This window comes from Enhydra lutris, unplaced genomic scaffold (assembly GCF_002288905.1).
Source record: "Enhydra lutris kenyoni isolate GAN:26980312 unplaced genomic scaffold, ASM228890v2 scaffoldscaffold32, whole genome shotgun sequence".
NCBI classification, from domain to species: domain Eukaryota; kingdom Metazoa; phylum Chordata; class Mammalia; order Carnivora; family Mustelidae; genus Enhydra; species Enhydra lutris.
The window spans coordinates 11,948,642-12,019,994 of NW_019154116.1; the positions used below are offsets into that span (position 1 = coordinate 11,948,642).

The window sequence follows — 71,353 nt, forward strand, 5'->3', positions numbered from 1 at the left end:
ATGGCACAAAGGCTACACTTTGTTTGTTCCTCTTTAACGAACTATAAAAAGTAGGCTTTGTTGGTTATTCAGAGCCGCAAGCCCAGTAAAATAGCCAAAAGTTTTAGAGATTGTGACTCTCCATCTATTTCTACTTAATCTTCAAATTATACAGAGAATTTGTTTTTTCATTTGTGTTTTCATGTGGCAAGGCTCCTGTTTTCCCTGCAATCTTGAAACACTAACAGGCACAAAGAAGGAAGTGTGGTCTCTGGAAGGCACGATCATAGACAAAGACGTCTGAGGGCTCAGAGCCTGTTTGCAGAGGAGGAGAAGGAATCTGTCTGCCGACTCGTCGAGCCTGGTGGTGAAGCAGCAGGTGGCCAGTGAGGCCCTGAAGAAAGGCAGGATTCCCACAGGCTGCGTTCGGCAAGCACTCATTCGGTGTTCACCAGACGTTGAGCAGAACCCAGAGGAGATGGATCTCCATCCTTGGGAGCTCACGGTCAAGTGCACAGAGACATGAGGACCCAGACAGGTAGCTTCCAGCAGCCCAGGTGCTGTGGGAACAGCAGGAATGCACAGGAGGGTGGAGTCAGTTGCTAACTCCTCGTGGGTGGTCTGGAATTGCTTCCCAAAGGACGGCAGGTGGGAGAGGGCTGGGAAAGACCACTCCGGGCAGCCAGGTGAAGGGAGAGGGAAAGCCCACCCAGGTGCAAACACCTGGGTAAAAGGCCAGAGGTGGTAAGCAAGCACAGCTCTAAGCGAACTCCAGCAGGACAGGTGTCAGATATCTGGGGAAGAGGGAAGCCATGGAATTTGCTAAAAATAACAAAATAAGGAAATGCTAAGTTCTGGTCTGGACCTACACGGAATCACGGAATCACGCACACCACCCCCTCCTCTTTCGGTTCCCTTTACAGCCCTCAGCTGACCTCCTTCATCCACGAGCCAGCTCTTAGGCCCTCTGGGCACTGTGCTTCTCAACAGCTGCTCTTAGAAAGATCCACGGTTTATCACTACTAAGGTGTAAATGACGGATAGGATCGTGTTGTAATTGCGTTGATTGATATTATTTTCACAGTGGACAAAAACCCCAGACCAAGCGACACATTTTGAATTGTAGCATTTGTTAGCGGAGGCCATCAAGAGAACGTGGCTGCTGGCTGACCTGGGCAATGGGAGGCTCCCCAGCAGCCCCACACCCAGTCCTTGGAATGCGCGTTCTGCCCACCTGTCCCACAGTGGGAGCTGTTCCAAGGACACAGCCTGGAGAGAGCAAGGTGTTGTTGCTACCGTCTGGATCATATGCGTGACTGAACCCAACTAAGGCCTCTTTACACATTTTGAAGATTTGGCAGGGGGTGGTGGAGATCTAATCGTCCCGCGGCTGCCCAAGACAAGCCTCATAAGTGAGTTCCCTTTGCCGATTAAAAGTGCCACCTACTGGGGCGCCAGGGTGGCTTAGTCGGTTAAGCATCTGCCTTCACAGGGTCCTGGGATCAAGCCCTGCGTCGGGCTCCCTGCTCAGTGGCGAGCCTGCCTCTCTCTCTCCCTCTGCCATTCACTCTGCTTGTGCTCTCTGGCTCTATCTCTCTGTCAGATAAATAAATAAAATCTTAACAAAAAAAAAAAAGTGCCAGGTACCAAACTGGAGTGGCCTCCCTCTACCTTCAGTCTCTCCTTGCCTTCTGTATAGGGGGTCAGTTTGCAAAGTAACAGCAGGAGGCCCAGGCTTGGATAGATTAAAGGCCCCAGTTGGGGGGAGAGTCGCAGGAGAACTGCCAGCGGCCCCTGGCCAGCCTCTGGTCCTTTAGGCCTACTTCTGCTCCTGCCATGTTGGCCCCTCCCTCAAGGACTCTCCCGGCTTCTCTGCCTGGTTAAGCGTCACACCTGGGCTTCCCCTTTCCTGCCCGGACCCCCTGGATTTCTTAGCATGGGTTGTGCAAGGACAGCTTGGGCCTTGGCTCACACGAGTGTCTGTCCTCACATTTACTCCCCCTTGTGCTGTGATGGGGGACGTGGTGCATCTCCCCAGGGCCTGAGGTGGCAAGGTGAAGGATACACCACAGTTCTAGGCTCAGCTCATTCAGAAGAATGAAGAAGATCAGCTATGGTTTTCAGGGACTCACTGACCTCAAGGGAAGGGACTTTTTTTTTTTAGGGGATACTTTCCACATGGCCCTGGAGGCTGGGTTCAAATGCCAGGCTGCCGTTTACTAGCTGAATGACCTCGTGCTACATACTTCAAACCCTCTGTGACTCAGTGCCTTTGTCTACACATTGGGAATAATAATACTATATATCTCAAATGAGAGGTTGAATTAATTAATACATAAAGAGCCCTGAACTCAGTTAAACTCTGTCCTCACCGTCATCGTCGCCGTTACCTGCTAACCTCTTCCCATTTCCTCTGCTGAAAAAACGGACCCTACTTGATTTTGGACTAGAAATTTTTGTAGTAATCCAGGGACTTCATATAAATAAGAAGCAACATATGTTCAGATGAAATGCAAAAGGGAAGTAGAGATAAGGGTTTCTCAGGTTTTAATTTTTATGGATATCAACGACGACGGCGTAATGTTTGCAGTGAGAATGCATAGCCAGAAAACTTAAATGACACTTCCTCCAAGAAGGTATACAAATGCCTAATAAGCACATGAGAGGATACTCAGCCTCCGTAATCACATCACGCCCATTAGGATGGCTATTATTAAGAGAATAGAAAATGATGTATTGGCAAAGATGTGGAGAAACTGGAATCCTACGCACTGTTGGTGGGAGGGTTTTTTGCTGTGGAAAATAGTGTGGCTGTTCTTCAAAAAGTTAAACACATAATCACCATATGATCCAGCCATTCTCCTTCTAGGTTTACAATCAGAAGAACTGAGAGTAGAAAGTCAGAAATAGTTCTTTGTACACCCATGTTCACAACAGCATTATTTATAATAGCCAAAAGTTGGGAGCAATCCAGGTGTCCGTTGATGAATGAATGGAAGAACAAAGTGTGAGGGATACATATATAGCTGTGCAGTGGAATATAATTCAGCCTTGAAAAGAAGGAAATTCGGACACGGGCTACAAGATGGATGGATTGTGAAGACAGGAACAGCTATGTGAAATAAGCCAGTCACAGAAAGGCAAATCCTGTACGATTCCACTTATATGAGGTAGCAAGTGTAGTCGAATTCAGACAGTAGTCGGGAGGTAGAATGATGGTTGTTAGGAGCTGGGGATAAGGGAAGGGGAAAAATGGGGAGTTAGGATTTAATATTTGTTTTGTTAAGACATGCAGTAAATCACACATGGGGAGACTGGAAAGCCTAAATCTCTACATGTAACACATCCTTTATTTGACTAACTATTTATGTAGTGTTTATGATGTGCCAAGCGTTACTCCAAGGGTTTTGGACATATTTAATCAGTTCATCGCCTTAACAACCCTATGGGAAAGCTACTCACAGGAGCTCCATTTTACAGATAAGGAAACAGAGGCACGGAAAGCTTAAATAATTGTACAAGACTGTGTGGCTAATATGCAGGCAGTCTGGCTCCAAGGTCTAGGCCTGCAAGTACAGTACCGTTTTAAGAGACCTCCCACTCAGTTTTTGGAGAAACAATGAACAACATTACAGCAAACCACAAAACTGTGATCATGAATTATTTGAAAGGATTTCAGGCTGAGTCCAAACAGCTGTGTTCATAAATATTATCTTGTCGGAGGGGGGCGAGGCTGCTGGCTAATTTGTTTTGTGGTTAAAGAACTTCGGTACATTTTATCTTATACCACACCACAAGAAATTAGTCCTGGTCCTTTCAGTTTCTAGAATAGACAATTTTACTCAGCACTGCTCATAACCTTGTTTGGTTTAATTAGGCACAGCAATTTTAAGCCATTTACTTTGTATGAGTAATATGACTCCATACACGCCAGTCACGGTTTACGGCGGCAGAAAAGTGCCCCTCTATGTTCCCATTTGATTTGGATAAAAGGGATTTTTTTCCCTAAACATGCAGCAGAGTTAGGGAACATTTTATTATCTTCTGTGAATCATGGGTTGCAGAGTGGCGGGGTGGTGGAGAGATCAGATCTTGTGTCAGCTTCTGCATTAGCATTTACTGAGTCTCAGTTTCCACATCATGGGCAGGTGTGAGGATTAAGTGAAATAATGTGTTAAGTAAAACATAAAAGAATTCTCAGAGAGCGTGGCCTGATGTCAGCAGCCGGTAAATGCCCAGCATTAGATTAACTGCTGTGGCTGTTGGAATTTTACTGGAGTTGCCCAAGACCTATGATCCTTTACTCTGAGATTCAGAAAAACAGAAGTGGATTCCATCCCTTGACATTCTGAACTGTACTGGGGCCACCTAAAATTCCAGTGTTTTCCACACCTTTCTTTAGTTATGGGATTTGTTTCAAAAAGTGTCCAAACTTGCCACACGCAAGTCTGTTTCTTTCTGGAACTGTGTATATTGGAGAAAAAGGAAGTGTTCATCAGACTTTTGTTTTCTTCCTTTTTCTTCTAAGAAAGGGTCCCTCTGAATAGAAAAATCAGGGGCAAAAGAACCTTGTTGTGGGCGCCTTTTTATTGTTGGGCTGTTTATTTTTTTCCTTTTGATAAACAGTTTTATCAGAGGATTAATTTTGGCAATAACGCACAGATTCCGGCTCCCAAAGCAAACTGTGTGTGACTTCTAAGTAAGCATTACCCGGTTCTGCTGACCTAGGGGAAAATAAAGATCAAAAAAATTGCCCAGCCTAGTGGAAGAGGCCCTGGGCCGGGAGTTACATCTGGATCCAGGCTCGCCCTCCCATGGCCGTGACCCACCAGTGGCTTGAAGTCCGGCCAGGGATGGGAATCCTTCCGTACCCTCGCGGGGAGAGGAAAAACACACGGGTCCCTCTCCCTCGTCATCCCACCCACCGAGTTTCTTTGCTTCCCACTCAAGGGACTTTCGATGTCAAGTGCTAGGCAGATCGCGGGATCCGCCCAGGTGGAGCTCGCCAGCGTCCCAGGAGGAGCAGCTTCCCACGCCCCGCACAGCACGCGGAGCCGCTGGGGACCCCGTCGGTGTGCGGAGGCCCCGCCCATCTCTGCCCCCAGGCCCCGCCCACCTCCGCCGCGGCCTCCCATTGGCGGCCCAGCGCGTCAGTCAGCCGCCGGGCTCCCGGGGCGGGAGCGCGGACCGCCGTCCCCACCCCGCACCTAGAGAGCCTGCCAGCCGCGGGGAAGCGATCCCCGGCGCCGGCGGGCGGCCGCGGCGTCCGACTGACCGACGCGGGAGGCTCCGCGCCCGTTCGCAGCGCGCGGCCGGCATGGCGACGCGGAGAAGCGCCCCGGGGGCGCGGGAGCGGGAGGGTCCTTTTGCCCCCGCCGCAGGTGGGCCCGGACCGGGGGACGGCGGGGCGGGGCAGGGTGGGCGGGGGTCGGCGGGCAGCCCGGGGCGCGCTCTCCTCCGCTGGGCTTCGGCGCAGTCCGCGGCTTTGGGGTGCGACGCCCGCGCGCTGAGGGTTGGGAGGTCCGGGGGCGCCCCAGGGCAAGACGGTGGGGAACGGGCTGCACCCCCAAACACCTCCGGCAAGGTTTGGGCTGCAGTCGGGGACGACTGTCGCGTAGCAGCTGCATATATAGGAACTGCCCTCGGGAGGCAGAGCTGTTTGGGTCGTGGCTGGGAGCGACGTGCGGTGGCGGGGAGGGCAGGTTCCTGGGAGGAGGGAGCCCTTCTTGCGGGCTGGAACGGGGTGGCGGTCGCAGGCAGCCGCTGGGGGTCTGGCCTTGCCGCCGGAGCGGCCGTGTCCCTTTCTTGGCGTCCCGTCTGAGAACTTGATTGTTGTCGGGGGAGTCGCAGGGGGGCGGAGGGAGTTGACGGGTTTCGCGCTTTGCTGGTGGAGGATGTGGGCCACACCTTTGCAGCCGTCAAGACTTGCTGAACAACAGAGAAAACTGGCTTTTGAACCACAGTGTCCCCAAACACAGGAGCAGCAATAGCGCAGGTCTCGAGCTCGAGGATGGGCGCTGAGGCGGGGGCACTCCGCCCACCCACCCCGCGTCTGGGCGGCTGGGCTCTCGGCGTCCGCGGCTGGGGTGCAGGGGAGGCTGTTTTCCTTCCCTTCTTCAGCTGGCAGCCCCAGCTCCAAGTGGGGGAAACGGAGCAGATTCTCATTTTGAGCACATTCCCGTTGCTGCTGGTGAATTTGGGGGGCATGCCTGCTCACAAACAGAGCTGGGGCCCGAGGTATTGCAGCGTTTATGGGAAGCTGGCAGGTGCCAGGACTGCTTATTAGTTGGGGTTCTTGGTCTCCGGAGAAATTTTTGATTCACACCTGAGCTGTTGGGTGTGGTGGAAACAATGCCATTCTGGGAGTCAGGACAGGAGTTCTCGACGTGCTAGAAGCCGTACTGGACTTTCATATCCTCATCCTCGTGGATGAAGACATGGGGGTAGCAGATCCGTAAGGCCCTAAGGCCCCTCCCAGTCTAGAGTCCTATGATTGATTTACCTCCTAATCTCAGAAGTTTGGAAAAGGAACTCATTTTTCAACCTTTCTGTACCCTGAATTATTACAGGATTCGCCAAATATTTCCTGAGGGTGTAGTCATTTGAACTTTTTATGATGTGATTCCCCCCACCCCTTGCCTTATTTTGGGAGAGAAAGCTAAAAGCTGGAAATGGAGGTAGGGCTCAGCAGGAGAAAGCTGGTTTGGGAGGCAGAAAGTTGCCTACTCTGGGCTTAACCTAATGGCTAGGAATTTTTCCTTCCAATGCATCGAGTTCAAGGTGTGCCAGCACTGGGAGCCAGAGAATTCTTTCCTCTCCGGCCTGTGGGAACTGCTGTTGGTGTGCAGCAGTGGAAAAATGTGATTCAAGGATCAGGTTATGGAAAACTTTTTTTTTTTTTTTCCCTCCAAAACAGAACCCATAACCTCTGAGGACTTAGGAGCATAGTTTCCCTTCTTCACAGGTGGTGTTTGGGGGTGGGGGGAGTTTTAAGGCCAGTTGCCAAAGGTAGGATGGGAGCAGGTTATTTTTAGCTACTCCTCTTTTGGTAAGAGGAAGACCAAGGTTCACTTCTGAGATAATGGCAACAGCTAACGAGTCACACTTGTCAGTAAAAAACCAAACAACAGCAGCCGGACAGCATCCCTATAGCGCAGGTAGGGATGAAAAGAATTTTCTGGTATCCATTTTTACTCTTTTTAAGTGTTGGGACATTGAGAATCTTGAACTAAGCATCTGTGTATAATATGAGGGGAAAGACACTGTCAGAATTGGAATATTAGGGAAGTGGCACCCTAGATGATTTGGTGCAAAGCCCTGAGGCTCCAAGACCGGGTGGGGGGAAGAGGAAGCAGGGGGAGACCCACCCACTGGAGGAGAAACTCCAAGTCCTCCACATACCTTTGGCCGTAGGGCGCTTGAGGAGGGTATGTGCGTTCCACATTTTTCCTGGCTCATCTTGCCTCTGGTCAGCCTCCGGGTCATTAACTGTTAGGATTCGTTCACACTCTGCCCTGGTTCTTCACCAAAAAGGCCGCAAGTTTGCAGCCATGTCCTCAGGAGCTGCGGGAAAACCCCAGGATAGTCCCTAGGGGCTAGTCTGGGGTGCCAGGAGTGCCCCAGGTGGAACAGGGGACCCAGCAGCCAGGTCCCCTGCCTCCAGCTACACATAGAACAGCTCTGCTTCTGCCTTTTGTCCCCCCAGCACCCTTTCTTGTTTTATATGCTGTTCTGTGTAAAGTTTTGCCTGGGGGAAAGAGTCTAATGCTAAACAGAAAGTTTAAAAATCATGGTCATGGCCAATATTTTTCAGTTCTGTTGTTGTGTTTATTCCGTGTTGTCTTTATTCACAGGGCTTAGAACTGTGACCCGCCCACAGTAAGCACTTGCCACTATCATCATCATCATGTCCTTACACCACGAGGTTACTGTTACTTTTATCCCTATTTTATTGCTACCAAGTCACATACAACTTGTACAAGATTTCCCATGTAAACTTCTCTACTAGTTAAAAGATGTGTTTCTCCATATCATGGAAATCACTATTCCAAAGCCATTCAAGGATGACTTTATGTACAAAGCAGATGATCCACTGAATGCATTCTTTGCCCTGTTCCCTTGGGCAATCCAGGTAGCACACTGGGGAGACAGTTGAGTTTGCCTGGTGAGCACTTCTGTGTTTAAAGGGAGAGTGGGCAAATCCAACAGCTAAGGACCAGGCAGCCAGCTGGTCCATGGCAAGAAGAGTGATGAGGATTGTGGAGCTCATACATTCCCTCCTCAGCATGGACTGCAAAGGGGTGCCACCAATTGTGATCTTATTCTAGAATCAGCACCTTCAAAGACTCTGCTTTCCAGGACCTGAACAGTGGGCGGTGGGCAGCATGATTTGCTGGCAGGGGTCAGTGGGTGTTGAGGAGGAGAGGAGTGAGTAGCTCAGGTTCTTTGTGTGCTATTTGTAACCTTAAAGAGAAATATTTTCCATCTTTAAAAGACAGTTTGAGGCTAATAATACATTACATGTTAATTTTTTTAAAAAAATTAAAGAAAAAGTAATCTATTTGGGGGCACCTGGGTGGCTCAGCTGATAAGCATCTGCTTCGGCTCAGCTCATGATCCCAGTGTCCTGGGACTGAGCCCCATGCCGGGCTCCCTGGTCAGTGGGGAGCCTGATTCACCCTCTCCATCTCCCCCATGCTTGTGTTCCCTCTCTCACTATCTCTGTCATAAATAAAATCTTAAAAAAAAAAAAAAAGTTTGAAGGCTTAGGAACAAAAACAAACAAAACCCCAATGTTGCAATTAAACACACACACAACAGAATGTTTAAAACCAAATGGTCCGTAGTTGGTATTTTTTGCCAGCCTCTTTGCCCCACTTTGAAACTTTTATGTTTCTGTGAGATGGATTCAACGCCAAACACAATGACACGATGTACGTTTAGTAGCAGGTGCTTAGCTAAGTAGAAATCCTTGACTGGCACAGTTACGAACTTGAAAATGACCTTTCACCTGGCTTCCCGGTGCGGGTGGGCGCTGTCTCCTCTGCCTATAGTACCACAGTTGTCCTTGCCACGGAAAACAGTGGGCATTCAACAGAGACACAGCCCGTGGATAGTCTCAGGTACTCTTCACAACCGCCGCTCCGTCGGAATTTGCTCCAAGTTCCCAGCTAGTAAGTAGTGGCCAGAATTCGAACCCAACCCTGGCAGCCTGGCTCCACCTAAAACCGATTCTTCACTGTCCACCTCTTCTGTCTCCTGAAACTTGGATCAGGATTCTACCTGCAAGCACTGTCGTCTCCAGTTCCCTCCCCATATGTCAGCTCTTCCCAATTCAAGTTGGGTTATCACTTTAATACCCTGTTGTTCCGTGTAACTCACAGGTCTGGGGGACAGAAGAAGTGAGATTATGAAAAAGTCTTCATGATCGAGCTAAAACTTCCAGCATTGTGGTTGCTTCTTTGTAGCTATGAAAGCTGCTGCATCATCTTGAGAGGAGTGAGTGAGTTATCAGGCCCCTGGATTTGACCTTTTTCTCCTGTTCGCTTGACATTGCTTGGAAACGAGCAGTAAACGTAAAGCAGTCTGCTCTCAGAATCGAGGTTGCTTACACGTTTATTGACTTGTAGTGAACTTAATGGAAGAACAGATCAATGTTATTTCATAATAAATCAACACAGAAAGGTTTTGTTTATGTGTCCCTTTGGCCAGTCACTTTTTGTTCTGGTCATACCCCATTTTACTACTTTCTTGTTTCACTGGGGACCAGAAGAGACAGATGGCATCGTTTTTAAAATAAGAGGATGATAAAATGCTTACGTTCATTTCTAGGAGTCTAAGGACCGTTGCAATACTATTGCTGGGATTTTCAAGTAATAAACAAAAATCTCAGAAACCGGGGTGCCTGGGTGGCTTGGTTGGCTAAGTGTCTGCCTTCAGCTTAGGTCATGATCCCAAGGTCCTGGGTTCGAGCCCCACGTTGGGCTCTCTGCTCAGTGGAGAGTGGGCTTCTCCCTCTCTGTCTGCTGCTCCCCCTGCTTACGCTCTCTCTCTGTCTCTCTCTTTCTCTATGTCAGATAAATTTTAAAAAATCCTAGAAACCATCGAGTGTAAAATGCCATGCTCCATGAATCTCTGAATTAAGAATTTGATAGTGAGCCTTTTGTTGTTGATTTAACCAGGTATCGATGGCTTGAGTCTATGTGGGATCGTTAGATTGTAGATCTATAGTAATTTAAAATATTATATTAGCACTTTCTCTGCTTGCCCTGTAGTTGGCTTTAATGAATGTTAGGGTTAGTCTTCTAGCAGAGAGAAAAGTACTGTAATTGCAAGTTGGTTCCTCCAGACACACCCTTCCCCACAGTTCAGACAGAAGTGGGATCTGATTCCACATCAAGGACACTGCCCTGTCTTGTTCCTGGTACAGCAGACATGAGCTTTCTGCTCTCTCCATGCTTGGGACAGCCGCAGTGGGTACAAAAGCAATGGGTACAAATGCCGCAGAGGTGGGTGGGGGAACCAGTGGGAAGAGCTCATCAGGCAGAGGTCTTTGAACACCTTGTGTCTCTCCTCTGGGCCAGGGCTGAGAGTTCCCGGAGACTTTTGTCCCCCAAATTTAGGAGAAGTGAACTAAATTCCTTCTTGCCTGGTTAAGAGAGAATCGTTCCCTCGGTCTTAGAGTAATGCCTGGTACGTTGTGGCCGTGTTTGTGGACCCATGCCAGGAGGACCTCACCTTTCCCGTGAGGTCTCTAGAGTGACAGGAAAAGTGAGTGCTCTGTGTCTTCCCAGTCATGTCACTGGGACAGGTCGAAATGCCTGTCCCAGTGACACGGAGGAAGCAGGACAGCTGACAGGAAAGGGAAGTGAAAGAGGTGGTAAGCCTGTGTGGTGTGGGCTGCATGTGATCAGTGACCATCTAGATGTACAGGGCTGGCCGTCCTGATGCCGGCAGACAGATCAGCTCTTCAGCGTTTCACTTGGCATTTTAAAAATGAACTTGGAGTTCAGTTTGTAGCCAAGGATCAGGTCGGCCACTTACCTTGAAAAGCAATCGTAGCCAGTGGCATTATTTTTTTTTAAATGATTTTTAAAAAGACTTTTATTTATTTATTTGACAGAGAGAGAGAGAGATCACAAGTAGGTAGAGAGAGAGGGGAAGCAGGCTCCCCGCCATGCAGAGAGCCTGATGTGGGACTCGATCCCAGGACCTCGAGACCACGACCTGAGTCTAAGGCAGACACTTAACCCACTGAGCCACCCAGGCGCCCGCCACTGGCATTATTAATAAAATACTTCTGGGTCCCTCAGCTCTGCACAGGAATCGGTGTAAGGGCATGTCGATCCTTCCCCTGCAGTCTGAAGTAGAGAGAGAAACTCCTCAAACCAAGAGAGAGTTTATGAGATCTACGTTATCCACCGTGTCTCCCTCTAGTTTGGTTTTTAACTATTTCCTGAACTCCGCGGACGTGTCCAACTCAGCTGACTGTTAGGACTTGTGCAGCCAAGGCTCCTGACCTGTGCCGTCTTGTTCTCCATGCTTTAATATTCCGCTGTACTCTCCCATCTATGCCTCATCGGTTGATTCATTCAAACTGCGGAGCCTGTAACCTCTGCAGGCACAGTTCTCCTCTCCCTCCCTCCCAGGCTCCTCCTCCACTGTCCCTTTAAAAAAAAAAAAATCTTGCTCTTTTGAGAAACTGGTCGCTTCCATGGAGGCTCTGCTGTGGGAGATCTGTAGAACCCTGCGTGGGCTTCTAAGGGTGGGGGTCGCTGCTGGCACTTGTCACGGTCTCACGTAACTGCTGCATGTGTTCAGGGTATCTTTCGGGTAATGTTTTAAGCGTAGTAGAACTTCAGTTGTTTCACTACTGCTGAAACCCCTGGGTCTTGTGCCCCAGTGTGACGACTCCTCCAGGAGAACTCAGAAACCAGTCACCATAAAGAGGCCTTTGGTGGAGGAAGGGAACTGGCAGTGGACGGCCCCTTGTGTCTGTCCACGGGGAAGGAAGCTGAGGTCCAGAGATGCTCAGCTCTCTAGGACCAGACTGTGGGTTCTGGAGCCCCTGAGGCTGGCTCATTCCTCTACCTGGAAGCCCTCCCACTGGGTGACCGCTTCACATTCTCATTTCCTGCTTTGTACGTACATGAGTGTCATGAAGGGAAGAGAAAACGCGGGTGGCTCACTGTTTCTGACGTAGGTGTGGTGTTCCCAATCAGAAGGGACCACCGAGGCAGAGGCTCTTAGTGAGGACTCGGTGTGGCCGAATAACAGAACAATCCCAAATAAGTGAATCAAGTTTATTTCTCTCATGTTCCAGCTGCAGGAGGAGCCTGGGAGGGAGGGAGTGGAGAGCTGTGCCTTCAGAGGTTACAGGCTCTCCAGCGCTGGAGTGGGCCGCACGGTGTGAGGGGCCCAGCTCCTCCCCTTGACGTCCCTGCGTGGCTTCCGTGGCCAGCTGCTTCGTGGCCCAAGATGGCAGCCGCACACCAGTTCCCACACGCACGTTCTGGCTAGGCGGGAGGAGAAAGGAAAGGGACCACATCCCTCTCAACAGAGCCCCCTGCAAAGTGCACTTAATGTTGCCTAGTCAGAATTCTCTCGCGCAGCTCCGCCCGGCACCCGGGGAGGATGAAATGTAGCCTTTTCCAGTAGCCACGCACCCAGCTGGAAGTCAGGACTCTTTCTGTGGAAGGAGAGAGAACAGACCCTGAGGGAAGCTGCCGTGTCTCTCACGGAGATACGCAGCCTGGATCCTGATTGCGTGGATTCATTTTACTGGTTCGACAAATATTTATTAACCGTCTGCCCTGTGCCTAGGCACCAAGAAAGTGGAGCGAAAACAGACAATCCCAGTCCTCAAGACGTTGACCTACGTGGGGACACAGGCCCTGATCAAACACAAACACGGTTGTGTAAACTGTGCTAAGTGCCGCGAAGGGAAGGGACACTGTGTGCCGAGCGAGTAACGGGGACTTGAGCAAGCCTGGGGGGCTGGAGGGGGTGGGAATGGGTCAGAGGCTTTGCCCCAGGAAGCGACAGTGATGCTGACAGCTGGAGGCTGAGGAGATGGAGGGTGTTGCGGGCAGGAGAGGGAGCCCGGGCGAGGGAGGCAGGCGGGAAGGCCGTGTGGGCGCTGAGGGAGCAGCCGACGGCCAGGCCTCTTGAGCGAGAGGCAGCGGGGCCCGAAGAGGGAAGAACTGGGGTCAGGCTGCGTGGGGCTCTGGAGGGAGGGCGACCGCCGTGGGCCTGTCTGTCTGGCACGAGATTGTCCCGGGACGTGGAACTTCTAATGCTGAAACTGGGAGAGTCCCAGGCAGGCCAGGATTTGTGGGTCACCTTTGCTGGAGGCCAGAGGAGCAGTTGGAGGCCTTTAATGACAATCTCAGCCAAGTCCCTCCTCAGGCAGGCAGAGCCCTGCGCTGCAGAAACTCAGTGGCCGGGAATCGCCGCCCTCCAGCTGCCCGAGCGAAGGAGGCACAGAACGCAGGCGGCGCTCCCCGTGGCGGGATCCCACGGCCACTGGGACTTCAGCGGGCCTGCTTCCTCCTGCGAGGAATTTCGGAGATCACTTGGCCTGAGATGATAGGTTATTTGAGATAACGAAACGGTTGAGTACTCACGGTGGCGCGTCTCGGCGTTGGTGGTGCGCTGGCATGCCTTGGGGACCCAAGTAGTCCATCAGGAAACGCAGGCGCTGCGGCAGGGAGATGGGCTGCGTCGCAGTGGCCCCTAGGCGAGGCGTGCGAGCGGGTGGCTGGGCCCGGTGGCTGGGGACCTTGCCCGACACAGACGCGGCTTCTGCGGGGTCTGCGGACCTGTGTTCCCGAGTGCCCGCTGGGTAGTGATGTTGCTGGTCCAGAGACCCTGCGTGCCGTGTCTATAGTGTTGGAAGCCACTGGTTTCTTTTCCCGGAGAGCAGAGCTAAAGGACCACGTAGAGGGGCAGGGGTGGTGAGTGGGGAGGGGAGGAAGACGCCCGGAGCCCAGGGACGCCCCGCTTTGTGCCGCCCTCTCGGGCAGGCCCATCTCCACTTCTCAGTGGGTTCCTAGATGTTGTGGGTTATGGGATGCGGCTGGTTCCTGGTTCCAGAAGAACCGGCTCTCCGTGGCTTCTGGCTAGGATGGGGCTAGGAAGTGAGGCACCATTACCTCTCACACCTTGTTTAGAAGCCTTTCCTGCTCACTTCACCGGCTGCTAGGAGTCCAGTTGTTCCGACAAGTAAGAAAACCAGAAGCGCCTGGATGGCTCAGTTGGTAGGTCATGATCCCAGGGTCCTGGGTTTGAGCCCCACATCGGGCTCCTTACTCAGTAGAGAGCTTGCTGCTCCCTCTCCATATGTCTGCTGCTCCCTCTTCTTGTGCTTCCTCTCTCTATCAAATAAATAAATACAAATCTTAAAAAAAAAGAAAGAAAGAAAAATAAGAAGAAAAAAAGCCAGAAGGATTTTTCAATAGGAGATGGAACATCCATTGAATGTAAAAAAGCCACAAGTCCCAAACAAAGAAAAAGACACTACTGGCTACAGAGTGGGCAATGGTTTGGAGAAGGGAAGCTACTTAGGAGGATGAGTAACCAGTGGCGACAGCCCAAGTGGGTCTGACTGATGGAAAACCATCGCAGGGCAGAAATGAAGAGTGGATCGTCTGAGTGTACCTTTAGTTCTCTCGGTCCCATTTCATAAATGATTTGTACTGGGAGGTGAAAGACAGGCTTAATCTTTAGAGGTCTAAGAGTTGAGAGCGCGTCACCCAAGTCCTGGCGGGCAGCGAACGAGATCCTGGAACGTGACATTTAGCAGGGCTACGTGTCAGCTCCTGGGTCTCAGGCGTGGAGCCGGCATGACGGCCACCTCGCTTCCCTTCCCAGGTTCTGAATGACCTGAAAGGTAGCCACAGGAGTCAAGAGAATTTTATTTCTATTCTTTGAATTTTAAGAAGATCTATTTATTTGCAAGAGAGAGTCCAAGCAGGAGGGGCAGAGGGGCTCCATCTCACAACTCCGAGATCGCCCCCCTGAACTGAAAGTAAGAGTCGAGCGTCCAACTGCAACCCCCAGGTGCCCAGCATCAGAGGGTTTTACATGTCAGCTCAGAGATAAAACCCCCACGTCCTAGCTGTGTGGCCAGATGAGCTTGCTGAGCAATGCCCGAGCTGAGCCCACCCCCAAAAGCTCAGGCCCAAGGGTCCCTCTCTGCTGGCAGGCGAGGGCGGGCCAAGCTGACCAGCTGCTTTCCCTCGGGAAGGAGTCGAGGAGGGCTGGGGCTGAGGCCAGAGCCGGGTGTCCAGGAAAATCCTCCCAGCTGGACGTCTGGGAAGGGTGGAATGAAAGAACTGAGCCCGGTCTCTCCCTTTGGAGGTTGAGGAGGCTTCCTCCAGCAACTGGCCAGAGGGCTTTAAGTCGATGGCAGGCTAATCGCGAGCTGACGGCTTTTTCTCTCACCGCGCTGCAATCCTAACTACCACGGTCTCGGGCTGTATGCGCCCTTTGAGCGAATCATCAGAACAGGGTTTGGCAAAGCACAGTCTATGGCTGAATCTGGCACCACTCGGTTTTTGGATGGCTGGTCATCGAAGAATGCTTTTGACATTTTTTTTAATGGTTGGGAAAAGAAAAAAAATCAAAAGAATACCATTTCCTTACATGGGAAACTTACATGAAATTCAGACATCGGTGTCGTAAATGAGTTTTCTTGGAACACAGCCTGCCTGCATACGGTCTCATGGCTGCTCTTTGTCAGGGACAATTGGAGAACTTGTGACAGAAAGCAGATGGCTGGGAAGCCCAACATACTTACTCTGTGAGCCTCTACAGAAAGCTTGCTGACCCTGACCAGGAATGAAGGAGCGGTCAAGGGTTCGCGTTGTCTCCGGGGTGGGCCACACTCAGGACATTATGTTCTGTCCTGTGGCCTCACTCTAAGCGTGGAGTGGGTTCAGAGGAGAGTGACCTGGATGATGAAGGGGACCCCCTCCCCCGACTGTCATATGAGGACTGGTCGAGGCGATGGGAATGTTTACCGAGAGGAGAAGCGGGCGAGGTGGAGACGATGGCCGCCTTTTACAGTCGTGCTTGCGATTGCTCTGAACTCTTGGAAGAGAATGGCTTCGGGAAGGTGGCTCTGAGGCTAACTCTGAGGGCACTGACCTTGAGTCAGAACGTGTTGGTTCAAGTTCAGACTTCTACTTGCTGTTCTCTGGGCTCCAGGTTCTCCACCCCGGAGGTGAAGGGTGCAAGTGGCGGCCCGTCACATGCCCAGGTCCGCGGTGACTCAAGATTTGCCTTTCCCCTCAGAGGTGTTTTCTGGCCGGCAGGGGACATGGTCACGGAGATGCCTCACCACCTGCAGCTTGGACGGAGCGCAGAGGGAGCGCCAGGGTGGAGGGACCCTCTCAGCTCAGGGGCCGGTGGACATTGGACCTTGGGGAGCAAGTGGAACCCCAGCCCCTTCACCTAGAGCATCCTGTGACTCTGTGAAAGACTTAAAAGGTGTCGTGTCGAAGGGCGATCCCACAGGTTCCTCCAGACTCTAAGCAATACCCTCTCAGGCCGTGCTTACAGATCCCGCCACAGCGGCTTCTTGCTCAGGACCCTCCCCTGATCTTCAGGTAGCGTCAGCATCTCGAACAGGATCCGCAGGCCCCGCCGCTCTGAGCCTGGTCCACTTCCCTTGCTTCCCTTGCCTTGTGGACGCTTGTCCGTCCTGGGTCTCCACTCTGCCTCTTGCTGGCCGAGGTCACATCTGCTGCTGGAGCTCTGTTTCTTTGGAGCATTGCCTCGGTCGTGCCCCAAACACAGGACAAGGGCTCGCAGTGGTGGCTTCAGCCCTTGGCCCACAGCTCAGCCCGCAGGAGGAGGAGCTTACTCTGTATTCATAGACTAATAATAGACTTGGATCAGTAAAGAGAGTAATAGTCCCAGAAAAGAAATGGTCTCCCACACGTGGGAGTGAGTCCCCACCCCCGGAGGTGGAGGGGAGATGGCAGTGGGGACTCAGCTAGGGAGTTTCCATTTGCCCCGGGCCCCGGCCTTGCAAGCACCCATTCGTGGCGTGGGTGTAATTTTGTTCTAACCCTCTGTTATCCACGGGTGGTCTTCTCCTCTGGGGAAACGTTTTGGGATCCCCGAAGCTAAGTGATTTGGCTGAGGTCCTGCAGATAGATTATGGCAAAGTAAAGACAGAGTCCTGGGCTTGTCCCGCCGAGTCACTGGTCCCTCCCGGGCCAGGGAGCCCGCCGGGCTGGCAAGGTGATCCTGGAGTGCTGAGATTGCCCAGAGAAGGCGTTCCAGCTTGCTAGGACCTGGAAGCCTAGCCCACCCACAGCTCTTGTGCTTTTAGAGTTGGGGGTTTTTCAAAATCCCCAACCCATGATTAGAAAATCACACTTATTTTTTAAAGTCATGGGCTATAGTTAACACCCCTAAACTTGTGCCCAGCAAATGAAAAAACTCCGACCTCTGCCATTATTGCCCATGCACACGCATAATCCTGTCAGTGTTTGGCAAGGAGCGGTTTGCTGCCGTCCTTCCTGGCACTAGGTTGAGCAGGAGCCTGTGGTACAGCATGCCCAATCCTGCGCAGATGCTTCTGGAAGCCTGAGCGGCTTGCCTGACAGGATGACTGCTGACTGTCTTACTGGTCATGGTATAAACCTTCCGCTTGGTGGCTCTCTGCCTCAGTGCTACCGGTCTTGCACTCTTTGGTCGTGGTACTTTACGAAGTGGAAGGCTGGCCTTTCTTAATGGAGCAGAATTAATATCTGAGACGCAAAAGCACACAAAGACTTTGGACCCCATATTTCCTAGATTTGCTAAGAGGACTTCATTTCTTTCCTGAATATTTCCTCCATAACTGATATAAAAACAAACAGCTAACCCGTGAATGTTCGAGAACCAAGACCGTTTAAACCCAGGCCTTCACACTGCCGTGCTGACGCTCCTCTCTAGTCTCCCCCACGCGCCACGTCGCTTAGAGCCCCGCCGGCCTCTCAGAGTCACTCTGCACGTTTGTCGCGCTGCTCGCATACTCTTTAGTTCATTTGTTTAGACTAACGTGCGCTAGTTTGCTTGATTCTCGAGCCTCTGAGTTTCTCAGAACTAAGCTCTGAGAGAGGCGACCCCCTGGGGATGGAGATCTGCCTGCCCCACCGTCATCCAGTTCAGAGGGCCTCAGGTTGTTGTTTTTTTTTTTTTCTTTTAAGATTTTATTCATTTATTTGAGAGAGAAAGGATAAAGAAGGGGGGGTAGAGGGAGGGGGAGGGAGAGGGAGAAGCAGACTCCCCACTGAGCAGGGAGCCTGCCATGGGTCTCGATTCCAGGACCCTGGGATCATGACCTGAGCGGAAGGAAGACGCTTCACTAACCGAGCCACCCGGGCGCCCCAGGCTTTGTGTCATTCTGCGTCCCTGCAGAGAGACCCCCTGCCTCACACCAGGGTGTGCTGAGCCTGACGAGGGCCGGCCCGGCCCAGTGGGCCTGGACAAGCCGACCAGTAGGCTTCCCTGCAGGAGAGCATCGCGCTGTCCGTCCACGAGCTCCTTGAGGACAGAGCTGACATCTTTCCACTTCACTTCCTGCCAGCCCAGCGCCCAGCCCGGGGTTGGGGGCGGGAAGTACAGCCGCGGAGGGCGTGGTTGTGGGGGGACAGAAGGCCTTCCCAGACCCTCCTGTGTCTGCTGCACCCTTTGGTTTCTGAAGGCACTTCTCTGCCTCGCTTCCCGCCCTTCCTGAGAACCGAAAGCCGCACCCACTTTATTGGAGGGGGCAGTGTTCCAGGACTCAGCTCAGAAGAGTGTGAGAAGTTTACCAACACCTCTGACCTGTCTGCGTCCCTCGCTTGGTCACAGCCACCCCTAGCCCTTCACCCCTCTGGCCACAGAGAGTGTGTGGCTGTCCCAGGACCTTTCCCACGGGTCCCTCGGCTTCCTGATCCATTAGTCAGTCTCTCTCGGGCACTCTCTCTCTCAGATCCTGCTGATTAACCGCAACCCAGGACGGACCCAGAGGCAAGAGCTGTTGTCGTCATTAAATTCAGTTTGGCATCTTTTACCTTAAGTTTCCTTAACAAGATGATTTTACTGCATATATTTCTTCACCGCCTCTGCTTGGATATCTACGTTAAGTTATCTTTTCCGTCTTTTGGCCCAGGCCTAATGTCCCCCCTCCATGGTCTACAGGGGAGTCCCTGATGTGCTTCAGGAGAAAGTCATCAGCCAAATGCAGCTGGCAGTGTAGACAGACGCGTGTAGGGAGAAGGGGTCATGGGCTGCTGTGCAGTGAGTAAGATTGGGAGAGAAGTAGAAGCCGGAAGGGATGGGCTGTTCCAGCCCAGGGCACCCCTGGAAGTGTTGGCGGCGAAGGAGATACTGAGAAGTTTCCATGAGAAGGAGCCCAGGGCTCCCAGGTGGGACTACCAGCTGCACATTCACTCTGTTTCCGGAGTCACAGTGTCTTTTGGTTTTGTTTTCAGGGTTTTTTTTTTTTTTGTTTTTTTTGTTGTCTTGTTTTTTTGTTTGTTTTATTTTTTTTTTTGTTGTTTTTTGAGAATGGAAAAAACTTTTAATTTACTTTTTCCACAAAAAAAAAAAAAAAAAGCTTTTTTTTTTTCACTTCTAGTCGTGGTGTCGTCGCCATATATAGTTTGAGAGGCGGCAGGTGAGATCTGACTTTCTGATAGCCGCGCTGTTGACTTCGCAAGGCTCCGCTGCCATCATTCCTCCAAGGTCCGACCCACTCTGGAGCGTCCTTTCCCCACTGTGTGGCCTGGGCTCTCTCGCCTCTCTTTGTGCTGTGAGGCCTAGTTAATCCGCTTTCCAACAGGACTACCACCCAGATGGGCCATTCCAAAAGTACTGAAATGAAGTTTCGTTTTTTTCTCTCTTGACAAAGATGGGCGACAACCAGATCCTTAATTCCAGCAGGGCTTCTGTCCCCCCCGCCTCCTTGCAGCCCCCACTTCCTGGAGACACTTCATTGCCAAACCTGCGGCCCCCACACCTCGCCCTCCCACCCCCCCACCCCGTGGTTCTTGTCCTTGTCCCTCTTTGTATTAGGTTGAATGACAGAATCCCTGGCGGTCGGACCAGCTCTCTTTTCCCGGTGCTTGTCGGGGTCAGCATTGCCCCAGCCCTGGTCTTCGTGGACAGGGGAGGGGAGGCCAGGCAGGTCACTGCCGGGCTGGCGGACGGGGTCGGGGGGCAGTGAAGGTCCCGACATGGGAAGTTTTATCCCCTCTGCTGTGTTTGGGGAAATGAGATTTGACCATGAGATCCCCCAAGTCGTGATGATGGTAGCATTCCGCGGGGCCCTCGTGTGCGGTGTCCTCGTCTGTGGCTGCTGCTTTTGAGTTGTAATCCGGTTACTGATACATGCAGGGGCAGGAGATGGATTTTTAAGTCTCTTTTTAAAGAGTCTCAATTCCACTTGCTGTAGCAAAGCTAATTTGAAGACTGACTCAGGGGCATAATGCATGGTCAGGAGAGCCAAGGGCTCAGGTACCGCACTGCTTGGGCTTTGAATCCCAGCCTTACAGCCTTCGTATTCAGTCTTCCTCTCCCACGCGGCTCCCTCATCTGCAGAAGAAGGGTGGTTGGACTGATAGCAAAACAAATGATAAGGGACAGGGACTTGGGGCGTCAGGGTTTGCCAGACGGCATGCTCAGTGCTTCCCTAAACTTTCCACCCCACTCACAACGGCTCCGTTCCCGTGCGGGCCGCACTCCCGCGGTGCCAGGCTCTGTGGCCATCCCCAGGCTGAGATACAGACGCTCAGGGATGTGAAGTCACCAGGGCAGGAGCAGGGCTGGGATGGGTCCGGGGCGGAAGAAGGCCTACAGGAGCGGGACGGAGTGAATCCCTAGCACGGCTCAGGCTTATAGCAAAACTCAGACTGTAGCTATTCTAATGACCAGCGAAGCCATACCTTTTCCCACAGAAACACCGCGCTTCCGGGATGCCCGGGTGGCTCCGTCGTCAAGCGTCTGCCTTCGGCTTCGGTCATGATCTCAGGTCCAGGGATCCAGCCTGCATCAGGCTCCCTGCTCAGCAGGGAGTCTGCTTCTCCCTCTCCCCCTGCTTGTGCTCTCTCTCTCAAATGAATAAATAAAATCTTAAAAAAAAAAACAAAACCCCAACACACTGCACTTCCTCTCCTTAGATAAAGAAGCCTGGCCTTCGTAATGTCATTGTGTCTTGCGTGAACACCTCAGGATTGTCTGAGCTGCATCCACTCCCATGGGGCTTCGGGGTCCCCCCCCAGGCTGCTCCCCGGCGCCCACCCCAGCCCCCATGATGGCACTCCCTGGCCCTTCCTGGGTTAAGCCACTAGACCAAAAACTGCCAGTTACGTAGAGGGAGGCCCAGGAGTGTGAGCTTGCGTGCTAGCTTTGCACGGGAGAGGCGTACGGAGCCCTCACGTGTTTTGTTTTGTGTTTTCCTGATAAGTTGATCCTCTCTGCCTTTTTGGGTTGGAGTGGGGTTTACTTTCCGGATAGTGGCCAGGGAAGTGTGCTGTCCGTGTGCGTGGGGTTCAGGCACGCTGTCATCTGTAGGGGATCCCGTGGAGGCCCCGGGCAGCTGCCAGAGAGGCTCATGCTCAAGAGAGGGCCCTGTTTGGGGGGGTCTCAAGTCTAGAGCCCTAAGGGACCTGGCAGGCCCCAAAGGATGCCAGGGGTTGCTTAGAGTCTGTGACAAATGAGAGCAGTGTGCCCCATGGCGGGGGCAGCAGCCGGACCCCACCTCGGTGACGTCAGGTCCTCCCAGCCCACGCAACAATGAGCACCGGCCGACGGCGAGCGGGCAGATTGTTCCCAGGCTCTTCCCAGAAGAAGAAACGTGCCTGTGTTCCTGCGGGAGTGCAGACTCCAGAGAGAAATCACAACCGGGGCCCAGGACCGGGGTAGAGGGACAGCGCGGGCACTCGGACTGGTGGGGGTGTGGACCGACAGTTTGTTTTGGAAAGCACTTTGGCAATATCTGTCAAAACTAAAAATGTACATTCCCCTTGGTTCAGAGTTTCCTCTTCTTGAAATTATCCTAAAAGCCCCCATGGGCCCACAAGGACCGTTGGAGGAGACTGTCTGTCTCGGCAATGTTTGCAAGAGTGAGAAATGGAAAACAATCCAAATGATTTATCATTAAGGCAGTGACTGTACACATATGATGGTCTGTCTTTACACTGAAATGTTAGGTGTTTTCTAAAAAGAAGAATGTAGACCTCTAAGTAGTGATAAGAAAAGACGTCTACTTTGTATGAAGAGAAAAAACACTGTAAAACCATGTATAATACTCCATTTTCCTAGAAAATGTTTATAAATACATTAAAAGAAATTATGTATCATCTAGACAAAATTCTAGTGTTTGCTGAGTTTAAGGATTTACTAGAACTATTTGCACATGTCAGATTTTTCACAGTTGGGAAATCACTCTGAATTAATGAACATCTAAATTATTGATGTAAAGGTAGTATCGTGTTACATTTTTAAACAACTCCCCAAAAGTTTTACCAAATAGCTAGGCAGGCGTAAATATATAATGAACAGCGAATAAATTGTTCTAAACGGATGAGTACCTGCTTTTGAAAATGCCCTTTTAAGTCATTTGTAAGTGTATCTATTCTTAGTTATTGGTACCTTTAGTTCTTTTTTCTTTTTTGGTAACTTTATTTCTTTATTCACTGGTAAATTCTTTCCTATCAGAGCTTAAATGTATCAAATATTCTTATGATCAAAAATGCTAAAATTGGGGAATGTAGCTGGCTTAGGCTGTGGAGCATGTGATTCTTGATCTCTGGGTAGTGAGTTCAAGTTCCACATTGGGTGTAGAACCGACTTTTTTTTTATTTTATTTTTTTTATTTTTTAATAAACATATAATGTATTTATAGCTCCAGGTGTACAGGTCTGTGAATCACCAGGTTTACACATTTCACAGCACTCACCTTAGCACATACCCTCCCCAGTGTCCCTAACCTCACCCCCCTCTCCCGAACCCCCCAGCAACCCTCAGTTTGTTTTGTGAGATTAAGAGTCTCTGATGGTTTGTATCCCTCCCGATCCCATCTTGTTTCATTTATTCTTTTCCTACCCCCCAAACCCCTGACGTTGCCTCTCCACTTCCTCATATCAGGGAGATCATATGATAGTTGTCTTTCTCCGATTGACTTATTTCGCTAAGCATAATACCCTCTAGTTCCATCCACGTCATCGCAAATGGCAAGATTTCATTTCTTTTGATAGCTGCATAGTATTCCATTGTGTATATATACCACCTCTTTTTTATCCATTCATCTGTTGATGGACATCTCGTAGAACCGACTTTTAAAAAAAATGCTTCAATTATAGATCCTGAATTGCTGAGGCGTTTCCTATTAATCACTGGAATTTTACCAAACCTTGTGCCAGAGAGGGAATGAGTTCACAATGAACGCTGGGAGGCTGGGCCACTCTTCCAAAGTTCTCTTCCTCATCTGTACTTCAGTATTTTAAATGCCCCAGCATAATACAATTGCACATAGTAAAATCCTGTGAGTACACAGCTGGAGCTCTCTGGCCCATTCATTTCCCCTGGTCACGTCAGGAATGGGAGCACATACCATGCACAGCACACCTGTCCCCACCTCACCACTCTTCTAAGGGGTCCACTTCCTGGAAACGATGTCCAGCCTGCTGTTTGGGTCAGTCATTGTGTGTGTGTGTGTGATGGTGACGCCATCTGTAATTGCTCATAATGATTAAAGAATATCCGAGGGGGCAGAAATGCCTGGTGGTGGCATCGCTGGAGGCCCCCGGTATTGAGCAGAATTCCTAGCACCATTCTCGGATTCAACAGATACACAGCGCAGTGCCTGGGCGTACTGTGCTGGTTCTGAAATCATTCATTCCGTCTTGCCCCAGTGAGGTCAGCGTTTTCCCCAATATCACAGTCAAGACAATTCAGAGGAGAGAAGTTAGGTTCCTGTGGTCACACAGCCAGGGTATAGGGGAGGCAGCTTTTGAATGGTCCAAGGGATTCTAAAAGCTATCTTCTTCACGGTTATCCCTTGCAAATTCTGTGGAACAAAGATATTCTTACATACAACATTGATTATTGGAGAACTGGGGTTTCTTTAACTTTCAGATTGAATTTTTTAATATTTCAAAAACTGTTTATGTGATTGGGGGTGCCTGGGTGGCTCAGTCGGTGCAGCATCTGCCTTTGGCTCAGGTCATGATGCCAGGGTCCTGGGATCGAGTCCTGCATCGGGCTCAGTGGGGAGCCTGCTTCTCCTCTGCCTGCTGCTCCCCCTGCTTGTGCTCTCTCTCTGACAAATAAATAAGTAAAATCTTTATAAAATAAATTAAAAAATAAAAACCGTTCATGTCATCAGTGATAGAGACTTTGCGGGTAAGATTAGCCAATACATTTTCCCCCTTAAACAAAGCATACTTGTGTAATTGTGACTTTTTTATTTTTTATTTTTTCTAGGAAGTGACCAGGTTCACTCCTGGATGCTAGCCACCAGCCAGGCTTTGGGTGCCGCGTGGAGGCTAGCGAAGGGGTCAGTGATGTTGGCAGCGGCTTGTCTGGTGGCTGCCCTGTGCTACTGCAGGAGGATGCACTGTGATCTAGGGCACTGGCTGAAATGGTAGGTGGTCGGATCAGCTTCCGGTTTACAAACAGACTGTTGCCCTTCCAAGCAGATATCTGACATTGCCATTCCTTTTTTTATCTTTCAGGTGGATTGGCTATCTGCAGAGAAAATTCAAAAGTAAGTATTTTCAGATGTTTTCTTACCTCTAAGATGCAGAGAGGGTTTGAGAAGGGCGAGGAAAGGGAAACTCAACTCCCTTTTCTGTTTGATTTGTTCCAGGGAACCTCAGCGTCGAGGCTGAGGTTGATCTGCTCAGTTACTGCGCAAGAGAGTGGAAAGGAGAGACGCCACATGCCAAGCTGATGAGGAAGGTGCGTGTGTGACTGCGGGTCCCGGACGAGGCAGAATGCATGTGGAAAACTCGGGAAACATTCCACTCTGCCTTATGAAGCCCAGAGATCAGCTAATGCCAGATGTGCCACAAGGAGCAATTGTGACTCATGGTGGAGTCAAGCAGCGGCCACACAGTGGCTTTGGGTTGTCACCCAGAGCAAGGGCCTCTGAGGACCTGGATAAGGACGTAAATGAGGCTATAATTTCGGGCAGTTTGAGGGTGGCACTCTTTTCAGCCCTGCCTCTCCCCCCATCCCAGGCCTATGGCCCATCTCCACATGCAGGGGAGACTTCCTTACCCGGATGTAAAAGATTTTGAGGATTTTTCGAATTGCCCATTGCACCAGGCCTGGTAGCTCCTCTCAGCGGTGGCGTCCAGCCTTGCTGGCAGCAAGAGAGGTTCGCTTCCAGTACTCTTTAGCGCGGTCTCAAATGTATCCAGTGCTTTTGTTTCACTGTGGCCCAGTTGAAGCCATCATCTCCCCTAAGTGATATTCCCTGGCCCTGGGCTTCCAGGAATTCACCGACTGGAAGAGCAGGACATGGACTCAATACACAGGGAAGTCCCTTTAAAATGACACGCGGTCATATTCATAATTTGAAATTGTTTCATTTCTGTCGTCCACTTCATTGGGGAGGCATTCCCCACTGACGGTACAGTGAATTCATTTTGTTTATTCTCTTATCCAGAGGAGTTGAAAACCAACTTCCTTTTGTGCGAACAGGCTTACGAGGAGCTGTTTTGGCGGCATCACATCAAATGTGTCCGACAAGTGAGGAGAGACAACTATGATGCCTTGAGGTCAGTGCTGTTCCAGGTCTTCAGCCAGGGCCTCTCCTTTCCGTCCTGGATGAAAGAGAAAGACATCGTGAAGGTACATCCACACGCCAGAAACAAGGGGGAACGGTGGGTCGATAAGCATTGCTGTGCAGGTGGCTGGGTCTTCCGTGGGCGGCTCTGTGCGTCCTGAGATTGAAGGAGCCTTCGAAGGCCCAACATACCCCGTCCATCTCAGAGAGGCTGTCCTACTCAGTGTTGTTTCTTTTTAATGTCGCCATCTTTTCTCAAGAAGGACATCTGTCCTTCATAAGCAAGGTGGTCTACTAAAATTCCCTTTTTTACTCTACACGTACTCGAGTTTTGACAAACCCGTAGAGCGCACCAGAGATCCCCCCCACCCCATGCCTTAATAGTCAGCCCTTCTCTCACCTCTAGCTCGGGGGGCACCATTGATAGGTCTTACGTCCCTATCATTTTTGCCTTTTCCAGAATGTCCAGCACATGGAACTATCCACGTGTAGCCTTTTGGCTCTGACTTCTTTCACTTAGCAGAATGCACTGCCGTCCGCCCAGGCCACGTGAACTTGTAGTTCATTCCTCTTTATTGTTGAGTGCTATTCCTTGACATGAGTATGACACCGCTTGTTTGTCCGTTCATCACTTGAAGGACATCCGGATTATTTCCAGTTTTTGACAACTATGACTAAAGCTGTTATAAATATCTCCATACAGGATTTTTTCCTTTTCGGCAAATGCCTGGGAGAGACATTGTTGGGTCATGTGGTAGGTATAGGTCTAAGTTCATAAGAACCTGCCATCTGTTTTCCAGTGTGGCTCTGCCATTTTTGCATTTCCACCAGTAAAGTGTAAGAGTTCCAGTTGTTCCACATTCTAACCAGGATTGATTTGGGGTTATTTTTAGCCATTCCGATAGGCGTTCACTGGTATCACTGCTTTTAGTCGGCATTCCTCTAGGTGGAAGGATGAATGTCTTTCCATGTTATCTTCTTGGAGAAGTGTCTGTTGAAGTCTTTTGCACATTTTTATTAATTTTATTTTTTATTTTTTTTGCTTTATTTTAAAATTTTTACTTTTATTATCGACTGAATTTTGAGAGTTCTTTAAAAAAAAAAAAGATTTTAATTATTTATTTGACAGAGACAGCCAAAGAGGGAACAGAAGCAGGGGGAGTGGGAGAGGGAGAAGCAGGCTTCCTGCCAAGCAGGGAGCCTGACATGGGGCTTGATCCCAGGACCCCTGGGATTATGACCTGAGCTGAAGGCAGATGCTTAATGACTGAGCCACCCAGGTGCCCTGAGAGTTCTGTATATATTCTGAGTATAAGTGCTTTATCAGATATGTGATTTGCAAATATTTTCTCCCAGTTTGTGCCCTGTTTGTTTTTCTTTCATTTTAAGAGTGTAAGGTAGTACATCCATCATTTGTTCATTCGTTCCTTCCTTTTTTCCTTCCTTTCTTTCAAAGGCAGAACACTCTTGATGAACAACCTGAATTTTTATTTTGAATGTAGGGTGTTTAATCTAGGACGTACATTTAAGGACGGAGGAGCACGGAAATATAAAGTATATGAATATATGTAACTATATATGGTCTATTTCCTTGCCATTTAAAAAAATTACACTTGTTTTTATTAGTTTCATTTTTATCTAGCAAGTACTTGTCAAGTGTGCATGGTGGGCTAGGCCTGCTACCTGCTGAAGACAGAGACTATAACCAAGCCACTGGGCTCCCCAGTCTCAGTGGGGTGGGAAAATGGATTAGATCCCTTCACTGATCAGAGTCTTATGTATTCTGTAATCTTATTTAATCCCAACAAGGGCCTGTAAAGTGGGTGGCATTGTCCTTGATTTATGGTAGAGAGTGAGGCCAAGAGAGTAAGTGATCGGGCCCGGTTGAACAGTCTCTGAGCTGGTAAGTGACAGTGCGCAGATCGGACCCCAGCACCTCATTCTAAAGTCCACGTGCCTCCTGACGAACCATGGTGTTCTACCATTGTTTGGGCAAAAATAATATCTAAAGGGATATAACTAGGCAGTTTAGGAAGTGTTTTATGCAGAAAGATTGTTTCCTTAGACACAGTCTTCATGTATGTTTTTATCAGTTGTAAAATTATAAATTAAGAATCTGATCCAAATCCTATAATCCACAAATTGAAAAGAAGGAATGATATGCTTTTATTTAATTGTTGTTGTCGTGTTTTTAAATGGAGATTGCTAAGGGAGGTAAGATCATACACCGTGACGTATTCTGAATTGTGGGCCATAAATGTTGAGGTACTAATCGTGGCTGGCATCTACTTCCTTTTCAAGCTTCCTGAAAAACTGCTCTTTTCACAAGGTTGTAATTGGATCCAGCAATACAGTTTTGGTCCTGAGAAGTATACAGGTTCCAACGTGTTTGGAAAATTACGTAAATGTGTGGAATTATTGAAAACACAGGTGAGTGTTCTGGGGGAGGAAAAGACTAGGAATGAAAGCTCGCCCCCCAGATGTAGTGACCCTTCTCTGTCAGGCATGTCACTCAATTCCACGTAAGGGGAACACGTGGCTAGGAGCATCTCTTCTAGGAAGTAGAGATTGGCTTTCCTGTTCTTTCCCCTTCCAAGTAATGAACAAGCCATGTTGTACGTGACAATGAGGACATTATGGGTTAAGGAGGCCTTTGTGGGCTCTCTGGGAAACCTTAACACTCACGTACCTGTTTCCCCTCGAAAGATGGGGTGCACAGTCCAGGCAGGGCACTCAGAAATGCCCTTCTGGGATGTACCCATTAATAATTTGGGGATAGCACAGATGCTATAATTTGAACTAAGAGTTTTTCCTGCCTTTTAATAGACACAGATTTTGGATTGTTGAAATGAACTCTCCCTGGTAGATAACCATAGCATTTCTGTGCCACAGTTTCCTGGTCTGTAAAACTGATATGTAAATCGTGTTCCCTTTACAGTCATGGTGAGGCTTCAGTGAGTTCATGTCTGTGGAGTGTTTTAATCTGTGCTTGGCAAGTGAGTGGTAAAGAGTACTAGTTAGTACTGTTTATCTCTGGAGTCTCTTCTGTGTGACCCAACTATCTTAAGCTGTCAGGAAACTCACTTGCTTGGCATTTTACGAAGTTGACAGTGCTTTTTTTAAAAAATGTTTCATTTAAACTGGTTTGTGATCGTAAAGGTAACACATATGTGTGGTTAACAAAAAATCAGGGTCAAGAGCTATAAAATGAGAAGTTCAAGCTCCCCTCTATTAATCTTTGGTTTATTTTTATAAGTACTTTAAAAATGATGCCATGGTGTAGGAATTCACTTTTCCCCTATAAATTTCCTTTTTACATCTGTATTTTTAGTGGGCTGAATTTAGTGGAATTAAAGATTACCACAAAAGAGGAAGTATGTGCAACATCCTTTTTTCTGATGTTCTTCTGGAATATAAACTATATGAAGCTTTAAAGTTTATCATGCTCTATCAAGTCACTGAAGTTTATGAACAAATGAAGACTAACAAGGTCATTCCCAGTCTTTTTCAACTCCTGTTTGCCCGGGAAACATCATCTGACCCTTTAAGCTTCATGATGAACCACCTGAATCCTGTGGGCGACACGTGTGGACTGGAGCAGGTAATGGGGGCAGAAGAACCCTGTGTGTTTGATTCAGGACGATACTGGCTGTCCTTGAACGCACAGGTGTCTGGAATTTCCTTTCAGCAGTGAGAAAACCCACTGCAAAGAGGTAATGGGTTGATATCACTGACCCTTAAAAAGAAGGAAAAGAGGGGCGCCTGGGTGGCTCAGTGGGTTAAGCCTCTGCCTTTGACTCAGGTCATGGTCTCAGGGTCCTAGGATCGAGCCCCGACTCAGGCTCTCTGCTCAGCGGGGAGCTTGCTTCCCCCCCACCCCTGCCTGCCTGTGATCTCTGTCAAATAAATAAATAAAAATCTTTAAAAAAAAAAAAAAAGAAGAAGAAGGGAAAGAAGAGGAATAAGCCTCACGGCTCCATGCTGTTTGCTGTGTCTTCTCAGCCGGGACCAGAGAGCCCCAGGGTGGGAAGCCTTTCTAACCTTTCACTCTGCCTCCCAGATGGTGGCAGCTTCTCCCACAACAGAGTTGAACCAGGAGAAAGTCCTGTTGGAAAATGAGATGAAGTTTGGGAAGGCATTTGGTTCCTTGCTGAAGATAAATAGACATTATTGAAAAATGTTAGGGGCACCTGGCAGGCTTAGTTGGGAAAGCATGCAACTCTTGATCTCAGGGTCATGAGTTCATGCCACACGTTGGGTGTGGAGATTACTAAAAACAATAAGTGAACTTGAACTTAAAAAAATTATTGAAAAATGTTAAGTCCAGGGGCTCCTGGGTGGCTCAGTCAGTTAAGTGCCCGATTCCTGTTATTGGCTCAGGTCATGATCTCAGGGTTGTGAAATCAAGCCCCGCATCAGGCTCTATGCTCAGCATGAAGCCTGCTTGTCCCTCTCTCCCTGTGCTTCTCTCCTTGCTCATGCACACATGCTCAGATAAATAAATGAATCCAATCTTTAAAAAAAAAAAGAAGAAAAGAAAATTTTCCATCCAGAGAATAATTTCTTATCCCCGTCGTAAAGAGGTTTTGTCTTGCTTTATTCACTTAAGCAATGTACAAAATTACCTGGTATTCTTATCAAAATTGATATAAAACTAGTTGGGAAAAGTGACTTTTTTCTTCTGAGCATTCCTTCATTTTTAGTAGTTGTTCCCCTACTCCCCAAAACAGCTTTTTTTCATGCTAGTCTACAAAGATGTTCCCCTGCCTTCCCTCGCCTTCCACGTTGCGGACGTGTATTCCTGACTGCGGCTCTCAGTGGTTCATGCGTGGATCTAAGTAAGCACATTACTCATTCCTCCCTAAGCTGCAGGAGAACGCGCTCCCTCCTCTGCTAGGGGACGGGAGTTGGAGATGTGTGTTCGTAACCTCTTTTTCCTCTCTTCTGCAGATCGATATGTTTATTCTTGGACACTCCCTTGAAATAAAGATCAAAGTGTTCAGACTGTTCAAGTTTAACTGCAGAGACTTCGAGGTCTGCTACCCAGACTTGCCGCCCAGGGAGTGGCCAGAGATCTCCCTGCTGACGGAGAATGACCGCCACTACCACGTTCCTGTCTTTTAAGTCTGGTGTGGACTGGGCACCAGCTCTCGCCAGTGACAGCAGGCACACTTTCAAGGAAAGTCCAGAGGGAAAACCAAAGGTAGCATTGCAGCCCCTGAAAGGCTGAGGACCTTCTTCTCTGGAGGGGCAGGTGCGCTGGCCACAGGACTGCGTGAATGGCGTTCCTTTGTTTTCCAGCAATTTCCTCCAGACCAGCCTCACTAATATTTGTGGGTTGGTGGTTTGACCTTGTTCATATGGGCTCTGGTCATTTCACATGGGGCAGGCTTTTCAGGGCACAAGGACGGCAAATTTGGGCAGTACAACAGGAAAAATTTGAGAGGAAAAGGGAAAAAGGACGAACAGGAAAGACTTTGTCTCTAACCTTGATGTTCTCGTTAGGAACCTTGTCTTTGACTGATTTTGGATCTTCACAAGTGTGGCCTTATTTTAGAAGCATTACCTTCCCCGGAATCTTTACAGTATATTGATTTTTCTAGAACCACTTGATTAACTGTAAAGTCATGTGTGTGTTTGTGTGTGTGTGTGTATACACACATATACACGTGTGTATACATTGTATAGTTTTGTATATACATAGATGAACACATACACAAATAATCACTACTTTGCAATGTTGTACAATTTGTTTTATATCGCTTTATGTTTTTTTGGTTACTGTTGCATCCGTCCAGTCCAATCTGTTTTATATGGGTAAAAAAGATTAATTCTATAGGTTAAGGCAACTGAATGACAATTACTGAACTATTACAAAACATTAAACTGTGGTGTATTTATTTACATGTGTATTTAACGTGTGGTAACTAGAATCATGCCGCCCCAACCCCCACCACGTCTATGTCCTAATCTCCAGAACCTGTGGATACGTTGGGTTAAATGGCAAAGAAGAATAAGGTTGCAGGTGGAATTAAGGTACTAATCTGACCTGGAAATAGGAAGGTTATTCTGGGTTCTAGGTGGGCACAGTATAATTCCAATGGTCCTTAAAAACGGGGACGAGGGAATTGGAAGAATGTCAAGGCCAAAGGAAAATGTGAAATACAGAACAGGGAGATACAACATTTCTGGCTTTGAAGATGGAGGAAGGAGCCATGACCCAAGGATTGGGGTTGGCCTCTGAAAACCAGAAAAGGCAAGAGAACAGAGTCTTCCCTAGAGCCTCCAGATTTTAGCCCAGCGCAGCCTGTGTCAGATCTCTAGCCCACAGAACTATAAGATAATGCATTTATGTGGTTTAAGTCACTAGGTTTCTGGTAACGTGTTAGAGCAACAGTTGACAACTAACAAACTCAAGCTAACTACTTTTTAGTCATTTTTATTTCAGAAATAGTTTTCTAGTTTATTTTGTTAATCTTTATTTTGAAGGTACTTTGCTGGTCTGTCTTGAATTTCAATAAATACAAAATAACTTTTTAAACCTTGGCCAATGTTATACTACTTCAAAGGTACAAATCCGTTCTAAGAGTGACTTAACATTTTTGATGCTAATGTTTTCTCCCATTTTCATACTGTGTCCTCTGTAAATAAAATAAGGGACATTACATGCTGTGGTATATGAAGATAGCATCCAGATTCTTTTGTACTGAGGATAATCAGCGTCCTACTTAAGCTAGACGGTATGACACCGATGGTATGTTGTGTCATTTCGTTTTCTGGTTGAAGAGCTGGAAAGCAATCATCTCAAACCAAGGGACTTCGTGTTACCTTGATAGCCACAAGAAATGGGAGTTCTTTTCTTTTTTTAGGAGTTCTTAATTGATTTTTACAGTGCATTCCTGCTTGGAAGTGTCTATGATTTTGTATCACTCCTGTCATTCCATTGGTCCTGTCCAAAGCTATCCCCATGATCTGTCACTGGGAGAAGAAAAAATGAACTCCATCCTTTGTGTTCATGAGCAGATGTGACGACAGACCGCTGCAGGCTGCTGTGATATTCCTGGATTGTCTCTTCTAGACTTACGCTTCCATTCGAGCTGTCCGGGCACCTACCTGCCATTTGGACATGACCACTGACCTCGCGTCTCCTTCCCCAATCTAGTGATTTCCACATCAGTCCAGGATTGAAAGGAAAAGCTTCTCCCCAGGGATGGGCAGCCTATCGCTCTGTGATCTATTAACCAATCATGTTTATCCTTAATGTTGTGTTGGGGGGTGCAGGGCAGGGTGGGGTGAGACCAAATTGTGAAAAAAGGGCATTTCGATACAAGGAAAGTAAAAAACCAACAACGTGTGAATAGTTGCTGTGTTTTGGGAAGTCGTCCAAGCAAGATTTTAAGGGAGGAGGTACTGGGTGTTTTTGGTTTTGTTTTTAATTCAGTCGTACAATGAGTAACAAACTAATTAGAAGGAAATGTGTATAAATTTAGCACCACATTTAAAGGCCAGCAGTAACTTGGAGGTGAATTTCCTGTGTGATGCCAACATTAATGTTTTTCTAACCTTATATGTTTTAAATGATGAGAAAATTACGGCAAAAATGAAAACATATGTACTTGTCCCTTTCTGATTTTTTTTTTAAGATGTTATTTATTTATTTGACAGAGAGAGATCACAAGTAGATGGAGAGGCAGGCAGAGAGAGAGAGGGAAGCAGGCTTCCTGCCGAGCAGAGAGCCCGATGTGGGACTCGATCCCAGGACCCCGAGATCACGACCTGAGCTGAAGGCAGTGGCTTAACCCACTGAGCCACCCAGGCGCCCCAAGTCCCTTTCTGATTTTTAAAAAAAATTTTATTTAAGCCCAATGCAAGGCTCAAACCCCACAATCCTGAGTTCAAGACCCAGCTGAGATCAAGAGTTGAAGGTTTAACTGACTGAGCTACGTAGGCACCCTGTCCCTTTCTGGTTTTAGAATATATTTCTCACTTAAATTTTGACAATATGTGTCCATACATGTGTATGAATACCAGTATAAGACTGACTGACTTATTGAGGCAAAATGTACATAACATAAAATTTACCAATTTAATCATCTTTAAATGTACAGTTCAGTGACATTAAAGACATTCACACTGTTTTGTTACCAGCATCAACATCCATCCTTATAACTTTTTTTATCTTCAAGATAGACTTTTTTCGGGGCACCTGGGTGGCTCAGTTGTTAAGCGTCTGCCTTCGGCTCAGGTCATGATCCCAGGGTTCTGGGATCAAGCCCCGCCTTGGGCTCCCTGGTAGGCAGGGAGTCTGCTTCCCCCCGTCCCAGTCCCCCTGCTTGTGTTCCCTCTCTTGCTGTGTCACTCTCTGTCAAATAAATAAATAAATAAAGTCTTTAAAAAACAAAAAAAGACAGACTTTTTTGATAGGGGACAAGTTTAACTGGCACTTGGACTTCTTCTGATTCTCACATTCTTTATATCAGGTTGTTCTCATCTCGGTGTATTCTCCAGACTTACATGCAGAAATCCAATGTGAAGGAGGTTTAGGGGACCAAATGGGTCAGGCAGATCCTATTCTACTTCATCTCCAAAGTAAAGAAATAATTAAAAGTGAATTCTGGTTTCATCCTGGGAACACCGTCAGTTAAAAGGTCCCCGAGAAACTGTATTAATTCTGGGCCACCCCGGTGACTTGCATTTCTTGGATTGTGCGGTTTCATAGTCTTGAACCAAAGTCATTTCCACCAAGAGGGGAAGCCACAGAGCCTTCTCTAGGGGAGACCCCAGACCAACCAGTGTAGGATCTGCCCGGCCTCAGGGAGGGAAGAGCAGCCCAAATCAAGGGGAATTCACGTTAATTCTCCAAGGATTTGTCTGCAAAAGAATTGTTGTGAAAATAATTATTGTTCTGTATCAGGTGACTTTCTCATATTTTAGTGGGATCAAAGAAACAGACCATTTTAATTCTGTCCAAGCTAATCTTAGAGAAGAAAAAAAATCTGACTTCTGAGTACTCTGGAAATGTTGGGAATTCCATATTAAAGAAGGTAAATTTTTGGGTGCCTGGGTGGCTAGTCGTTAAGCATCTGCCTTGGGTTCAGGTCATGATCCCAAGGGTCCTGGGATTGAGCCCCGCGTCAGGCTCCCTGCTTGGTGGAAAGCCTGCTTCTCCCTCTCCCACTCCCCCTGCTTGTGTTCCCTCTCTCTCTGTGTTTATCTCTGTCAAATAAATAAATAAAATCTTAAAAAAAAAAAGTAGGTAAATTTTTGAACTGATACCTAAGCTGATATGTGAAAACCTATACAAATAAGAATATAGAAATGACTAATTCAGAATTAGTGCCAGCGAGTTCCTCAGATGGTATGATTGTCCTCACAAGAATGTGCTTCACACTGCTTAAGATTACCTACTGTGTAAAACATAAAAATAGCCATGCAGGGGCACCTGGTTGGCTCAGTTGGTTAAGCGACAGCCTTCAGCTCAGGTCATAATCCTGGAGTTCTGGGATCGAGTCCCACATCAGGCTCCCAGCTCTGCAGGGAGTCTGCTTCTCCCACTGACCTTCTCCCCTCTCCTGCTCTCTTTCTAAAAAAAAAAAAAAAAAAAAAAAAATAGCCATGCATATTTTCATGGATCTAAAACTTCAACAGTCTACTGGATTACTTGTCATTTAGTCGGCTATCGTTTCATTACCAAGTACTGACTGTATTTAGGCATACTTTTTTCCACAGACATTCAGTTTCCTTCAAGTCCTATTTTCTTCACAAGGATCATTTTGTAGTCAGACACAAAATTAAGTGAGTCCAAATTGTGCAATCACTTTTATGTTACTTGTTCAAAACAGTTGGGTCTTCCCTGAATTCACTTTGGTTTTAATCCCATCCTATCCTATAGGCTGAGGACTGGAAAGCTTATGGGGATTACGTTTATGTTTAATATCAACATGGGTTTGTAAGTAATGGAAAACCACTGACTCCCATACCGGACAGCCCCTGGACCAAGGTGCTCTGTGGAACAGCCAAAGGCGGGTGCCGTGTGTCCGCACTTGAAGGTCACAGACAGTGTGGAATGGAGAGCGCTGTTGGAACAAGTGTGGTGCAGACATCTCAGTGGGTGAACCACACCTGACATTTCAAGTTTTGTCCTGGCTGGTGTATCTGGAGAAATGCTCTTCTCTGTTTAAAGACCAGCTTTTTGGGGGGCAGGGGGTGTGCCTGGCTGGCTCAATAGGTAGAGCATGTGACTCTTTCTAGGGTCATGAATTCAAAGCCCCATGTTGGGCATAGAGATTACCTTAAAGATAAGTAAATAAATAAATAAATAATAAGTAAACACTGAACTTTCCGTATATAATTGATCTCTCGGTCTTCACAGTCAATGTCATTGGGGCCTGAGTTGTTCTTTAAGTCATTTTGCTTCCACCAGCGTCACTTACTTGTGATGATTCTTGGAAACGTAAGAAGAGTTCCTAAGATTTAAAAAAAAAAAAAGCGGGGAGTGGGAGGTTGGGGGAAACAGGTGGTGGGTATTGGAGAGGGCACGGATTGCATGGAGCACTGGGTGTGGCGCAAAAACAATGAATACTGTTACGCTGAAAAGAAATAAAAAATTTTAAAAAAATGCTTGCCGTAAGTATTTCCAGCTCTGTCTAGACAGGCTGTAAAACCCATCTGCACTGGGAGCTTATTTAAACCAGGAATGGGTTCCAAGAAGCATTCCTAAGTACGAAGTATTTTTTTTTTCCATTGAAATCGTTTGTTATTTGTAAATAAAGAATTTTCTTTTTTTTTTTTTTTTGCCCCTAACTTATAAAGCCTCACATGGAATATTTAGATGGAACCAAATAGAGCTCGGTGGTTAAAACTAGGTGTGAGTGTAGCATTTTACAGTTTTGTTCACCCTGGAGTTTGAAAAGGGGGCAGGAGGGTCAAATCGGTGATGCAAAGATGCTACGTGCACACTGTATAGCTTTACCCCGTCGCACCTAACCAGCGGTCAACAAATTTACCAGAACACAAAAGCCTGAGACTTTACTGGCTCCATTTCCTGTTATCACGGCCACCCCCCAGGACAAATCTGGGAAACAGCTTGGGAACTGCTTCACGCACCCATCAACACGTGCATGAATTTTCTCCGGGTGCTGGCTTCTCTGCTGGACTGAGCTCCGTGGAAATGTCCTCGGGGCTAGGTGAAGAGAAGCAGCTGGTGTAAAGTGACCGACAGTTGGAGCAAAGACCAGAAAAGTTGCTTGAATGTTCTGGAACTTTCACTGTGTGACTCCAAGTAGACACACTGATGACTCCTTTAAATGAAAAAGGAGCAGAGATGAGCTGATGAATGCTGAAAATGGTGTTATATTCCTATCATTGTAGGTAAATGGGAGGGATAAATGTATGTCTCTCATCAGAAGTGACCTTTGGCTACCATTTAACATGCTAGATAGATGAAAAGAAACCTCATTCTGGTGGATGTGTGAGCCACGTTTAATGCATTAGTCAGCGGCAGGTAAATGAGAAATGAATGCTTCCACTTGGTTTAAATTTCACAAGGTAATAATGGAACACTGGGACCTGCTTGTGAGACCAGTTATACATAATAGTTGCTTTTTTGGCTGTCCCTCCCGCAGGTCTTTACAAGTGCAGGTGAATGGAAAGATACTCGACGTACTGTGCAAGAAAAGGAAACCCTGCACAACTCTTTTTCTAGAGCAGGAAGGAAAGTGGCTTTTTCCCTTTGAAAATGGTGCCAGAGCAGTCCTTTTAAAAGTATTGATGGTGAGGGACAAGTTCTCAAATTTTTCAATGCTCTGCAGACTGTCACTTTTGTAGAAATATAGTAAAAATGTTACACTGAGATCAAGTCGCTATCAAAGAAGTTTCTCAGTCCTTCCTCTCAACGTCTGCGTTACTGCAGGTTGGCGACGGAGGGTTCACGGTGTGATGCTGGTCTCGAGAATGTACTTTAATAGCGCTGAAATAGGAGTTTCAGGCAAGAATCAATAGATTCTGATGCTATTTATCTGGGAGTTTGGAATTTTGCATTTGTGCATTTGTGTTGTCGTTTTGTGGGTTTTTGCCGTGACTTGTCCAACCGAGATGCTGTGTGGAGTTGCGCCGTGTGCGCCTCGCTCCGGGCACCTCCCGGGGAGGCGGAGGGGGCTGGCATCCCCCCTCATTCATAAGTTTCTACAGTCCCTTGGCAGAAAGTAGCAAGAACCTCATTTTGATTTCGGTTTCTGGTGCTAACAAAAATTTTCACCATCACACTTTATTTCTTTACTAGATATCAGACTCCTGTGGGAAGGGATGTGGGTCTTGTATCGTTGTGAAGAGAACAGTCCTCACACAAATACCAAATGAATTCCCCATTGAAAGCAGAAGACAGCTAAGCACAGCTGTTACTACTTAAAGAAGCAAAGACTCTAATTGCGTGAGTATTTCTCCCTTAAATTTCTTTTTATTGATCCAGGACTTAAAAAGAGCACGTTTTTAGACGTCCTGGGGAGAGACGCTTCCTGGTTATTGATAACCTGGCATACTCATCAAGTCAGGGTGACCTATGGAATGGCCACAGAGGACATTAGAGGTCAAACCCAGCTTTGCTAACATTATATCTCTAGTGAGCTTAAAATTAACCAAGGACACTGACTGGACCCAGAAACAGGTTTTTAAATAAATGATGGCTCTAGGAAGAATGTTATGAAGTGGGAGTCATGGACTTCTAAAAAGGAACAGAACCTTAAGGGACCCGGGGAATACACGTGCCACCTTCCATGCCTTTGGACGGAGCCTGACCTCAGCCTGGACTCTGCCGAGCCTCCATGCGGGTCCCAGGTTGGAGACAGCGATGCAGGGTCAGGCTGGTGTGGCCCACGGGAAGCAAGAGGGCGGGCGGCCTGGTGGCAAGTGAGACCGGGGGCGTAATTAAACAACAGGTGTTTCCACCAGACTGTGTTAACCCGATCCCCCCATTATACCTCATTTCTGATGGTCTTCCCGGCTCCACAAGACCACCGGTCTCCTTGGTCTTTGCAGGACTCATATATTGGGGGGGGTGCAGAAGAGGGGTCACAGGCTAAATTTCTGCAATAAGGAAGAACTTTGGACAAATCCATGAATTCCAGTCCTGTGTGGGCTTTATTGTGAATGAGAAACGGTTAGGAGCTTGAGCGGCTGCTGTACGATTAGTAGGAAATATTGCCTGAGTCTTGTCAGGAATGCCAGAAATAGGAGCTCCTGACATACTCCGGGCTCCGTTCCTGCAGCATGGGTTGTGATGACAGAAGCCCACGTAAGTGAGTTGGATAGGGAGAATCCCACAGAGCACAAGGCAGGACGGGACAGCCTGTTCCTGGGAAGTTGCTTGGGCCCCAGAGAGCCAAGAATTAAGGTTTGCAGCTGTGCCTCTCACGGTTCATATGAGAGATGGTCTCATCGCACACGTTTTCTCTCTTTCTCCCTGCCCCACTCAGTCTGTCTCCACCTCTGTCTCCCAGTATTCCTCCTCCTGGCACACGAGGCTGCTCCTACCACCGAAGGAAACTGCATGGTAGTCCATCAGTTCAAACTCCCAAAGAAGCCGATTGGCTCAGCCCACGCATGGCCTTGAACCACACGCCCCACGCTGTCCAATCATCTGTGGCCAGCGCGGGAGGCCAGCGTGTCTCTAGCGAGTGTTCAAAATTTCTGGGAAGCAGTCATGAGCAACATGTGCCTTGAACCGTATCTATCGTATGTGGAGATTTTCATAGCTCAGGGTCACGCATGAGTGACCTTCAGCAGTGGAAGAACTAGCTCAGATCACCGTACATTTAAGGTTAGTAATCTCATCAGTGAGCATCCTCACTGATAAAAATGTTAGTGAGCTCACTGGAGAGGAGCAAAGACAATTGGGTGGCACCAAGGTGGCAGGGTGCCCATCAGGCAAGGTTGCCCTCCTGAAGTAGTCTTCTCGGTGGCCAGCGTGGAAGATAAAAAGAAGAAAACGTTGCAGGTGCCCAGAGTAATTACCTTCAGGTGCAGGTTTCTTGCTGCTGATCTGCTTAAATAGATAAGATACACGTGGGGTATTTTAAAAGTGCAGACCAGGGTCGCCTGGGTGGCTCCGTTGGTTGGGACTCTGACTCTTGATTTTGGCTCAGGTCATGATCTCGGGTCCTCGGAATAAGCCTTGGGTGGGGCTCTGTGCTCAGCGCAGGTCCGCTTGAGATTCTCTCCTTCTCCCCCACCTCCCCACTCCCACTCTCTCTGTCTCTCAAATAAATAAACAAATCTTAAAAAAAAAAAAAAAGCAAACCAAAGTCCTGTGAACTTTCCTGCAGTGTTTTTTTTTTTTTAAAGATTTTATTTATTTGACAGAGAGAGAGATCACAAGCAGAGAGAGAGAGAGAGAGAGGAGGAAGCAGGCTCCCTGCCTAGTAGAGAGCCCGATGTGGGACTCGATCCCAGAACCCTGATATCAGGACCTGAGCTGAAGGCAGAGGCTTAACCCACTGAGCCACCCAGGCAGCCCCTCCTGCAGTGTTTTGATGTGAATGGATTACAGGCCCTCCAAACCTTCCCTGGGTGCATTTTCAGCAACCCTTCTAGTCTGCAGTGGGTTAGCTCCGTAAAGCATTCTGGCTCAGCACTCCAATTTCATGTTGCAAAGGTTGGATTTGGCATTGTCTACTTCCTCCAGGTTCCATGACGACTTCCTTAATTTGTTATTCTCTTTGTGCCACGGGTAGGAAATTTCCATGGTAGTGGAAGTTGGCTCCCCCACTCTGAAGTGTAAGCCTGAAGGTCAAATCTGGTTGCCTGGAACCTCATGCACAGAATTCCCAGTGGCTCTATCAAAAGTTCATTTTGTGTTTACTGTAATGAAATATTGTTTCCCCATGCCTATTATGACTTCTACAGGATATCATGTTTGTTAAGACACAGCCTGGGGCCAGGAAACAGAGTACTCAGACCCTCAGAAGTGTAAACCTGGCGATGGTTCTCATTGGTCAGATTGCATTTGTGGTTTTCTAGCCATTAAGTAAATAAAAACAGTGGGAAAACTTTGGAGGACCTCGTGGTGGATATCAGAAAAGATAGTTTGGTATTGTAAATGGGTAATCCACTAAATTTATTTCTGGACCAGTCTGTATTGGACACATTAAACTTATCTGCATTTCAAAGATTAACAATACTGCTAAACTAAGCCAAGGGCAGTTTTGGCTTAAAGAAAGCCATGTGCTTCTGCAAGCACATATACTAAAACTGGAGCAATGTAGAGATTAGTGTGGCCCCTGCATGAGGTTGACATGCAAATCCCTGAAATGTTCCATATTTTTATATAGTCAATAATATTTTAATAATGTGGTATGCTGAATGATGGTAACTACACTTATTGTGGTGAATGTTGGGTAATGTGTAGAATTGTTGAATCACTATGTTGTATACCTGAAACTAATATAACATTGTATGTCAAATACACGTCAATAATAAAAACTAAAATAAATACAGAGAAGAGGAAATATTTCTTACAAGTTAATGATCATCAAGACCTAATGAAACGTATAAATATGCTGAACAGTGCTATGAAAGTCACAATAACAAAAGCAGTCAGACTTAAAGCTTTATCCCAATGACCTCAGTCACCAAGTTGACTATCCATGTGGGAAGAAGCAAGTACCATATAAAAAGGATATTACTGGTGCTGTACCCATAGTTACTTATTGTTTACCCAGAGTTCCTTACTCCAGCTCAGGAAAAATAAGTAAATAAATAAATATGATGAAATAGTTTCAAATGGTTCCAAACCATCTTCCCTACTATACTCCAAGCCACCTCCAGATAATGAGACTTTCAATGTCAGTTTTTATGTTGAACGAGAGGCAGTCATAAAAAGTTGTAACCAAAAGTGTTTTCAAATGGATGAAACAAAATATTCTTCAAATATTAATTGGAATAGAATCTCTCTGCATAAAACCATTTAAAGAGGTTTATAAAGTTTAGGAATGTAAGCAAAGACCCATGATGAGGGACAACCTCTTCAAAATTGTAATCCTACCTCTAGGTTCCTATTTGTAGATTGATGTGGTCCTAAGGAGATGCACAGTTAGATTAACACAATCTACAGTACCACTGTATACCAACAGAGAACAGGAGGTTCAGCATTATCTATGTGGCCAGCCAGAAAGCTATTGAATCCTTGCATACAGAGAGAATCAATTGTCACATTGGATTCCTGACCTTGTGATTGATGATTGACTGTCTGACAGCCACTTTTCTTTACAAGAGCATTCTGTTTCACAGCATACAGCCACATGTTTGGTCCTTCAGTGCACCTGCAGCCAACCTCACATTCTGTGTTCCCTCCCCAAAACTCTTTGGTCTCAAACTTTTCCATAGGGGAGTGAGGATTTTGTGAATTTCTTCTGAAGGTCAAGCCAAGGATCTTCCAACTTTATGATTTCAAGAGAATCACATTCCAAATTGACTACTTAAGAAACCCAGAGGGTCACATCTTAGTAGTAGGGTTAAACTAGCTCAGAATAGAGGCTACTGCTGACCTACTCTTAAACAGCTTTTCAAAAGCCGTGAAAGGATCAAACCCATCTGATCTTCCAGTGGCTTGCAACTGCTTCCAGAACAAAGCTAATGCTCTTTAAAGAGAGATAGCAAAGTTCAGATACTTAATAATCTAATAACTCATTATTCAGTATCCAATAAAAAAATTCCTACACATGCCAAGAATCAGGAAATGGGACCCATAACCAGGAGAAAAAAAAGTCAATAGTCAATAGAGAAAGATCCATCAATGACAGAGGTGGTGGAATTAGTACACAAAACTTTGAATTATCTATTATAAATGGACTCAACATATTTTTTTAAAAAGTATTTTATTTATTTATTTGACAGAGAGGGAGAGAGAGAAGTAGAGAGAGAGAGAGCATAAGCAGGAGCAGTGGCAGGCAGAGGAGCGAGGGAGAAGCAGGCTCCCCAATGAGCTGAGAGCCTGACACAGGGCTTGATCCCAGCACCCTGGGATCATGACCTGAGCTGAAGGCAGACACTTAACTGACTGTAGACTCAATATATTTAATAATCTTTAATGGGAATAGAATGGAGAGAGAATGAAGATACAAAAAGAACCAAGTGGAATTTATAGAGATAAAAATTAAATTGGTGAAATGAAAAAAAAAATTACACTGGACAGGATTAACTGCAGCTGAGACACAGAAAGAGAAAGGACCAGCAAACTTGAAGATGAGGCAATACAAACAGTTCAATCTAAAACATAGAAAAAAAGATGGAAAAAATAAGGCTTCAGTGACCTGAGGACAATATCAAGTGGCTTATTGTATGTGTAATTGGAATCCCAGAAAACTATAATTTAGTGGGAGGGGAGGAGAGGGAGACAGAAAAATAACTGAAGAAATAATGGCTGAAAAAATTCCAAATTTAATAAAAGCAATGAACCTATAGATCTACAAACCTTAATGAATCCCAAGGAGGATAAACATGCACAGAAAATCACATCAAAGCACATTACAATTAAATTGCTGAAAAACAGTGATAAAGAGAAAATCTTAAATACAGCCAGAGAAACAAGGCATATGATGTACAGGGGAACAAAGATAAGAATGAAAGCAGATTTCTATTCAGAAATGATGCAAGTCAGAATACAATGGTATGGCATTTTAAAATTGCAGAATGAAAAAATAAAGTACTGTCAACATAGGGTTCTATATCCAGCAAAAATCTCCTTTACTATATTCAATTCGGCTGGCTCAGTCAGAAGAGCATGCAACTCTTAATCTTGGGGTCGTGAGTTCAAGCCCCACATGGGGTGTAGATTATTTAAATAAATAAAACGTTAAAATAAAATATTCAACTTACAGTGAAATAAAGGCTTTTTAAGACAAACAAAAGCTGAGAGACTTTGTAATTGAACATCAATGAAATAATGTTAAAGGAAATTATTTAGGTGGAAGAAAAATAAAACCAGGTGAAAACTTGGATCTACACAAGGGAATGAAGAACAGAAAAAGTGGTAAATATGTGGGCAAATATGAAAATATTTTATTTTCATAAGAAAATTCAACTATGTAAAGCAAAAATAACATGTTGTTGGATTCATAACTTACACAGAAGCAAAATGTATGACAACAGTAGCACAAAGGATAGAAGGGGAAAATGGAAGTATACTGTTATAAGGTTATTACAGAACATTCAACTATTATTTAGAGTAGACTGGGTAAGCCAAGAAGATATGTCATAAACATTAGCACAGCCACTAAAAACTAAAATGTATAGTATAGCTAATAAACCAATAGTAGGAAATAGGGGGATAAATGAACAGAGAACAGATGGGATGAACAGAGAACAAACAGCAAAGGGCAGACAGGCAAGTTGGGGAAATTGTTAAGGAAAAGCATCAAACTGTTGAGAATAATGTGTACCATAAGAGAAGAACAGTGATCAGATGGGCTTATAGTTGAAGTAAACAATAATCACAGAAGGAACAGGTAAGGATTAAAGAATCATTAGAGAATAGAATTGGGAAGCTTTTGCTTTTTGAAACATTTGGACTGAAGATCTACCTTCCAACATCTCAGAGTGTTAGGGACTCCTGTTTGTGCCTACTCAGACTGATGCACTTTCTTTCCTCAGGAAGAGAAGTGTAATTTATAACTTTTGTGTTAATGAACCCCAGGGCTCCTATGGAAATGTACTCTGACCTTTTACACAACATTTTTACTTAAGCCAGAGTAAAGGAGAGGGTGGACATTGAAAGATCAAATGGCTGCCTTCCACTCTTTTCCTTTAAAAAAATCAATAATTTTTTTTCTTCTTAAGGAAGCTGCATCTGACTTTATGAAATTTGGCAGAGTTAGGCATCATGTACTAGTTATTTTGGTATTTAAATATGAGTAAGATTAGTAAATGGCAACCAAAATGGAGCCATTTGAGTAAGAATGGAAAACAGTGAAGTGGAACCATACACATTTGGTTAGATTTTTTTGTAGAAAATTTTATCTACCTAATCCAATGTAGTCATACAGATGAAAACATGAAGTTATGTGATCTGACACAGTTTTGCTGTCCAACCTTTTGTGGAACTTTTCTATATAATTTATTTTGAAGTGTTAAATCTTATAGAATTCCTTTATAACAGTGTTATATGGGGTTCAAATTTACATTCACCCCACAGATAAATTCTGTTATGACAGGATTGATCATATAGAAATATGTGTAGTGGACATGCATCTGGAGTTATGTGCTGAAATTCATCTTTGGATTAAATTTAGAAAGGTAAAGGATTAGATGCATAGCTTTTCATTTATGCATCATCCTTAGAAATGGGCCCATTTCCAGGCCAGATCCAAGATTATGTTTTAGAAATTTGTGCCCATCTGAAGCATGCTTAAGAAGACAGTTCTTGCCATGAAGGCTGTTAACAGAATAACCTGAGTATATCCAGGACAGTAGTCTGGGCTTCTGATGTCATGGGAGACTCTGTGTTCCCAGAAAAAAAAAAAAAAAATTGCCTGCTAATGCAATGGGATGATGACTTGTTAAAGAATTCAGTAATAAAAGTACCTTTCATGAATACAAGCCATATTGAGTTATTTCACAAATATTGGCTTAGTTTATCGCATGTGTAATAAGTTTTAGTTGATGAGTTTTGGGTAAGGAAATGAAGTAAATAGAGGCTAGTGACTTGTCTCATGCTGACTGAGTTTTGGGTAAGGAAATGAAGTAAATAGAGGCTAGTGACTTGAGCTCATGCTGACTGAGTACCAGCACGTAACAATCAATCAATATATCTTGCTACCTGGACTAATGAAGTAGTGCAGCAGAGCTTTCATTTCCTGCTTGAATGCTCCTGATATGTATATATAAAGGCAATCATGTCTGCCATAATATAGGACAGTGTTAAAAAGACGAAAAGCGTAATAGAGATGTCACTTTTAGAAAACTTCTGTAGGACCTGGGTAGCCTTTTGAATAGTACCTTTGAAAGCGTAGCCTATGCAGGGGAGCTGTCCCCGGTGCTGAACCTGCCGTAAAGCAAGTACATCAAAGAATGACCACCAATTTTTCGTACATATTTTTTTCTGGTCTCCTATTACCAATCACAATCCTATTTTTCTTTAAGATTTTATTTACTTATTTGAGAGAGAAACAGCGAGCAAGAAAGACAGAGCATGAGCTGGGGGAGAGGTAGATGGAGAGGGAGAGGCAGACTCCCCACTGAGCAGGGAGCCCAATACAGGACTCCACCCCAGGACCCTGGGATCATGACCTGAGCTGAAGGCCGTCTCTTAACTGACTGAGACACCCAGGTGCCCCACTAATGACAATATTATTAATAAAAATTATATTTATAAAATATTTTCCCATCTTGAACATTTTAAAAACTATTTTTTAGATTACAACCTTGTTGAGTTATTTACACAACATTAATTTTACATTTTAAAGTGTACAATTCAGCATATTCTAGTATATTCACAAAGTTGTAAAATTGTCATCACTATCTAATGTCAAACATTTTATTACTGCAAAAGGAAATTCATCCTCTCAGCCTCCAGCAACTAGAAATCTACTTGCTGTCTCTATAGATTTTCCTGTTCTGGACTTTTCATATAAGTGGAATCATATAATGTGTGACAATTTGTGACTGGCGTCTTACTGTAACATCAAGTTTTCAAAGATTATTCATGTTTTAATATGTATCAGTACTTTGTTACTTTTTATTGATAGACAATAATCCATTGTATGGCTATGCTACATTTATTGTTTCTAGTTTTTAACTATGCTGCTACAAACATCTGTGTACAAGTTTTTTTGTGTGAACATGGTTTCAATTCTTTTGAATAGGTATCTAGGAGTAGAATTGCTAGGTTATATGATCTTTTCAATATCTTGAGGAACTGCCAAAATGCTTTTCCAAAGTAGATGCAGTATTTTACATCTCCTGCCAGCCATGTATGAATATTCAAATTTCTCTACATCCTTGTCAACATTTGTTATTTTCTGTCTTCTCGATTTTAGTCATCCTAGTAGGATGTGAAATTGTATCGCACTGTGGTTTTTCACTTGTGCTTACATTTCCTTAATGGCTAATGATGCTAAACATCTCCTTATGTACTTATTGGTCATTTGTTATCCTCTCTGGAGAAATGTCTATTCAAATCTTTTGCCCATTTTAAAAAACTTGGGTCATTTTTTATTGTGGAAGTAAAAGAGTTCTTTACATATTCTGGATATGAGTCCCTCATCAAATATGCCATTTGCAAATATTTTCTCTCACTCTATGGATTGTCTTGTCATTTTCTTGATGTTGTAAAGGATTATTTTCAACACAGTGGTCCTTCTCTGGTTCTTCTCAGACCTCCCCTCAGCATCTCTACAAAGGTTTGTTAATAGGGTGTAGTAAGAATTCCAAAATCTGAGCTCTTAGTAGCACATTATGAAGCAGGGAACTCATTTACAATACACTTGTTGGGAAATATCATATGAAAGAATACTTTTAGTGGTTCTCTGTTAAAAGACTTGTTTGTCAAAGTGGGTGATGCAGAATATGTGACCTCTGTCCCCTGTAGGAGAAGAGGCATGCCTCAAACGCTGTACTTCTCTCATTATACTGACCCTACTGTCCTCTTAATAATACAAACTCCACTGGAAAATGTTGCCAAGAAAAAAAAATAAATGGAAACATAGAACCATTTTCCATCCCAACAAAGATTAGGTTCTTCTTTTCAAATTCTGTTCTTTGGCAAGAAAATACATTTCTTTTACACAACTGGAGATTAAACTATTTTTTAATTGAAAAATAGTACCTTCTGCAAGTCCACCCCCCCCTTAGTGGAAAGCAGAATAAGAAAAATAATCTAGTAAGTTAACTGAGGTCAATTTTATTCCCTTGAAAGTTTCAAAATGCAGCATTTATCCAACACCTACACTGAGTTGAAAAAATATCTTCTAACCCTCATAGCCCTGAGCCAAAAATATCTCTCCCCTCTATTGGCAGTTCTCCACTATGTGCTTAATTAAGTTAAGAGAATCTTCTTCCTCCTGCTAAAATCAATAATTGTTGTCCACATAATTGTGGACATAATTGAAGAATCATTCAAACATGTAAAGCTTAATTTGTTCATAGCATAAATTGTATTTATTAATATTTATTTTTAAATGCTTATTTTTTAGGACAGAAATTAGACTGATATAGTAGTTTTATGAACAAATATCTGAAATTCCCATTTAATTTATATAGTTTTCACTCTAGTATCCCAAGTGAATGTTAGTATCCCATAACAGTTAAGGTCATTTATATTTTATCCAAATAATTCTTGTGTAGATTTGCTTTTTAAAAGCAATGCATAGTAGAAGTCTATTTCTGTTTTTAAGATTTTATTTTTTTTTAAAGTAACCTGTACACCCAGTGTGGGGCTTGAACTTACAACCCTGAGATCAAGAGTTGTAGGCTTGGGGTGCCTGGGTGGCTCAGTGGGTTAAGGCCTCTGCCTTTGGCTCGGGTCATGATCTCAAGGTTCTGGGATTGAACCCCCGCATCGGGCTCTCTGCTCAGCGGGGAGCCTGCTTCCCCCTCTCTCTCTGCCTGCCTCTCTGCCCACTTGTGATCTCTGTCAAATAAATAAATAAAATCTTTAAAAAAAAAAAAAGAGGTGTAGGCTCCACCTTCCAAGCCAGTGAGTTCTATTTTTTTTAAAGATTTTATTTATTTATTTGACAGAGAGAGATCACAAGTAGACAGAGAGGCAGGCAGAGAGAGAGAGAGAGAGGGAAGCAGGCTCCCTGCCGAGCAGAGAGCCCGATGCAGGACTCAATCCCAGGACCCTGAGATCATGACCTGAGCCGAAGGCAGCGGTCCAACCCACTGAGCCACCCAGGCGCCCCCAGTGAGTTCTATTTTTGATGTTACCATGATCTCTAGAAGACAGTGAACTCCTGCTTTAATTTTATATCTTTTACATACGCTGCATGAATGATTAACTGAAACTGGCTTTAAAATTTTCTCTAGTGCTATTACCAGTGTTACAATAAATATGGAAGAGTGTTTTGTTTTGTTTTGCTTTGGGTTTTTTGGTTTTGGTTTGTTTGTTTTTTAACCACTGTTCCCTACTGGGTTATGGGGAATTCGTAGTCAACAACAGAAGCCCTGACTTAAGAATTGTCTCAGCTGGGGCGCTTGGGTGGTGCAGTGGGCTAAATCCTCTGCCTGTGGCTCAGGTCATGATCTCAGGGTCTTGGGATTGATCCCCGCATCGGGCTCTCTGCTCAGCAGGGAGCCTGCTTCTTCCTCTCTCTCTGCCTGCTTCTCTGCCTACTTGTGATCTCCCTCTGTCAAATAAACAAAAATAAAAATTAAAAAAATTAAAAAAAAGAATTGCCTCAGCTAAGTCACAACTTGGGTCATTATTCTATTCTACATGACATCAGAGAGATGAGAACATTCTAGAGGTGTGGGCTCTGTCAACCTCCACCCTCTCACTTGTCAAAAATTTCATAGCAGGCACAGAGCTGATGAAGTTCACAAAACCAAATTTAGGGAAGGATTCACTGGAAATTGTTACAAGACCTGGGGAACAAATTTCCTACCACTTGGTGGTCTAGAGAATGTTACTCTGCTGGGATGTCTCCAAGAGCAACAATCACAAAGCACTGGATAACCAAGTAACAGTTAGATACCCTGAAATGCTGCCAGGGCTAACTTCCATTAAAGGAACAAGGAGGAAATTAACTTTCAAGAAAAATATTTTTTTAATTTCAAATGAACCAAGCAAATATTTACTTCTTTCTTACTGTGTGCCAGGAACCAGGCCAGTCTTTATCCAAGGAGATCACATTATAATGGAGAGACTAATGGAAAACAAATACTGATAAAGCTGTTTTATGTCTATCTACATTCAGAACCAATGGAAATGGAGAAAATAATGCTCACAGGCAACTGGAGAATTACAGTTTAAAAAGTAGGATGGACCAAATTGTGAAGAACATAGAATGTCACATCAATAATAAGCAATGGGGAACAGTCATTTGAATTTTAAAAGAACGATTTGGGGGGCGCCTGGCTGACTCAGTCAGTACAGCATGTGACTCTCGATCTTGGGGTTGTGGGTTCAAGCCCCACACTGGGTATTGAGATTACTTAAATATAAATATTTATTGACAGAGAGAGACACAGGGAGAGAGAGAACACAAGCAAGGGAATGGGATAGGGAGAAGCAGGCTTCCCACTGAGCAGGGAGCCCGATGTGGGGCTCTATCCCACGACCCTGGAATCATGACCTGAGCCAAAGGCCGGCGCTTCACGACTGAGCCACCCAGACACCCCTTAAATATAAAATCTTAAAAAAGAGAGAGAGAAAGAGAATGACTTGGATGGAAGCATGGCAAATGGGATGAGATGGGGGGGAGATGCAGAGAGACAGGGAGATTGGTGAGAGGATTAATTGGAGACAGGAGGCAAAGAAGAGAGTGATTTAATATAACAAGGCCTTTTTGGATAACCTATGTAAAATGGCATATCCTATAACTTATGACCCTCTACTCTGCTTTCCCCCCATAGAAAAACTTGCCACTAACACACACACACACACACACACACACACACACACACACACACGTAAGTATTAGCTATTGTTCATTTCACTAGTAGAATATAAAATTCATAAGGAAAGGGACATCACTGTATTAACTGTTTTATCCCCAGTGCCTACCATGAAACATGTGATATGGGATGAATGAAATGGCTAACTTAAGAAGTGGATTTTGAGGGGCGCCTATGTGGCTCAGTTGGTTGAGCACCTGCCTTCAGCTCAGGTCATGATCCCAGGGTCCTGAGATGGAGCCCCCATCAGGCTCCCTGCTCGGTGGGGAGCCTGCTTCTCCCTCTACTTCTGCCTGCCACTCTGCCTACTTGTGCTCTCCCTCTGTCAAATAAATAAATAAACAAAATATTTAAAAAAGAAAAGGGCAATTTACTGTTCTTCAAATACAATTAGGAGTAGAGAACAAGAGAGTTTAAAAAAAAAGAGGTGGATTTCGATATTGACTAAGATAGAAAATATAGAAGGAAAAGAAGTTCGGCAGCGGACTCAGTGTGAAGCGTGAGGAGGTGTCACAGTGAATGTGTGATCCGGAACTTGGTAGAGAAGATGGGGCTGCAGACTGACATTTGGAAGTCATGGGCGCCGAGGTATCAGTAAAAGAACGAGTTTCTAATTAAGGAGACATTATATACTTCGTGTGCATCTCAGAGTTTTGTGTGACTTCTGGCCACCGGAACTGTTGTCTTCATCATCTGCTTCACTACATGGGATTTGAAGACAAGACTTTACAGCTGTTAAGACTGCTGGGAAGCCTGTTCCTCTGGCCTGCCTGGCTATCCCTGTCTACTCTGGATTAACTCTAGTTTATTTTGGAGGTGACAATGTATATACATCTTCAGTCCTTTGCAGAGTTTTAATATTGTCCATTGACCATGTCTGCTTTCCCATAAGCTACTTGAAATAACTACTCCCTAAACATAACACACACACACACACACACACACACACACACACGTACATCCCTGACCAATCATGTGATAAACCTTGAAACTAACAATGAATACATGAATACCACAGGAATAAGTAATTTGAAAACTCGAAAAAGATTCAGTGGAAATGAAGATGTTCCACGCTTTAGCAGGTAGCCATGATAGTCCTTGCTCTCCGGTGTCAACGAGAGCTAATATATTTTTGTTCTTTAGAATAACAAGGGCATAAAGCTTTGGTAGTAAGTGTAACCCATGTCTGCTCCCTTCTCAAGGTATTTCCCAAGGTCACTTTCAGTTAACAATTACCTGGGGGTGATAAGATAACTCAATTTGATTCCCATTATGAATGTATCTTGAGCTCTCCCACTTCTCACAGTGATTTGATAGGCTTCCCACATTTCATTAGAAGGATACTGCAGTATAATTCACTCCACTGGCTTTTAAGCAAATCTGAATCATACAGTGTGTTAAATCTCATTAGGAGGTAGATACCGTGAACGTCAAACATTCGTTATAGGCTAAGACTGTTCTAAGTTAAGACTCATCTATCGATGAACACGTTAGATGGATTATAGTGTTCATTTATTAAATATTGTCATTTCATTTCATTTATGATGGTATTTTCCTACGGCAGCCTAGCAGACTAATACGACTCCTAAATCAAATACAATGTTCTGCTTTCTTGAAGACCTGAATGAGGACTATGACCATAGGGACGCCTGAGTGGGTCAGCTGGTTAAATGCCTCACTCCTGGTTTTGGCTCAGGTTGTGATCTCAGGGTTATGAGACGGAGCCTCTCAACCGGCTCCAAGCTCAGCATGGAGTCTGCCTGAGACTCTACCTCTCCCTCTGCCCCTCCTCCCTGCTCTATTTCTCTCTCTCTCTCTCTCAAACAAATAAATACATAAATCTTAAAAAAAAAAAGACTATGATCATAAAAGGGCACACCTGATCACACCTGAGCTGAAATCAAGAGTGGGATGCTTAACTGTGCCACCCAGGCACCCCGAGAGTCCGCCTTCAATGACACTGGTTTTCTCTGTGAGCCACAGGCAAGTTCATTGCTAAACATGGAGAGCAGGGGATGGGGAGGGCTTAGGGGCCACCTCAGGATGTGGGAGAGGACGTAGACCAAGAACAAAGAACAGGTGATGGGACTGAGGCCCAGCTGACTTTAGACCCTAAACAGTAATAGCATGAAACCCACGGTAACTTTCTGATAGGGCTTCTTATCTCTGATATTTAATAGACTAGGGCTTGGGTGAGAGTAGAGATCTGATGTTTACTGAAAGGCTGTGTAGTTGGATGGTAAGGGCAGAGCCTTTGAGGTTAGCGGACCTGCGTTAGAATCCTGCCTCTATCACTGACTTTCCTGTTCTGCGAAATGGAGCCAATAATAGTCTTGTAGTAATGTCTTCATGTGGGTAGTAATGGTTTCGTGGAGCTGAGCTCGGGACTAAAAGACTTAATATACACTATGGTTTTCCCTTCCAGGTCTCCGGTACCACCTACCTTTCGTGGGTTTCTGTTTGTTTGTTTGTTTGTTTTTGTTTTGCTTGGGTGTGTGTTGGGCTCTTGAAAAGCAACAAACCCAGCTCCTCTCCTGTCCTCATCCATTTCCTCTGAGGGCTTACCCTGCTCAGGCTCCTCTTCACAGATGGTGGGTGAATAAGGGCAGGTACACCTGGCCCTTTCCTATCGTCTTCTCAAGCTATATTTTGGCATAATCTCTAAGTCCTACTTTCCTTGGGTCTTCAGGTTTGCATCTCAATTGTCTATTTTATTTTTTAACTTTTTAAAAGATTTTATTTATTTATTTGAGTGACAGGGAGAGAGCATGAGCGGGGGCATGGGGAGTGGGAGAGGGAGAGGGAGAAGCAGACTCCCCGCTGAGCAGGGAGTCTGACACGAGGCTCCGTCCCAGGACCCTGGGATCATGGCCCAATCTGACAGCAGATGCTTGACTGACTGAGCCACCCAGTACCCCTCAATTAGCTATTTTAGAAGTAAATTACATCCTGCCACCAGGCCCATCCGTTCATCCACGCGCCCTCTGGGTAGGTACCTCTGGATACAGGGAAACATCACAGATGCAGAAGATGCTAAAGGTAAAAGCATGAAAATATGTTTTTTAAAAAATCTCGTTTCAACTGTTACCTCTTTTAATTCTGTGAATAGATGTTCTCAACACTTTAATATACGTGAGTCTGGCATTTAGCCCTGTGCTGGTGGCTACAGAGCTCTTAATCAGTAGTAGTTCAGTTCTTTGTTTGTGCTCTCCCCTCTAGGCACTCTGCATCGCCTGGAAGGGCCATGCTGGTTCAGGTGGGGGGCCTGAGGGGTGGTAGCCCTGGAGGCGTGGGGAATGGGGGGTGGTTGTAGAGTAAGTAACTGCTCACTATGAACACAAAGGCAAGAAGAGAAGGGGGCTCTGCTGGTAGAGAAGGGGGATCCCTTAAACAGGGAGAGAAGGAGGAATGAAGGAGCTGAAAGTCCCACGGAAACTGATGAGCGAGGGGGAGGGGGGAAGGAGAGGTGGCTTCTGACAGGGAGCGGAGTATGAAGTCCACGAGTTTAAGGGGGTTTACTTCCAGATGATGACAAGGTCTAGGGTGTAGCCATTGGAAAAGACTGCTAACGTTAAACACCATTGGGAGAGAGGCCACTCTGAACTGCGTTTCAGTCCCTTGTCTGAGGGAAAGCTGAAATGACACCATCTGGTGTCAAAGTTCTTCATAAATGTTGGAGAGTGATCTTGGTGTTGATAAAGAACCTGCAGGGACCACAGGAGCAGAGACCCAGAGCTGATGCGAGGCAGGAGCCTCCCCGGAAAGAACCTTGGTCTTTAATCGTAGGACGTGGCAGTCCTTCCACACGACTTCCTACAGTCCTCCTAGCAATCCCATGGGAGGCCCGTGGGCAGGAAACAGACCTTCTCCTGTAAAACCAGATGTTAAGTGTCAGCGCCGGGACTCAGAGTCCTGTCCTGACTTGATCCATGTTAGCTGTAGTTTTCAGTGAGAACCTTGTTTCTCCACATACTAGTCACAGTAGGAGCTCAACCCCCTAGAAAAGAGAACATATAGACTCTGCCTAGAAAAGGAAGAACATCTCTCTCTGTTTTCTTCATCTAGCTCTTTATTACAAGTGTTCAGCTGTAAATAAACGGTGGTGGCTATTGGATGGTCAGGAGCAGGTCCAGGAGAGGTTCTTACAGTGCCACCTAGTGTCCCTGAATGGACTTACTCACAAAGCTTTGTCAATAAACACATACATATATATTTTTAAGTAGGTAGGTCCTGCACCTTACGTGGGGCTTGAACTCACTACCCCGCGATCAAAAGTCACACGCATGCTCTACTGACTGAACTAGCCAGGTGCCCCAAGGCTATAAATATTCTGAAAAAATAATTTATTTAACAAAACTGCAAGTAACTGATTAATTTTGCAAGAAAATAGCTATTAAAGCACCTAATACTTCTCTCTCCCTACCTAATAGATTTCTTAACCTGGTTTCTTTTTTTTTTTTTTTAAACCTGGCTTCTTGATTACCCTGAGGACTAGACCAGTTCAGTGAGCCACCTCATTCCACACAACAGAAATTATGACCTGGTGAAGTCCAGGGTTATTGTAAATGAACACTTCTCATAAGGGCTGGGATCAGCTCTAACAGTGAAAAGATCACTAGGCTTGGTGCCAGAGGTGTCCGAGACATTTGGGTCTTGACTTGGGGGAATGCAAAGGTACTTCACAAACCGCAAAGTGCCAAGCGAAATTATTAGATAGAGCTGTTGTTTCCTGCGCTATTCCAAGCCCTTCTCATGCCTCCCTTCTAATCCTTATAACGGATCTATAAGAATGACTATCTAGATCTTATGTCTAATGAAACAGAGGCTCAGTGAGGTTAAATGACTAGCTCAAGGTCATATAGCTAGTTTTCTCTCTGCTATCTACATTACCACTATGATATTGATATAAGGAATTAATGCTAAATTCATTCAACAAGAATTTGTTAGTGAGGCTGGTACCATCCACTGGGTTAGGAACAAGATACATAAAGCTTTAGGAGTGTTATGAACTGAATGCTTGTGTCCGACTAAAATTCATATGGTGGAGCCCTAACCCCTGTAAAGTAACTGTATGTGGAGATGGGGCTTTTAGGGAAGTAATTAAGATTATAAATGAGGTCATAAGAAGAGGGAGAGACCAGAGCAAACCACCAGCCCCGTCGTCCAGGCCCTGTGAGCACACACAGCGAGGAAGTAGTTGTCTACAGGCCCGAAGAGCGCTCTCCCCAGAATTCAGCCAGGCTGACACTCCGATCCGAGACTTTCAGCTTCCAGACTGAGGGAAAATAAATTCCTGTTGCTCAGGCCTCTCAGTCTACGGTTGTGTTTTTTGTTTGTTTGTTTGTTTAGTTTAGTTTAGTTTTTTTAGAGAGAAAGAGAGAGCATGAGTATGTGAGGCAGGCAGAGGGGCAGCGGGAGAGAGAGAATTTTAGGCAGGCTCCATGCCCAGCGCAGAGCCCAACACGGGGCTCAGTCTCACAACCCCGAGATCAAGACCTGAGTGGAAATCACGAGTGCGGTGTTCAACCAGCTGCACCACCCAGGCGTCCCTGCTGGTTTTGATGGCAGCCCAGCTTGAGCTAACAAAGACAACTGAAGCTACTTCCCTACAGGTGCTGCCTGCTGGGTTAGGGAGAACAATAGTTGGATAAACTGTGATCCCAGTTGCCGGATAGGTGTAGGACTGCCTCGTACTCATAGATGGTTGCTTTAGAGGGAATCCTGACCACAGGTGGGAGCGGCATTGACAGATGACCACAGATCTGTTTCTGAGACCAATTCATTTCAGAGACAGGATCTCCTGCTTCGAGGCCCCCTCATCACTGAGAAATGGGACTTTCTCACGGAAGCCCATGGGCCTTCTCTGAGTAGGGATGGAGCCAGGGACTGAAGGTGGCCTTTGGTTCTGGTTCAAGAGCAGAACTTCTGGTACTCAGCTGCCATGTATATTAAATGAGGGGGTTTTGACTCGTTGCCATCTAAGGCGGTCATATGAATATCTTTGCCCACCCACCCTTGTAAAAGTTTTGAAACACTGAGAAGCCATTTCCACGTTTGAAAGTTGACATCTAAATTTTTCCATTAGAAATTTAGTTTTAAAGGCAATGATTTCCACTGTATTATAAGTGATTACTGACATTTTAAAATGAGATCATCAATGACTCACATTTCCCATGGAATCAAAATAATGTATCTATTAGAAATTCACTATCATTCATAAAAAAGGACTGTGATTTTACGTCGTTTCTTTTTCCCATTGGAATCTCATTTCCACCCCATTCTCCTTTTCCACAACTTTACTTAATGCAGCATATTTTTATGTTTGAAAGCCTTTTATTATTTAAAATGATTTCAAAGTCTTATCTATACTTGCAATTTTTAATAGTAAAAATGTGATTAAAATGTTGTAAAGTTTGATAATTATTACACACATTTAGTCAAATTTTATTGATATATCCCTTTCAAAATCTATTAGTGAATGTTATTTATTGTTAGAAAGAGATCGGATTTAATCTCAATTCTTTTCCTATTTTCAGATTTTACAGCTATAAGCACTGAGAAACACTGTTTTCATAAATAGATGAGAACGGACTTCTGCCATAACAAAATTATTCAAATCTTTTAGCTTCTGATTTGCATGCCAAAAGTGTCATAGAAATTTCTCATTAGATACTTTAATTATATTTATTTTTAATTTAAATTCAATTAATTAGCATATATTAGTTCCAGAGGTAGAGTTCAGTGATTCATCAGTCTTATATAATTATCTAATGCTCATTACATCAAGTGCCCTCCTTAATGCCCAACACCCAGTTGCCCCATCCTCCCACCCACCTCACCTCTAGCAACCCTCAGTTTGTTTCCTATAGTTAAGAGTCTCTTTTATGGTTTGTCTCCCTCTCTGATTTCAACTTATTTTATTTTTCCCTCCCTTCCCCTATGATCCTCCGTTTTGTTTCTTAAATTCCACATATGAATGAAATCATATAATTGTCTTCCTTTGACTGACTTATTTCGCTTAGCGTAATACCCTTTAGTTCCATCCACCTCATTGCAAGTGCTAAAATTTCATTTTTTGATGGCTGCATAATATTTTCACACACACACACACACACACACACACACACACACACACAACCATATTTTCTTTATCCATTCATCTGTTGATAGACATCTACGTTCTTTCCATAGTTTGGCTATTGTGGACATTGCTACTATAAACACTGCGGTGCAGGTGCCCCTTCCGATCACTACATTTGTATCTTTAGGGTAAATACCCAGTAGTGCGATTGCTGGGTTGTAGGGTAGCTCTATTTTTAATCTTTTTTTTTTTGAAGATTATATTTATTTATTTGACACAGAGAAAGAGAAACACACAGTGAGAGAGGGAACACAAGCAGGGTGAGTGATAGAGGAAGAAGCAGACTCCCTGCTGAGCAGGGAGCCCGATGTGGGGCTTGATCCCAGGACCCTGGGATCATGACCTGAGCTGAAGGCAGATGCTTAATGACTGAGCCACCCAGGTGCCCCTATTTTTAACTTTTGGAAGAACATCCATACTGTCTTCCAGAGTGGCTATACCGGCTTGCATCCCGACCAAAGGAGTAAGAGGGTTCCTCTTTCTCTGAATCCTTGCCAACATCTGTCATTTCCTGACTTGTTAATTTTAGCTATTCTGACTGGTGTGAGGTGGTATCTCACTGTGATTTTCATTTGTATTTCACTGATGCTGAGCGATGTTGAGCATTTTTTCATGTGTCTATTGGCCATTTGTGTATCTTCTTTGGAAAAATGTCTGTTCATGTCTTCTGCCCATTTCTTGACTGGATTTTTTGTTGTTGTTTTTGTTCAGTTGGATAAGTTCTTTATAGATTCTGGATACAAGCCCTTTACCTGATAATTCATTTGCAGATATCTTCACCCATTCAGTAGTTGTCTTTTGGTTTTGTTGACTGTTTCCTTTGCTGTGCAAAAGCTTTTTATCTTGATGATATTCTAATAGTTCATTTTTGCTTTTGTTTCCCTTGCTTTTGGAGATGTGTCTAGCAAGAAGTTGCTATGGCTGGGGTCAAAGAGGTTGCTGCCTGTGTTCTCCTGTAAGATTTTGATGGATTCCTGTCTCCCGTTTAGGTCTTTCATCCCTTTTGAGTTTATTTTTGTGTATGGTGTAGGAAAATGGTCCAGTTTCATTCTTCTGCATGTGACTGTCCAATTTTCCCAACACTAGTTGTTGAAGAGACAGTCTTTTTTCCATTGGACATTCTTTCCTGCTTTGTTGAAGATTAGTTGACCATAGAGTTGAGGGTACATTTCCGGGTCTCTGTTCTGTTCCACTGATCTATGTGTCTGTTTTTGTGCCAGTGCCATACTGTCTTGATGATTACAGCTTTGTAATAGAGCTTAAAGTCCAGAATTGTGATGCCGCCAGCTTTGGTTTCTTTCAACATTCCTCTGGCTATTCAGGGTCTTTTCTGGTTCCATACAAATTTTAGGATTATTTGTTGCAACTCTGTGAAAAAAGTTGATGGTATTTTGATAGGAATTGTATTGAATGTGTAGATTGCTCTGGGTAGAATAGACATTTTAACTATTTGTTCTTCCAATGCATGAGCATGGAATATTTTATTTATTTTTAAAGACTTTATTTATTTATTTGAGATAGAGAGAGAACACAAGCAGGGGGCAGAGGGAGAGGGAGAAGCAGGCTCCCCACTGAGCAGCGAGCCCAATGCTGGGCTTGATCCCAGGACCCTGGGATCATTAACTTGAGCTTAAGGTAGATGCTTAACTGACTAAGCCACCCAGACTGACTAAGCCACCCAACAATTTTATTTTTAAGTAGTCTCCATATGAGACATGGGACTCAATCTCACAACCCAGAGATCAAGAGTTGCATGCTCTACTGTCCAGCCAGCCAGGTGCCCTAGTGAAGTACTGTAAATCATCAGCTAAAGCTTTAGGTTCTTCTTCAGACCTGTTCAAAACAAAGACTTAGAAACCACCTAGATTACAGAAGGATTCATTCTGCAGTCATCAGAGCCTGTCCCCTTCTGGTTTCTGGGAAGCACCACCTCACTTATAAACACTCATTCTAAGACAGCGTCCTTGCCAGGAGTTTGTCACCTGGGTGACGTAAGATGATGCCAACATTTCTTACTCATGCTCTCTCTTTGGTCTCTCAAGTCACTTCCTCAGGAGCAAGGCCTTCTTTGAGTGAAGTTATCATCATCCTAATAACCCTGCTCTACACTCTGTCTGAATGAACATATCGGCCAAAACACTCCACTGAAATACCAAAATACCCACTCTTAGGAGAAGAAAAGGAAAGACACCAAGTCTGAATTCAAGTTTTTGGTGCTTTCTATGTGAGGCTTGTCTGAAAGCATTATTTAAATTGTGCTTTGTTTTGATGCTCTAAAATAGCACCGTCCAATAGAAACATAATGTGACCCACATATGTAATCTAAAATTTTCTATGTGAAACTAATAACGTATATAATGCAATTCATTTGGCTTTTGAACAATATGGGTTTAAACTGCATGGGTACACTTAAATGTGGCATTTTTTCAATCAGTATAGTTCAGTATTTTCTTCTTCTATATTCTTCAGTATGGTTTCAGTATTTTCTCTTCCTTATGATTTTCTTAATATTTTCTTTTCTCAGGGTGCCCAGGTGGCTCAGTCGGTTAAGCGGCTGCCTTTGGCTCAGGTCATGATCCTGGGGTCCCGGGATGGAGTCCCACAGCAGGCTCCCTGCTCAGCGGAGAGCCTGCTTCTCCCTCTCCCTCTGGCTGCTGCTCTGCCTACTTGTACTCTCTGTGTGTCAAATAAATAAAACCTTTAAAAAGTATCTTCTTTTCTTTGGTTTACCCTACTATAAGAATATAGTATATAACATACAACACATAACATACAAAATATGTGTTAATTGATTGTTTATGTTATCACTGAGGCTTCCGGTGAACAGTATGTTATTAGTAATTAAGTTTTAGGGAGTGAAAAGGTATACTTGGATTTGTGATGGCGTGGCCGGGGGTGGGGGGGTCTGTGCCTCTGACCTCCATGTTGTTCAAGGGTCAGGTGTATCATTTCAACAGTCAATATAAAAAACGGAAAATGAGATCCTTTACATTCTTCTTGTTTTTTGGTCCTAAGTCCTTGAAATCCTGTAGCATTTGATACAAACAGCAAACCTGGATGTTGACCAGCTACATTTCAGGTACTGAATACCCACATGGGACTAGTGGCTACTGGACTGGATAGCCCAGTCCTTGAGGCACACACTGTAGTGAGGTTTGGGATGGATAAGAGAGGTCTTCTGTTTTTGTAAAGACTATTTTGAACAGAAGTGTCTTGAAAGGAAAACAAGCCTCTCCATGCCCTCAGAGAGCTTTGAAAGCTATTTTTGACCCTGGGCTTTCGCAGTATAACTGTACAAAGGGGCCTTGGTATATTCCAGGAAATAGAGTACCTCAGTTTGAAGACCCTCTTTTAAGATAGATTCTAGCTGCCGAAGTTTTGGGGAATGATGCAAAGATGATGAAATTATATGTCTGTATCTTCTGAAGAAGGCCTAGTCAACTATCCTTCTAAAATGCTGGGCCGAGTAAAAAGAAAAAATCACGAGACAAAATATTAGCCACAAGATCCAGAAAGTCCTTGTTACTTTGTCAGCAATAGGCTGGTATGATTTTTAGGGTAAGGTTGACAAGCTACCTTATCACAAGCAGAGGGTTTTGGGTAATGGTAGGGTGATGTTTTCCTCTCTTAATGTGATGGAGATAAGATGAGGTTATATGTGAATCATCAACCTAACATCAGACTACTTGAGGAGGGGAAGCTATCCAACATATGTTATGGCACAGAAGTGACAAAGAATCTCTTCTTTGCCTTAATTTTCTTGGGAAACCACTACAGTTTGCCCCTTTGGGTTTTTAAAAGTTCAAGTGTGCCACATGAATGATGGGCTTCCTTGCCAAAGGAACCCATATGCTTGTCCTAAAAGACAAGTACAAGGAAGTGGTTTATGATACCATCTCCGTTTGCTTAAGGCTAAGGCTTAGGATGCGTAGGCTGCCAGGAGAAAATCCCACAGACTGGGTGGCATAAACAGCAGAAATTTATTTCTCACAGTTCTGGCGGCTGGAAGTCAGGGATCAGGGTGCCAGTATGGTCAGGTTCTGTGGAGAGCTCTCTTCTGGTTTGCATACTGCTGACTTCTTGTATCCTCACCTGGCAGAGAGCAGAGAGGGGAAAGCAGACTCTCTCATGACTCTTTGAAAGGCCCTAATCTCATTCAGGAGGGCTCCAGCTTCTGACCTCATTTGATTCATCTTATTACCTCCCAAAGTCCTGCCTCCTAATACCATCCTATTGTGAAGTAGGGTTTCGACATAGGAAGGGGGATGGTGGTGTGGAGCACAAACGTTTAGTCGGGAACACCAAATATAGTCACTTTGGGGGTTAGAGTTTCAACATATGAATTTATGGGGGATACATTTCAGTCCAAAGCAGATATTAAGGTTTGGAAGAGTATGGAATTCCATTTCAGAAGCTCTCTAAATAAAGTGAGATTCTCATCTGCCTGGATGATTGCTTTAGGATGAAATTCTATTTAGCTAGAGGCCAATGACTGGTTTAACATTTTCCAGAATCCCAAGTTTTTGTATAACATCACTCTGTCTGTCATCTCCTTATATAAGTTTAATTTTCATGACAAAATAAATTTCATTATGACCCATACTTCTCCCAAGAAAAACTCTTGGGGACAGTTTTGGGGCTTTCTAGGTAAATTAATACTGTTGCAAGATATTTTTTCTAATGAACTATTTCCCCCATTTTTTTTTTTTCTATTTAACGTTATTTCTTTGAGTTTCAGAACTGCCAAAACGTGGTAGCCCCCCCCACCCCAATTCTGTTTAAGGTAATGAGCATGCCACAATCCGGGGGTATGCTGGAAAAGTCAAGTAGAAGTTGGCTATTCCTAGAGTAGTTAATTTCTAAGTGAAACTAACAATACTTCCTTTCAAGCTTGAGAGGTACATAACCTATGAAACAAGAATAAACTAAAAAGTACTTTTCCTGTTAGTACTTTTGAAATTGATGTACATTATATACTTGAAATCTTTTTTTTTTTAAATTGCTATGACATTGGGAAATTCCATAGAGTAAAAATGGAAGGTGTTTTGACTTTGCTGTAAAATGTGAGTTTGTGGTACTGAAATTTTACTATGGATCCAAGTTGGCTACGCAACCAACTTGAACTAAATTCCTTACAGAGAATTCATCAAACAAGAAACATCCTGAATAGAGGTTTGGCCCTGTTCCTCGTGAAGATATTATAAATAAGGGCTGCTGTTTTCCAAGAAAAGGAACTCAGTCTTTCATGAATTAACTATTTTAGGCAAGGCAACTGAAGAGGTAGTTAGTTACCTTAATCCAGGGTGATTCAAAATCCAAGTTGCCAAGTGTAAGGACTTACAAATTACAATGTCATCATATAACTTTCAGTTATCAAATGAGGAATAAATCAAAGGAGAAGCCGGAAACTAATTGGGATTGTTCTGGTGATGTCATTACATTAGGCTTTTACATATGTTTATGGACTTTTACAAAGTCCATACAAACTTTTTACAAAAGTTTATGGACTTTTATTTTTATTTATTCATCTTGACATAAGAATAGGCTAGTTATAATTATTTCACAGTTCTTAGGTTTACCTCTCACAAATTCCTCTAAGAAACTCTAATTTTTGAATTAGTTTAACACACTTGCTCTCTAATAATTTAGTCCTGTAATGTCAGTAAAAATTGACCACATCCCCAATGTGCATATATTAAAAATGTATGTGTACTTCTGTGTTTATTATGTATACTATAAAACATATACAAAATAGGAAGTTTAAAAAGGTTAAAGATGAAACATTGACATTAAAAATTTTCTATCTAAGTGCAAAATAAGAACAAGGTAGCTAGATATTCATCATTATTTTGGAAAGTCTTGGTTTAACAGTTTGTGATGTGGTGATTTGATTTTTCCTATATAATAGACTTTATTTTTTGGAATAGTTTATGTTTACAGAAAAATGGAGAAGCTAGTACAGAGTTTCTATATACTCTACACCCAATCTCCCCTGCTGATAACATCTTACTTTAGTATGGTACATTTATTACAGTTAATGAATCAGTACAGATATGTTATTATCTTTTTAAAGATTTATTTATTTGAGAGAGAGAGCATAAAAGGGGTAATGGGAAGAGAGAGAGGGAGAGAATCTCAAGCAGACTCTGTGCTGAGTACAGAGCCTGACCTGGGGCTCAATCCCACAACCCTGAGATCATGAACTAAGCAAAAACCAAGAGTAGGACACTCAGCTGAGCCACCCAGTACATTATTATTAACTAAGGTGATAGTTTACTTAACTTTTTTTTAAGGAAGAATTTTTTTGTTTCAGGATCCCTACCAGGACACCACATTACATTTACTGTCAGTCCATCTCCTTGGGCTCCTCTTGACTGCGTTAGTTTCTCAGACTCTTGGTGATTTTGATGACCTTGACAGTTTTGAACAATACTGGTCAAGTATTTTGTAGGCTGCCCCTCTAATGGAATTTGTAATCTGTCCAGTTTTTCTCATGACTGGACTGGGGTTATGGGTTTTTGGAAGATCACAGAAGCGCAGAGCCATTTTCATCAGATCCCATCTATCACGGTTCCAATCCACTGACATGATTTATTGCCGAGCCCAGGTTACATGGTGAGTTGTGACGCACAGAGAAGCATTCTTCCTCTAATAAGGTCCAGTGCAGGCCAAAAGCTGTTTCTCAAAGGGAGAGTAACTTCCACAGAAGGTAGCAGGGCTTTAGTCCCAAATCCTAAGACTTGCCTTGTGACTCACTTATAAATGCTTGCCAAGGACTCCAAAAGTGTCTCCATCTGCCACTCCAAGCTCCACTGGGTCTACTGGGTCCTATGACCCAAATGGCAGAGCCACTTGCACAATAGCCTGGACCCATGGCAGAGATTTCTCTTTTCTCACTAGGTGTTGGGCCTCTTCCTATAATAGTTACTTCCTTTAGTAACAACTTGTCCTTCACCTTTAAAGTGGTATCTTGATGAATCCCATACTACTGCACCCCTAGTAATTTCCCTGAGGAAGAAGGCCCTTGAGTCTTGGAGGATTTATTTTTCCATCCTCTGATATGCAAATATCTTACCAATATGTGTACAGTAATTGCTACATCCTACCTACCAGTGCCAATCAGTATATCATCTTCAATGGAATGGACTAGTGTGATTTTCTGTGGAAGGGAAAGGAGGTCTTTGCAGACTAAATCATGACACAGGGCCAAAGAGTTGTTATATCTTGTGGTGGGACAGTGAAGGTGAATCGCTGGCCTTGTCAGTTGAAAGTTAATTCCTTCTGGTAGACTTTTTCAACAGGTATAAAGGGAAAAAGCATTTGCCAGATCAACAGCTATATACCTAGTACTAGAAGTGTTGATTTGTCCAGACAAGGAAACCACATGTGGAGTGGCAGTGTAACTAGAATCACCACATCATTCAATTTATGAAAATCCAGTCATTCCCTGAGATCCATTTGTCTTGTGCACATGCCAAACAGGCAAGGTGAAAGGGATGTAGTAGCTACCACAACCTCTGCAACCTTCAAGTCTTTGGTGGTAGTGCTAATCTCTGCAATCCCTCCAAGAACGTGGCATTGCTTTTGGTTTACATTTTTACAGACAGGAAAAGTTCTAGTGTCTTCCATTTGGCCTCTTCTAAAATAACCACCTTCACTCTATAGCTCAGGGGACCAATGTGGGACCAATGTGGGAATTCTGCTAGTTGCTGAGCATGTTTATTCTAATTACACATTCTGGAATTGGGAAGTAACCACAGGTTGTGTTCAGAAACCCACTGGGCCTAATGTGAGATGAACCTGAGCTAGAACTCTTTTAATCACTTGACCTCCACAAGCCCCTACTCTGGTTCATACACATAATGATATTGTGGGTTTCCGTGAAGCAGTGTCAAGTTAGAGCCATTGTCTACTAATCTCCCAAAGTCTGCTTATTTCCTTTCCCCCAGTGGGCAGTCACCCTGGTAGATGGGCATAGGACTCTTTGGGGAAGGCTGGGGACAAATTAACAATATACATTTTTAGCAAAAGAGCAATGTCCTTCCCCAAGAGGACTTGGCTTCCCCTTCATTCAAAGAGTTCTGAGTGTATAAACTGGTTCAAGTGTGGAAAATGACAGAGGGGCAGTGATGCTCTGTTCTGGTGGTGCAAGTCAGGACTTCTGTTTGCTAAACCTAGAACTTTTCTGCTAATACCATATGAATTCAGCAGACTGTCCACTTCTTCTTTTCCCTAGGGACATTAAGATCAACTGGCCATGTCATAGGTCTCTGCAAGTCAGACAATTCTGATTACTACTTCAGTTCAGGTGTCCATTACAGCAACCACACCCATCTAGTTTTTGACAATTAAGTGCCACCCCTTGGTCCCTGCCATCCTAGGATCCCATTATCCCCAGTGCATTTAGAAATCCCAGTTTGTGTAGTTTCCACTGTAAGATTTATCTGACTACAGAGAATGCAGATCTCTTCAAAGATGCTGGGGCTTCACTCATAGATTTACTTCCCAGAGTCACGGTGAAGGGTAATGTCCTTTGGACCCTCCTGGGGTGGGTGAGCAGGTCTTACATGATAAATGCACTCTAACATGTCAACTCCCTTTACCCCCAAGCCTTTGGATACCTTTCTCAATAGTATCCCAGGCAGTTCTGGCACTTCATTTAGTGTAGGCACTTTGGGGAGGATGGAAGTCAAGTGATCAGTAGAGTTTCGCTCAAGTCCTTCTCCTAGTGGGTCCAGGGGGTCTGTTAGCCCATTTTATGATTATGTTCCCAGATTTACATGCATAATAGAAAAAGACATACTCAGCAACCATTCAAACAAACTGTTAAACTTTTTCTAACCGTTGGAGGTAACATTTTGTATCTAAAATATCTGCTTGGTGGGCCCTTATCAGTAAATTCAGCCTGATAGAATTTTGTAAGTCTTCATCTTGATCTGTTAGTTTGCTATGGCTGCTATAGCAAAGGACCACAAACTGAGGGCTTAAAGAAACAGAAATCTATTCTCTCACAGTTCTGGAGGACAGATGCCTGAAATCACGTTATTAGGAGGGCCACACTTCTTTGGGATCATCTTTCTTTGCCCTTTTCTAGCTACTAATGGCCCCCAGCATTTCTCTGTGTATTGTTACAACACTCTAATCTCTGTCTGTCTTCATATGTTCTTATTTCCTGTGACTATATATTTCTGCATCCTCTCCTATTATAAGGACACTAGTCATTTGATTTCTGGCCCACCCTAAGGCATTATGACCTCACCTTAACCTCATCTACAAAAACCCTATTTTCAAATAGGTCACACTGAGGTTCCAAGTGGACAAGAATTTGGGGAGACACTATTCAACCCACTATAATCCCACATCCTTAATAGCCACTGGGAATATAACTCCTGTATTCTTTTGCATGCTCTGAATATTTTTAGCATGTGTATTTTTCAAAATTAAAGGAAAAAACTCACTCCATTGTTCTTTGCCTCAAAATACAAATATTTTACCCCTATTTTTCCAGTTTTATTGAGAAATAACTGATACACATCACTGTATGAATTTAAGGTATGCAGCATGATGGTTTGATTTACATGTATTGTGAAATGATTACCACAACTGGTTTAATTAACAACCATCATCTCATATAGATAAAACAAATTCTCTTGTTATTAGAATTCCTAGGATCTACTCTTAACAGCTTGGCTATGTATCACACAGCAGCGTTAGACACAGTCATCACACTGTACATTACATCCCTAGTATTATTTATCTTACAACAGGAAGTTTGTGTCTTTGGACCACTTTTCTCCAATATTCTTGGAGAAGAAGTATTCTTTCCATCCAATTTCTTCCTTTGATGCCCACTACTATCTAGTCTCCTCAAACTGGACTACCCGTCTTGCCCTTTCCCAATCTTTTCTCTAACAGAGTCATCTTGTCAAATAGTCGCCACCTTCCAACTTTTAGCGAAGATCAAGCAGAAGCTCCCTTCCCAGCCTAAGGAAGCTTTTCTCCATCTGGTCTCCAGCATCCTCCTTCCAGTAATACCCCTTGCACCCCCGACCGCTCCTCATCTTTCTCCCCAGAGATGAAACATTTCGGTTTCTCCTGATCTCTGAGGTCTCTAAGCACCTTCCCTTTGCTCGTATTCCCCGTACATCAAATTTCCCTTCAAAGACTACGGCCCACACTCTTAAGTGCGGAGCTTGCTCAACTGCACAGAACCAGTTCACCCTCCCGCCCTCACAAAGGGGAGGGACCTAACTCCCAGCCCTCGACAAGCCTGACCCCACACCCGACACCAAAGCTCTCCGGGCTCCAGGGCGGGTCGTGACGGAGTTGTCACTCGGGGAAGGCCAGGCAAGCCGCACATCTCTCAGTCTGCCCACATCCTTCGTTCTGTGGTTGAGGAAATCCCGCCCGGCTCTGAAGCCCAGACTGACACTGCAAGGTGCTCAAAAGCGCTGGCGCTCTTCACACCCTGGGCGGGCCTTCCTCCTCCTCACCGAGGATGAGATCCTTCGCTCGTCCAGCGTTTTCCCTCCCTCTCACCTCCTGGGCTGGCCGCAACATCCAGGGAAAGCCAGACGCGCGGGGAACTCCAGCGAGGACCAGCTGTGTGGAGCATGCGCAGTGTCCGCACCACGCAGGCCGCCGTATTGGCCCGCGGCTCAGCTTGCGCAGCGGCTTGCGCAGGCGCCGCGACGAAGGGCTCCCCGCCCACCCCATCCTAGCGGGCCACGCCCCCTCATCGCGGGTCAGAGGCCGCGGGGCGGGTGGGGGTGACGCGTGCGGAAGCGTCCTGCGCAGCCTCGGAAGCCGGCGGGCTGTAGAACGGCGGCGGCCACGGCCGGGCCCCTCAACGGGAGGGGCCCCGGATCGCTCGGAGCGGCGGAACCGCTGTGGCGCCCCTGCCGCCGGCGGTCCCATGAGTCGGGGCACCATGCCTCAGCCCGGAGCGTGGCCGGGCGCGAGCCGTGCTGAGAAGCTGGTGCGGGAGGCGGGGGCCGCGTCTCCGGGCCCCACTAGAGCGGCGGCGCGGGAGGGCGGGAAGGCGGCGGCTGGTGGGCAGCCGCGGACCGCGGTGCGGTGCCCAGCCGAGCAGTGAGTCGCGGGGCGCGGCGGGGGCGGGCGGGGGCGCCAGGCTCGTTCCCCTTGGGGAGGCTGGGCGTGGGCTGGGCTGGGCTGGGCTGGGGAGTAGCCGGCCGAGAGCCCTTCTCACCCTTGGTTCTGGGTAAGGTCGGCGACGGAGTGGAATTCAGACACTTGTGTCCAGTCTTCGTACAAAATGTTTTTCCGCAGGGCCCAGGGTCTCACAATTCTGGTCATCCAGTGCCCCTGTTTCTACATCTGCATAGCTCTAAAGTTAAAAGAAAGCTCCAGGAACTTGGGAAACAAACTGGAAAAGCGTACTGTTATAACTCAGTGAATCTTTCCTCCGACCTGGTTGGGGAAGTAAGGTTGCTTCTATCACAGCCAAAGGAAAACTGAGCCATGCGACAAGTTTGTTCTTGAAAGGCAAGTCGCCGCTTGATGAGCGCTCCACCTGTTGAACAGACTTTGGTCGGAGTCTGACCCAATTCTCTTTTGCCCATTAACGGCTTAACTAGCTGTCCCCCTCCCCCTTTATTTTTAAATAGGAAAGGCAGCCTGGTTAGATCAGTTATTTAGTGAGTTGTGAGGAAGGCAGCACAAACCGGAGGCGTTTATATTTTTAGCAAGGATCTGGAAGTGAGGTGCAGGCAGAATATAGACTTGAAGACGAACTTTTTCTACGCTTTCAGATTCTAGGCGCATGCAAATGCCTTTGAATTCCAGAATTGATGAAAGCACTCAGATAACCATTCTGACAGCTTAATTGGCTGGCAAGTTGAATTGTAAGGTGTGTTCAAATGTGATTTCTCCTCCCCCCCTTTGGGCAAGGGGTCCTTGGTGGGCCTGCTGTGCAGCTCGTTTATTATAATGATGTTGATGTGCACGGTTCTTGACCATGGTGTTGACCTTCTCATTTATTGAGCACCTAAGGCCTCTGGAATGGTATTATCCACACTTAGTGTGTTCATGGCTACTGGGAAAGATTTGGAGTAGGCAGTCTCAAACTCCTACCTATGCAGGTAACCTAGGTGAGTGAGGCTGGCCAGGTGTGGACCATGGGTTTCTGGAGAGCTGTGTCCCTCGCTGTTGGGGTCAGTCCAGGAGGTTCTTCCCTCTGCTTGCTGAATTTTCTGTATTTCAAGAGTCCAAATATCCTGAATTTTTAATGAAATATCCTGATTTTTAAAGACTAGCATTTTCTTTAACTAAAACCGCTGTGCAGGCCCATGTGGGAGCTGATGTTGGTTTGCTCTTTGGGTTAGAAAACGACCTCAGACTCCTCAGAGGGTAAAATAGAATGGGCAGGGAGGGCGAGAGGGGGTGTCTTCTGCTTCTGCCCCTCCGCAGCCCGTGCTGGTTACTAACTGCTGCTGCCTTCCTCTTGCCCTGGTGGCCAGTGATGTAACTCCCTGGTTAGAGACCCTGCCCCTCAGAAGCTGCACCTTAGCCTTGAGTGGAGCATTCTAATGCCCCTTCTAGATGCAGAAACTTTGAATCCAGAACCATGTTTCTAAAAGTATGTATAGTTATTTGGCAAGTTTTTGGATGTGGTTTCCAGGGTCAGAACCTGGGGAAATAGGCCATGGTGGGAAGGAGCACTCTTTCTCAATGAAAAGGTTTTGAGACACACCTCTTACCGCTGTCAGTAGATTTATAGACTTAGTCTGAAAGGAAACACAGGGGGGAAAAAAAAACAGCCTAGGTTTGTCATCTTACACAGGAGGAAACTGAGTGCTGGATTCCAGAGGTCCTTCTTGGCCAGGGAGACAGGGAGTAGGTTTCTGGGCCACATTCCCTGATGCTTTGATGGGAACATACCCCCATCTTTTTCTGGCTTTCTCAGCAAAACCAGGCAGAGGAACATGATTTATGACTCTCCCCTTACCTCATCTAGCTCATTTGAGAACGGGGGTTGGTTGGCATCCCCTGGACAAACCCTAAGGATGGCTCACAAGATGGCTTATGGTCTGATTTGAAGAAGTCTTAGGTCACACCAGATTTGGTTGACTTTTCTTGGAGCTTCCTCACTGTTTCTGTGAGCACATCTGCTGTGCGCTATCCCCTGCTCACCCCACCCCTGCATTTGAAACTGAGGCTGTGTCCGTTTCTTGCCCTTAGCTAAATAAGTTACTGTTTCTGAGGACCAAAATGGTCCCGAGACATGGTCGGTGGCCAGGCTAGACGAGCTCAGGGAACTGAGAAGCATGACTACTTCAACGCCCGTCTTTGCCTGCCTGATGGTGGGACATGGTTTGAATCTAGGGTCCATAGGCTTGTTGTATGTGGTGGGGAGCATATGTCTGTGAACCCCTCTGAAATTGAAGGTGAAATTTGATGTGTATTTGTTTTTATGGGCTGAGGTTCTGATGGGAGCTATGGATTTTCAAAAGGGCTGTGCACAACGAGTTTTTAAACCATTGTTCTTGGATGTTGCCAATATGCTGTCGTGGGAGTGTGTTTTCCCACTCGCCTCACTCCTTAGCTCCTGTGGGATATGTTTGATGGGGTAACAGCCATTCCCTCATTCTCTCTTCCCCCTTCTCCAACCTGGAAGTAAAGACTGTTTCAAACCTCATTGTTGAGGATATCTGGGTTGTCCCCAGATACCTCTGGAAGTCACGTGGAGTAGCACGAGCCAGTCATGGAAAGTCCACTTGCAGAAGGGGGTGGAATTTTGGCTTGGGTGCCGGTACTTTCCTGCATTTGATGTGTTGTTCACCCATCTCTACAACCGCGAAGTGGTGGAGAAAGGCTGGGTTGAGTGGTCTTTG

General features: G+C 45.4%; 2 protein-coding genes across 2 annotated transcripts in view; both read left to right on the plus strand.

The window, feature by feature from the left end:
- The first annotated feature begins 5,222 nt into the window (after nucleotides 1–5,222).
- Nucleotides 5,223–31,653, plus strand: LOC111153402 (family with sequence similarity 105 member A). Its single transcript, XM_022512418.1, has 8 exons — nucleotides 5,223–5,360; nucleotides 24,445–24,604; nucleotides 24,696–24,727; nucleotides 24,830–24,921; nucleotides 25,669–25,818; nucleotides 28,055–28,183; nucleotides 29,085–29,354; nucleotides 30,704–31,653. The coding sequence occupies exons 1-8, from the start codon at nucleotides 5,297–5,299 to the stop codon at nucleotides 30,875–30,877; spliced, it is 1,071 nt and encodes a 356-aa protein (XP_022368126.1). The 5' UTR covers nucleotides 5,223–5,296; the 3' UTR covers nucleotides 30,878–31,653.
- A 32,204-nt stretch (nucleotides 31,654–63,857) lies between these two features.
- The window catches only part of LOC111153396 (OTU deubiquitinase with linear linkage specificity), a 32,404-nt gene continuing 24,908 nt past the window's right edge, over nucleotides 63,858–71,353 (plus strand). Inside the window, exon 1 of the mRNA XM_022512399.1 lies at nucleotides 63,858–68,591. Coding sequence (XP_022368107.1) covers nucleotides 67,999–68,591 — 593 coding nt within the window. The 5' untranslated portion in view covers nucleotides 63,858–67,998. The remainder of the gene's footprint in view (nucleotides 68,592–71,353) is intronic.

Excerpts from the sequence above, each read along its gene's own strand:
- LOC111153402 (XM_022512418.1), top strand. The coding sequence starts at position 5,297 with ATGGCGACGCGGAGAAGCGCCCCGGGGGCGCGGGAGCGGGAGGGTCCT. Across the intron at positions 28,184-29,084 it reads TGGAATTATTGAAAACACAG|TGGGCTGAATTTAGTGGAAT; the intron begins GTGAGTGTTCTG and ends CTGTATTTTTAG. Across the intron at positions 29,355-30,703 it reads ACACGTGTGGACTGGAGCAG|ATCGATATGTTTATTCTTGG; the intron begins GTAATGGGGGCA and ends TCTCTTCTGCAG.